Consider the following 70,732-nt stretch of genomic DNA (forward strand, 5'->3'; position numbering starts at 1 on the left):
TACCTTTTATAAATTTAATAATTTTTAATTTTCTCTTGTATTCTGCCACTGAATACCATTTCAACAAGTTTAATGACTTCTTTCAGAATGCAACAAACAAAAACTGAAGTCACTTCCATTGACAAAAAAATAAAAAAAATACACAACATTAAGAATCTTGATTGCTGAAGTGTACTTTTGATTGTGGTTTTAATTACAATAAATGTTTGAGTTTTTTGCACAAAAAAAACACGCAAAACACAAAACATACAAATTACAGTGGGTCTGAAAGTAAACAACATAAAAGTATAGAAAATATTATTCTCTTACAGCTTTCTTGCTTTAAAAATACTTCCAAGCAATGACTTTTATAAAATTTACAGCACATTAACTTATTGCTACTTTTCTAAAACAGACCCACTGTACATAGCACTTAATCAACAACTTAAACATGCCACCTTAGTTAAAAAAAGAATGGTTTACACAAATGAAGCTATTTTACAAAACAAACAGAGAAACTAAAATGACTTTTACTTTTTCCCCCTTTTGCAAAAGGCAAACAATTGCTGCAGGAGTCTATAAGCAGGATATAATGCTCAAGGACAACAGAGTTTTTTTTTTGAAAATTGGCGACAATGTCTATTTCTTTGTGAGACAACAAACATACAAACTACCATTACATATGTATATATTTCATATGTGTCTTTATAAACCATTTTAGAAACGTTGTTAGTATGTATGTCTGTTATAGTCTAGGAATGTTGAAAATTAATTTACTTTTATTTTTCAGTTTTTGTTATTAAGACCTAAGAACATTTGGGAGTTTCCTGAGATTTTTTTCTTTTATTACTTTTTTAAAACATTATAGTATATCAGACAAACTTGAGTTTTTTTTCAGCTTTAGTTTAAATCATTTTGAGAGTGTTTGTATTTCTGTGGAGTTTAATTTTTTTCTATAATTTGTTTTTACACCTAAGATAATTGCCCGAGTGCTGTTGACATTTTCAAGCAGGAAATTGTTGGGAGTTTCCGGTGCACAGTTGTGTTTCTTACTACTGTTGCTGTGAACTACTCCAAGGTTGTTGTGTTTTTGTTTATATAAAACGATTTTTCTTCTCAGTTCTTAATTTTGTGGTTGAAGTGAAGTACAAAAAAATATATTAAATCTCAGCAAAAACTATGACCAAACACTGGTCAAATAAATAGGAAACAAGAAAACCTAACTATATTCATTTAAAAGTTTTCCCTAAAGGTATGCTTTATTTTTTCTATATTAAAAATCTTTGCCTTTAAATTGCTTTAATCCTTGAGAGTTAAAATTTAATAAAAATCTTTAAAAAGCAATATTGTATCTAGTTTGACTTTTTTTACTTTAATTGCTAAAATTGTTTTTGTTACAATATTCTTGCAATCATAAAATAAAAACTCTTTTTGCCTTACAACCTTGTTAATGGGAATTTTATAGCGGCAACATGCCCTCTAGATTACTTTGGTTCTTACTCTCTTGCCCCAAAACAACAGCAACGAAACAGAAAAAAAAATCACAAAAAATAAACTTCAATCCACTAAGCTCTAAAGCATTAAACACTAGATATAGACACAAACAAACAAACACACACTGACACACACACATCTAAACATATGCAGGAACATGTGATAACTTTTATATTACCAACACCAATACCCCTAGACCATGTTTGCTCATATACTTGCAACAAACCAAAAATAAAAAGTCTGGTCTATAAAAACATCTAACCTTTCAAACTCTATAACTCCCCAAATTGCTCACAGGTCACATACGTTACTTTTGTTTTATAAAATTTTACCGTAACGTACAACTCTATATGCAGACATAGATATATGCGTGTTTGTGTTAGTGTATTTTGATGCTGGTGCATCAAGTTAATTGCCCCTTAAAGAATACCTCTGGTTAGTAAAAACATTTTAAGTGTAACTTCCTGTTTTGTTTAAAATTTCAACAGTGCATTCGGTGGCTCATGTACTGCGAGTATCGGTATTGTATGCGTATCTATGATACCAGAGTACTGGTATTAGATGTGGCCATATTAGCGGTTTTTGTATAATAAATATTGCTGGATACCTTAATAAAGAGAACGATTCTAAAATTTATCTTTTTATAAAGAAATTGCTTTGGGTGTTGGACTTTATGGTCAGTGGTCATTTGACACTAAGACTTCAGAATCCTTTTTTAGAAAACGTCTGCTAGAGTCTAATCTTACGAGTCTTGATCTCAATTCCAGGCAATATTTGTTATGTATAACAAACTCCTATTAAAAACAAACCAAAGTCCAATCATTTCAGTTCAGTTCTAGTTCAGTTCTAGTTCAGTTCTAGTTCTAGTTCAGTTCTAGTTCAGTTCTAGTTCAGTTCTAGTTCAGTTCTAGTTCAGTTCTAGTTCAGTTCTAGTTCAGTTCTAGTTCAGTTCTAGTTCAGTTCTAGTTCAGTTCTAGTTCAGTTCTAGTTCAGTTCTAGTTCAGTTCTAGTTCAGTTCTAGTTCAGTTCTAGTTCAGTTCTAGTTCAGTTCTAGTTCAGTTCTAGTTCAGTTCTAGTTCAGTTCTAGTTCAGTTCTAGTTCAGTTCTAGTTCAGTTCTAGTTCAGTTCTAGTTCAGTTCTAGTTCAGTTCGAATTAATGACTTTGTTTATACCCTATGTTCTTTTGAGAGGAGAGAAATCGACTGTTTCGGGTTCCTCCACTTTTATAGATTTATCCAGACAGAGAGTTTACTATAGCAGAGATAAAAGCGAAACATTAGAGCAAACCCCAGGTGGAATCTACTATTACACTAAAGGCTCTAAACTGGGAAACAAAACGGAGTTGGGGATCTACATATGTACATTGTTTCTAAGTAATCAAGACACTAGCTTACAGGCGGATATCCAAGCTAGAAAGCAATTAGGGCGTTATCAAATGACAAGGTTGAATCTAAGACCACATTAGACTTTAAGAGAACCATAACCGAATACTCTTCTAGTTGTAATCTCTGCAGCATATGGATACATGTTTACAATATCGGTTACACTCATTGAAGATCGGAAATGAAAGCTCGAATGTACTTGATATCAAGGAATGAGATTTTGAGGAATGCAAAACCGTTCGACGCAATGAGGGCTGAAGTAAAAACATAGGTGGGTGAATCTCATACGGTCACTTGGAATAATGGAACGGTGGGTAACCCCAATGAGAGAAGGACGAAGAACATCTTCAGAATAAATAAGTACTACGTTTTCTTAGCGGGCGAACAGATTCCCACGAATGTAGAGCATACATAGATTATAGTGAAACGCTCCAATACTTCATCTGTGTTAGGCATTTGTCAAAATTTCATTCAAATATATTGAGACCGATGTTATTCCAAATATATCGGGAATACAGATTGTAATATTTTAAGATATTACGTCCAGGGAGCGTACAACACTCCCGATAGCATATTTTTTTGAATAAGGATATAAAATTTCTTAGCTTATGGTGGAACAAAATCGGAAGTAATCGTAAGGATTTCGCATGAAGCTAAAGAAGAAATCAATGTCCTTTCAAATAAATCCAGAACAAATTTCCAGTTATAGATTCCATTATCGCCTTCTGCTCACTAAACTGCACGCTTTCGAACCTACATAACATTCTATATCACGTCGATATGTTTTACTATTGTTGGAAAGATGCAATCGTTCAATCAATTCCCGAAAGTGGAGACTTAAACCTAAATAACTACCCAGCTAACATTTTTTTAAAATTTTGTATCACATTCGAGTCATTTATGGCTCTTCTGCACGATCATGATCATGCATTTATGCGCTCATTTTCATCGTGATGTCCAATTTTGATAGCTGTAATTCTGTGTGTCCACTCAGATTACGTACCATCATACTAACCTCAGATTTGGTTATTTTGAGAAGGCTTTTGGTCCTGCTCTCATTAGGGTCACCCCATATGACCTTTATGGTTCTACCTACCGTTTCATTATTCCAAGATGCCTTATGGGATTCTCTCACCCATATTTTTAATTCAGCCTTCGTTGCGTCAAATAGTTTTACGTTCGTCAGGTTAACTATGTAACTCAAGCTTCCTTCCCTTTAAAACCAATACATTCACCCTTTCGTTGCCGACTGCTCCCCAGTGGCTGTCGGTAAATTTGGGCGCCATATTCATTCGAATGCAATTTACGCATTCCCCTATTGCTCGGACTTGTTCCTAGAAGCTAGTGTTGTGATTAGGTAAACGATGGTATGTTTCTGGGTCTTCAATATAGAACCCCCAAGCCCACTTTGTCCCTTAATTTAGAGCCATCCATGTAGAAACGGATTCCTACGGGTATTTGCTGTAATGCTCCGCTTGACCAAGACATTCTGTATGGTATCAGTGTTTCAAAGTTTCCGATACATTCTGATGCTTTCAACAATTCCAAAGATTGTATATAGCCTCGAATGTGTCCAGCATACATTGAAGACGTGTCCTATAACCGCTTTTGGCCAGTTCGCCTAAAGTTATGAGTCGGCTGTAGTTCCGCCTCATATCATAAATATGCTTCAATGGGTGGAATATCTAACAACGTTTCCTGAGCCCTGGTTGACGTAGTACTAACCTGGTAAATCGAGAAAATTAAAGCATTCGATTCTAAAAACACTATTAAGGACTATTTTAGTAGTTTCGTTTAAAAAATCACCAAAGAATCTACACTGTTGGTGTTTCTCTATTTAAACAGATTCAATTCATTCCATTTTTTGTTTTGCTTCTTCAATATTGCCTGAATAGTATATCCTTGTAGTCTCATTGTTACGGTGTTGAATTTCTATCTATTTGTGTATGTTGAATCCTAATCGAGGTTTGACTTTGGTTACGTTGCGTAAACACGCAACAGCCTACACATGCAACACAACAACATGCTGTTGCAATAACAATTGAAAAAAAAAAAAAAATCCAAATGAAGAAGAACAAGCAAGTAATTGTTATCATCATCATTTCCAACCTAAAATGGTTTTGTAGAGGTGGCCAACGTGTGTTTGCCATCAAAGTGCGTACGTTTGTAGATAAATATTTGCAAAACAGCCTTTATTGTGTTCCCAGTGTTCGAGTAAGTACATGCAAGCGACAAATGTGTCTTGTGTTGCAATGCATTGTTAACTTTAGGTGGCAGGAGTATTGAAAATCATGCCTGTTTAGCATATGTGTACTTTGCAATTTTTGTAATTCTTGTTTGTTTGCTTGCAGATGGAGTTGGTGTTGTTGCGTTTTTTTTCCAGCTTGTTTTGTTGTTGCTATTGTAATGGGTGATTTTTGAAAATGTTTCTTTAACGTTGACATCTGTCACACCCTTGTGTGCAATTATATACATTTTGATGACTATTACAACTCACCTCTTGTTTGTCTAAAACAATGTTGATCTTTTGTGTTAACTTTGTGGCTTAAAGGATTCCCTCTTCCTCGGCATACAGCATACGGTTAAAGGCTGTCACATGACAGGCATTATCATGTTTAAATGAAATTTATTTGAAAGCAATTAGAGTTTTTAAAGGAATTTTTGGTATTAAATGAAATACACTCGAATAGATTTGGGTATTAGTATGACTAAGCAATAATATATGTAAATATGCACTGAACCAGTATAAATACCAATTGAATTAGTGACTACTACGTTACATAACATGTCGAAGTGCTTTACGTGAACACCTGCCTTGACGGACTTATTTCGCGGTGGTCTTTTTCATCTACAGGTTGAGCTCCTTTGTTTTCAGAGTAAACTCTAAACACACTCAACCATCAAGGAAAATCGCCAATAAATTAAAGATTAAGGTATACTCAGCTTTATATATATACCAACCATATCACTCTATCCATCACATCGTACATCAACGCATACCCCATCTTCGCATTATCACAAAAACAACATTTTATTAATCCACAGTCTTACCCTAGAAACTAGGAGCGGCAACAGAAACTTATCCTGAAAATCATATTTCAGACAGACGAGAGGTATTGGTAGCATCTTTTTCCCCAGGGTTGCAATAACACCAAGATGAGAAGTGTCAACAAGGTAACATGTCCCCGGGGGGACTATGCTACTTAGGTAGGTAGGTAGGTTGATAGAATGTATATTACATCAAATCCGAAGAAATACACCTAGGCCACTATCGGGCCTGTTGTGCGCTCCTTATCATGAAAAAAAAGGGAACTGAATGAATTACTTTTCAGTGTTCAGTTTCCTGAACGGAATTCCTAAGAATCTTCCAATCAGTGTTAGTCAGGAATGTTATTTCCGGAACAACATCACTTCCAAGATACTTGGATCTAACTTCGACGAATGCCTGGCAGTTGCAAAGAAAGTGCTCCAGAGTTTCACTGTCCTCTCCACATGCTCTACATTCGTCTGAATCCGCACGTCCAATTTTGCATAGATGTGCTCGTAATCCTGTGTGTCCCCTCAGAAAACGTACCATCATACTAACTTTAGACTTGCTCATTTTGAGAAGATTTTTCGTCTTGCTCTCATCAGGGTCAGCCCATAGGATCTTCGTGGTTCTAGCCACTGTTTCATTATTTCAAGAAGCCTTATGGGATTCTCTCACCCAAATTTTTAGTTCAGCTTTTGTTGCGTCGAATGGTTTCGCGTTTGTCAGGTTAACTGCCTCGAGCTCCCTACCTTTTAAAGCTATTACATTCGCCCTTTCGCTACCGACTACTCCCGAGTGGGCTGGTACCCATATGATGTGAACCTTACCTCTGGGAGAGTATTCAGTTAAAGCTTTCTTACAATCTAATACGGTCTTAGATTTAGTTCTATCGCCTGATATCGCCCTAATTGCCTTCTGGCTATCGGTAAATATATTAAGCGCTGTGGGCGCCATATTTATTCTAATCCAATTTACGCATTCCGTTATTGCTCATACTTCTGCCTGGAAGCTTGTGTTATGATTTGGTAAACGGTGGTATATTTCTGTTTCTGGGTCTTCAATATAGAACCCCAGCCCCACTTTGTCCCCCAATTTAGAGCCATCCATGTAACAACGGATTCCTACTGGTATTTGCTCTAATGTTCCGCTTAACGAAGACATTCTATCTGGGATCAGCGTTTCAAAGTTTCCGACATATTCTGTGTCTGGTATACGATCAGGCACGTCCGATGATTGTGTATAACCTTCCAATGTGTCCAGTATACATTGATGATGTGTCCTATAACCACTTTTGGCCAGTTCGCCTAAAGTAAAGAGCCGTTCGGCTGTAAGCGCCGCCTCATATCTTAAATATGTTTCAATGGGTGGAATATCTAGCAACGTTTCCAGAGCCTTGGTTGAAGTAGTACACATGCTACTTAAGTATAAAAGACCGTGAATTGGAGTCATTAGACCATGAAGATTATTTTCAAAGTCAACAAGAGCTTGTAAAATCATTAGAAGATTCTCAAACAGCAATTCCTAATCGTTTGCCAGCAGCATTTCTTGAAATCCTTTTCGAAAACCCGATGTATAAAAGATATTCATATCTATTATGAGCTGCTAAAATCTGACCAGCAGCTGAAACCTGTACCGAATACAACAAATTTGTATGAAGTCATACTTAAAAGCATAATACCTGTTAAAACTGTTCTGAAATTAGTGGTAGAGAAGCTTTTCTTCACCCACCCTATAGTTTCTAGGACTTGCTTCGTCCTACTACTATTTGTTTCGATCGATGCAAAATGTTTTCTCTGGCGATTTGATAAGAAAACTGTAGTGTTTCATGTGAGAGTAGATATTTAATCTTATGCATTTGGAAACGGTCCTTCTTGTGAACGCCCTGCACTAGCCGTAAACAGAAAAAGATTCCTTGGCAACAGTTATCTGGTTATAAACTTAATGCAAATCTGACGAGTAGTGTATCTCTTCAACTCTACGTGACTATTTGTGAGTAGTAAACTACCACGATAACCATTACATAAATGTTCAACGATTTATATGAGCTGATCCTTTCTCAAACTTAGATCAATAACCCCACTCCTCAGCTCACATAATTAGATCCTCGACTATATAAAATGTATTAAGTTTTAGCGATACCCAGTGTGCTTTGCTACCCTAAAACCAATAAAACAGTTTTTAACTGCAATTTCACCTAATGATTTCCCAACCATCTCTAATAGTTTCCCAAATATACGAACTCTTCTATTTCATTTCATTGGATGTCAAAGTTGCCTGTGCAAAATTTGAGTATTCTATCTTTAACGGTTTGCCAGATATACGAATTTTGGTATTAAATTCATATGAGAAGTGCCAAGGAAGGCCATTTCTCCCTAAATTGTTCACATCGATTTTAATGTTATACAATTTGATAATTCTATCACTGATGGTTTCCCAGATACACAAAAATTTTTAATAAATTCTTAAAGGAGGAGAATCATCCCCAACTTTGTTATCCCATTTTGTCTTAAATTTTCTCAAGTATACTAAAGAAGCTCCGACAAAAATTTAGGACTTTAACTGTTATATTTTCTCGGATTAGTTATATAATTTTTTTCTTTATATGACGTGCCACGTCCATTTTGTCACCACATGTTCACGTGGATGTCAAAAGTATCCATATGAAAAATGTAGGCGTGGCATCTTGCATACTTGCAATATCGGAAGAAACTGTGAATAAAATCAATAAAATTTTTAGGCGTTTATAGACTTCAAATACATCCACAAACCAGTATAAAATTAACAGTGAAAAGTAGTTAATAACTTTTCACTGTTAACTACGGAAATTACTAAGACCTTTAAAGAGTCATTGATTTTTTTTTTTTTTGCAAAATTACTTTTTAGAAGCAGAATTTCTAAAGAAGATTAGACTTTCACAACATAAAATTCGCTCATTATATTTTAGTTATATTAATTCTCCTGATACTATGTATAATATCACTTTCAATATTTCTCAAAATCCTTATTAATTTTTTGCAACAATTTTCTTTAACAATTTATTTTATTTGCAATATACTTAAATTACCATACAACACAATCATTTTCATTTATAAACGAACAAACAACCAAATGAGGCAAAAACACACAAAAAAGCAACAGCAAGCAGCATCAACATCGTCATCATCCGCCATAGAAACCAACACAATTGCTTTTCTTGAAATATAATCCAGTTACCTTAAGCTTTACGTCATTCCCAAACAGCTTTTCATTCTTAAGGGGAACGAACAACGAGTGTACATTAACCACAAAAATGTATTATTTGTCATTTTTCACAAGAACATTTTAAACTCCTGTCAGTAACTGAAAGTAAGTAATTTAATATGAAGTTTCTCAGAGAAGGGGGAGAATGAAAAAAATAAATAAATTTGCATACGAGTGTAAGAAGCTGAAATTCGCAATTTCTTAGAATACATAAATAAATGAATTTAAGATTGTTTGCTACTTTTATAAATTGTTAAAATACCTCTTGATTGTTTGTTTAAACAAGTGTATTATGTTTACGACTTACTTTATATAATAAAATGTATACAAATTTAAACGTTTTACTAGATTGTTTGCTAAGATTTTATGGCGAAAAGGTAGAAAAAAGATTCATATCGTATTCATAGTTAAGAGTATTATGCCACAGTATGGAAAAAAGATTTAAATTTAGGGGAAGAAATTGAAATCTTTGCAAATTGTTTTTGTGGGATTTAAATTTGAGAAATATTGAAGTTATCAATGTAAGATTTATTGCCAATTTGTGGATGCAGGTGAAACGTTTAAATAGACTTGATGAAATTAAGTAACTTGAGGTTGAGTTGCATAAGTAGATTGAAACTTAACGAAGGCTTATAATGTATCCTTTAAAAAGGGCAACATAACGTGAAATATACTATTTTGTACTTATATATCGAATTGAGTACCTCCCGAAGAAGTGAAGCTTCATTTTGCTCATGAAACAATTCATTTTGGTTCCCGTTTATGAAACTGAGAAGGACCAAGGAACGATAACTTTATTTAGTTAGTTTGTTAGTTAGTTAGCTAGTTAGTTAGTTAGGTAGTTAGTTAGTTGGTTAGTTAGTTAGTTAGTTAGTTAGTTAGTTAGTTAGTTATTTAGGTAGTTAGTTAGTTAGTTAGTTAGTTAGTTAGTTAGTTAGTTAGTTAGTTCGTTAGTTAGTAGTTAGTTAGTTAGTTAGTTAGTTAGTTAGTTCGTTAGTTAGTTAGTTAGTTAGTTCGTTTAGTTAGTTAGTTAGTAGTTAGTTAGTTCGTTAGTTAGTCGTTAGTTAGTTAGTTAGTTAGTTAGTTAGTTAGTAGTAGTTAGTAGTTAGTTAGTTAGTTAGTAGTTAGTTAGTTAGTTAGTTAGTTAGTTAGTAGTTAGTTAGTTAGTTAGTTAGTTAGTTAGTTAGTAGTTAGTTAGTTAGTTAGTTAGTTAGTTAGTTAGTTAGTTAGTAGTTAGTTAGTTAGTTAGTTACTTTAGTTAGTTAGTGTTAGTAGTAGTTAGTTAGTTAGTTAGTTAGTAGTTAGTTAGTTAGTTAGTTAGTTAGTTAGTTAGTAGTTAGTTAGTTAGTTAGTTAGTAGTTAGTTAGTTAGTAGTTAGTTAGTTAGTTAGTTAGTTAGTTAGTTAGTTAGTTAGTTATTAGTTAGTTAGTTAGTTAGTTAGTAGTAGTTAGTTAGTTAGTTAGTTAGTTAGTAGTTAGTTAGTTAGTTAGTTAGTTATTGTAGTTAGTTAGTTAGTTAGTTAGTTAGTTAGTTAGTTAGTTAGTAGTTAGTTATTTTTTTTTTTTTTTCGTTCGTTCGTTCGTTCGTTCGTTCGTTCGTTCGTTCTTCGTTCGTTCGTTCGTCGTTCGTTCGTTCGTTCGTTCGTTCGTTCGTTCTTTCGTTCTTTCGTTCGTTCGTTCGTTCGTTCGTTTCGTTCGTTCGTTTTGTTTGTTTTTTTGTTTGTTTGTTTTGTTTTGTTTCGTTTTCCTTACAAGAGGGCCGTATTCACACGGCACTCGTACATGTGAGAGAGTAATTTCCCATATGTGAGAGAGTAAATTTCCCATATGTGAGAGTCGGACTACTTGTTATACTTTGTCTAAAATCATCATAAATTTTTAAATATAAAACAAATCAACCATATACATACATAGTTGTATTCAATAAACTGTCACAATGACAACTAAATGCCAAGAGGCATTATTTACATTCGTACTCTGCGTTTTATTTTTCTTTTTTTTATACTTCATAAGATTTGTAATTTTAAGACATCAGGGAAAAGAAGATGTTCTTAAAATGAAAATTAATGATCATATGCACAAGACAACTTCAGGCATACGAATGCACACATATTTCATAACAATTGTACCTTTATGAATTGTCTTGTAGTAAAATAATGTAAATTGTATGAATGAATGCGAACTCAGATACATGTTGCTACATAAAACTACTTTTATGTGTCAAATGCAAACAAAAATACTTTAAGAGCAAATTGAAAAAAGGCTGAGTTACAGTCACAAGGATTCACTGAAACGAATGCATACATCTTATGCACTCTGTGTACTACACCAGAAATGCTAATGGAGGTGGATGTTGGTAGAATAGAGGAATACTGTAACCTTCACCTCAGTGTCAGTCGTTGTAGAATTAATGTAGAATTTTGAGATAAATGTAAATGTGTGTTCATTAGAGAGGTCCAAAAAGTTCCACTGGAGTTCTGCGACTAGCCAGACATCCTGAGTTTATGGACTTTCTGCGTTAGCGCTGACTCCTAACGAAAAGATGAAACCTCTACACGAGACTGATGAGGAGGATTTATTCAAGTTCACATTCAAACCCTTAAATGCGGATAAAGTCAATCGGAATTAGTCCTATGCAAGTCCTTCATTATCATATGGTTTATCCAGACAAATTTTGGTGTTGTTTATAACAAAAACTACTTTTTATGGAAACCCATCTAATTATCTAATTTTTAGATAACTCGCCAAAATTTTTGTCGAACTAATTTTGATTAGGTCCAGAAAAATTTAGAATGATTTATCTATACACAGAACATACTTATGTCGAATTTTATCCGGATATAATAATTTAATAACGAATTAAGTGGTATTAAGTGATTTTCAAAAGTTAACCTTATATGGGAGCTAAGACAACTTATGGACCGGTCGGGAAAAAATTCCGCATAATGATTTATATATATATACATAAAACAAAATACCGATCACTAAAAAAATTTTGTAAAATGATTTGTACGTACATAAAACATATTCAAGTCGAATTTTATCCCGATAGCTTTAGAATTTAATGAAATATATGCGTTTAAGTGATTTTCGGAAGTGGACCTTATATGGGAGCTATGATCAATTATGGGCCTATCCAGAAAAAATTTCGTAGAGTGATTCATGTTTAGGCAAAACATATTTGTGTCGAATTTTATCAAGATAGCTTTACTTGACATTGAAATATGTGCTTTTAAGTGATTTTCGGAAGTGGGCCTTATATGGGATCTATGACCAATTATGGACCGTTCCGTAAAAACTTTTGTAGAAAGATTTGTATGTATTCAAAACAGATTTGTGTCGAATTTTATCCCGATAGCTTTATAATTCAATGAAATATATGCGTTTAAGTGATTTTCGGAAGTCGACCTTATATGGGAGCTATGACCAATTATGGGCTTATCTGGAAAAAATTTCGTAGAGTGATTTATATTTCGACTAAACATATTTGTGTTGAATTTCTTCAAAATAGCTTTAGTTGACAATGAAATATGAGCTTTTAAATGATTTTCGGAAGTGGGCCTTACATGGGAGCTATGACCAATAATGGACCGATCCGTAAAAAATTTGGTAGAATGATTTGTATGTACACAAAACATATCCAACTCGAATTTTATCACAATAGCTTTATTCATCAATGAAATATGTGCGTTTAGGTGATTTTCGGAAGTGGACCTTATATGGGAGCTATGACCAATTGTGGACCGACTGAGATCTACGTTAATAGTATGATTTCCGTTCATATTATATTTGTATGTACAAAATTTGGTGTTGATACCGATATATTTGATCGAGTTATTAACGATAAACTAAAAAATAAAGTGTGACAAAATTCATCGCAATATTTTTGGTAGTTTCTGAGAAAACTTCAAAAGAATTAGGAAAAAAAACGTAATTTTTTTCGAGGTAGTCTGAAATTTTTACTCATAACTTTTTACGTTGTGAACCGATTTTGCTGATTTTCAATACCAAACTGCTTAGGATAATATGAAATATGTTTTCTTCTCTCAACAGGTTTATCAACATCGGATGCAACGGTGCTGAAGCAAGGTCGTGGTATACCTTGCATTCCCAGATTATATTAGAACAATTTTGGGTGAATTTGGTTGATTTCCTTTACTTAGTTTTAACGTGAGCGTGTTTTACACAGACAGACAGACAGACGGACATAGCTAAATCGACTCAGAATTTCATAAGGACCCAGAATATATATACTTTGTTGGGTCTTAGATGAATATTTCTTGGTGTTACACACGGAACGACAAACTTATATATACCCTCTATCACCACGGATGGTGGTGGAGGGTATAAAAATACTGTTTACAACAGTTATAGTGGTCAGTCAATCAGAATAGAGTTTAAAAAACTAAAACACGTATATGAAAACCTACTAAGATCGCTCTCGGTCAGTGATCATTGCGACATTTTCATTCATACACATACATTAAAGAGTTAACAAACGTGGTAAGCTCAAAATGCATTGTAAATAGTGAGCTTACCACGTTTGCTAACATTTAGACAACGGATGTGCATAAAGTTTAGATTGCGACAGCGATCTAAACTTATAAACCAACTTGATACCAGGACCAGCTACAAGTGGCTACCATAATCATCTTGAGGATAAAATTAGTATGGACTAGTGTAAAATTATAAAAGTTGGAATCTAGAGAAAAATATTTCATTGAGTGTGGAATGAACTTTTCCTACAAACTGTAACCGAGGATTTAGCGAACTCTGATCTAATGCAAGGATAAAAATCGTCCCTCTTTTCGAACGATATTGAGAATGTGGTCTTTCCCTTCAATTATTGAAAATGAAGCAACACTAATGCAACTTCTTTAGAAAGAATGAAGATATCCACATGGCTTTAACCCAAGAACACTGTATTGGAAATGATAATGTTAGAGGCATTCGCTCACGAGAGATTATATATTTTTTCTCCAAGAAACTAAGGTAATGTAACAAAAATTTCAAATGATGACGTATGATAAATATTAGGGTGATCGATTATTCGACATTTTCCAAAAACCGGTTTTCGAATAGTTCGAATAGTTGACATTTAAAAAAAACCGGTTGATATTTTTCAAATTCAGAAAAAACCGGTTAACCGGTTTTTCATTATAAATAAAAAATATATATGTATTTTAATTTGAAAAACTTAATGTTTATGTTTAAATTTGATTAATAAAACATGGCCCGAAATGATTTTTAACAGTTTAAAAGATTATAACTTTAGATCTAGTCGTCTAATTTACATTATTTCTTCAATATAAAAAAATTAATCCTAGCTTATTTTAAAAGCCCTGTTTAGTAACTTAAAGCCCTGTTTAGGCATTCCAACACTTCCATAAAATTTCAGCCGTAAATTAATTATTGTAATTGGAATATTATCTTAAGATTGATAAAATTTTATCAAACAGTTATCAATTTTACAAATAAATTTTTTTAATTAATTAGGAAAATCAAAAAAGTTTAACCAAAGGAGCTGTAGAAAAATATACGCTAGTTCTTCGACTCGAATATTTTTAAAATTTAGACGGGCTGTATTACTATTTACTTAAAATTTTCATTTAAATAATCTTTGAATACAAAGCAAATAAAAGTATTCGAAACCGGTATTTAAAAAATTTAAAAACCGGGTTATTCGATATTCGAAAAATCAACATTAAGAAAAAACCGACACTGGTAAAGCAGAAAAAACCGGTTTTAAAACCGGTTGAAAAATCGAGTCGATCACCCTAATAAATATACATATGCATGCATGAATGTATGTACATCAGTATTACATATTGTCTTATTTGATTCCCTGTGTTGAATATGACTTGAGGGAATTTCCTAAAATGACTTTTGGCTCTACATGACATCATTGTATAAATTTCTATACATATATACACATACAAATGCTATTACAAATAATGATTATGTGTTTGTATGTATGTTTCATAACGGTAATAAGTAACATTTGGTTTGGCATTGAAAAAGGTTAATAACTCTCTCTTTCTTGCAGTTTTCTCTAGCCTCCTATGTATGCGTAAATTTTTCATTTTCTATATAATTTTGCCGGATTTTTTCACTATTCTCCATTTGATCTACTCCCACAAACTATGCTCCAATACAGAATATAAAGACAAAATAAAACAGCAACAATATGCATTCATGCTTAACAATCTGTTACTGTGTTTGTTTGTAACAGTCGCAGGAGCAGGAGTTACTACACATCCATACAACGAACGCATCTTTGTTTGCCTACGCAATTTGTACTTTGTCTGTAGTTGTTGATGTTTTTTTCGTTTAGTGTGTGTCACAGTATGCGAATATGATTGTTGGCCTGGTTGGTTGACTTGCTAACTTGGTTGTACTATTGTTGGTGTTTTTTCTTTTTTGTTGGCAGGAAATTTTGATAAATTGCTTTTATTACCTTTTGTCAAATTGTGCATGTGTGCGTCGTGTGCTTTCCGAGTAAATTGTTATTATACCTTTACATGACGATATTACAAAGATGAGTAGATGAAATAGAAAGAAAAAAACAATGAAAAAACGTCAACGTGTGCATATGGGAATTTTATGTTTGGCTTAGATAAATCATGATAAATGTTGACTCATTCTGGTAATGTGAGCAATTGTCTGTTATAAATAGGAAAAAAATAAAAAGTTGCATTTAAATAGGTTTATTTCAATGAAGAATTATTTAAGCGAAACAAATTTGATTTGCTTTATGTTTAATATAGAAAATATGTATTTAAATTTGAAATATTTTAGATCAGTTCAGTAACGGCTGCTTTTCTTACCTCTTTGGTAAGAATGCCTATGGAATACGTAAGACCTTTCATTAACGAGCACATAAGTATTGGTAAAGAAATGAAAAAGAGAATAGGTACCATCATACTAACCTCAGACTTGCTCATTTTGAGGAGGCTTCTCGCCCTGTTCTTGTTAGGGTAACCCCATAAGATCTTTGTGCTTCTACCCACCGTTTCAATATTTCAAGAGGACTTATGGGTTTCTATTATCCATACTTTTAATTCTTCCCTAACTACATCTTTCGTTGCCGACTGCTCCCGATTGGCCTGGTATCCATATGATGTATGTTTCATCTCTGGAAAAGTATTCGGTCAGAGCTTTCTTACAATCCAATACCGTCTTAGATTTGACTTTTTCATCTGATATCGCCCTAATTTCCTTCGGGCTGTCGGTAAATATGTGAAGCCCTGTGGCCGCCATTTTTATTCTAAACCAATTTACACATTCCATTATTGCTCGGATTTCTGCCTGGAAGCTAGTGCTGTGATTGGTTGTATATTTCCTTTTCTGGGTCTTCAATATTTAGACCCATCCGTATAGCAACAGAATCCTAGGGGTATTTGCTATAATGTTCCGCTTTACATTCTATCTGGGATCAAAGTTTCAAAGTTTTCGACATATTCTGTGACTGTTATGCAATCGGACACGTCCGATAATTGTGTATAGGCTTCCAATGTGTCTAGTATACATTGATGACCCCTTTTGACCAGTTCGCCTAAAGTTATGAGCCGTTCGGCTGTAAGTGCCACCCTATATCTTGAATATGTTTCAGAGCCTTGTAGACCTAGTACTCATGGCAGCAGTCATACCCAAGCAGCATGTACGCTGAACTCCCGTAGTAGTTTAATATTAAACTTTTTGATAAGCACTAACTCGCCAGAAAAAAGTGCAGCTGTCCTTTCCAAAATTGGGAAGGCGACGATTGGAATGGCTGTCACAACAAGCCCCGACAAAGACAGACGAGAGTTTTAACGTGAGCACCTGCATTGACGGCCTTATCTCACGGTGGTCTTTTTCATACACTGGGTAGACTTGAGAACGGTCTACCATCGCCCCTTTTTCTTCAATAAAGAACTCAGGTGGCAATTTTTGTACATTGGCTTTGACCGGTCCATGCACAAGTACTTTGCTGGAGTACTCGAGCTATCTAATCTCTTGCCAAAGTAGTCACGTTGGGGAAAGACAGGAGTCATGAGCAAGCTCAATCTACCTCGACATAATGTCGCCCAACCACACTACTATGGCTCTGTTGATTCGGCAACAGCACCTAGAGACGTAACCGGTGGACCGAAGCACGATCCATCAATAAGCCGTAGACATTGTTCTTACTCACAGTGACACGCTGTGGTAATTCTGATATGAACAGAGTTTACTCTGAACATATCTGGACAAGGAAGGAAAATTTAATGGTATCACTTGTATATGATACCTTTCATCCATCATCATTCAACCCAGCACACTTCTCATTTATCCGACACATTCATAAGAGAAAAACATACGACAGTCTTTTAACCGCAACTTTCCCGCGAATTTGGGTTTAAACCACAGACACTACGTGGATCCCGAAGGAACCTCAACCAACTGACCAGCCAGGACATAGTCCTGCGGGCAACTGGCCACCCGTAGTACTAGATTATGCGGTGCTCTGGTCTGACCTCTGACAATCTATGCAAGGACTAAGCCAGGCAGTAGACTGTAACCAATTTTTCAGTCCCGGTCAGACTGGAGGTATTGGCCACTTCTTTATACCCCGGGATTGCAATAACACCAAGGCGGAGGTCTCGCCAAGGTAACATGCCCCCGGGGGGACCCCGACAAAGACACTAAAATACTTATGACGGTGCCCAAGCATAATTAGCCAGTACTGGTATCGGTGAGAAGTCAAATCCTAAAATCGAGTGAGTACTCGCCAGAAGACAGAACAGCGATGTTTTCCAAAATTGGGAAGGTGCCAATTAAAAAAACTTCTATTCCTAGACCTGATAAGGACAGCGCAAGTGCCATCAATAGTACCGACTGCATCAATAGCTACTTCAGGCTACCCAGAGAAGTCAAGTCCTAAGAGCGAGGAAGTGATCACCAACTCGCTGGAAGACTATAGATAAATGACCATGATTGAGGCTACCAACACTCTGATGGCCAAAACAAATATAGGTAAGATACATATTGCTTTAATCAAGGAACCCTGGACGATTCGAAACAAGGTTGGAGACTCCAACGCTCCAAAACAAACATAGGTCATAATCCAGGTACTTTGGACGATTCGAAACAAGGTTTCTTGATTAAATCACGTAAATTTGCAACTTTCTAAGCTGATACAGTATATCGGCCGAGAATATAACTTATGTCACAAGAACTTATGTTTTCTTCTCTCAACACGTTTATCAACATCGGATGCAACGGTGCTGAAGCAAGGTCGTGGTATACCTTGCATTCCCAGATTATATTACAATAAGACTTATTTATGTATTTAAATGTTTAACTTAAACTCGCCTTGAAATGGTCCTACATTTAGAGTATCTTATCCTTTTTAGGTTGTTTATCAAAACACCTTAATACTTGGTATATCTTAAATAGTCTGATAAATATAAATAATCAATAGAAATGACTTTATTGGCGCTTTTTAATATTCCAACATTATTACCAATATGTCTAGTCGTGACACAACAGGCAATTGTTATTCATTAAAGACGTTTATTATTATTATTACGATACTTTCTCACATACAAACATACTCATACATAAACAAAGCAATGAATAGGAAATAAAAAATACACTCATCCTTACAAATCCATATGTATGTAGGTATGAATGTATTTACAATTGTAAGGATATTTAATAATAACGTTCCCAAATAAAAGATGAACGTAACGATAAGTGTATAATAAACAAAAGACAAACAAACAAATGAAGAAATGAATGAATGAACGGAAATAAAGTAAGTAAGTAATAAAGGTTATTGACAAGAAAGAGATGAAAATGTAGTAAATATTAAAGGAAATATAATAGAATACTTCATACATAAATGACAAATATTTCTTTACACTCCTAGACCAACACACACTCACTCAATACCTGTTTGCTAAATAAATTTACTTATTTTTGTTAGACGGGGGAATTATATTAGAGCAGTTAATCAAGCATTTTTCCTTTCCATTGCCATATTTAATAGTTTATTGTTATAATTTTAATGTCATTTTCGTTTTATTTATTTATCTATCACATCCAATCAAACATCATTTATTTCATCATAAATTTTCATTATTTCACATTTTATTTACCAATTCACATGTAGTAAGGAAGTACTTGCAAAGTATTTACTTGACTCCTTTTACTCCACAACCATAGCTTCGTTTAACTAATTTTCATTGGTTTTTATTGGAAAAAGTTTTCCAAACACATAAATTTCCACACATCATTACTCATGTGTGAGGGAGGTTTACAAAAAAAATTTTCAAAACTCACACTTCGTCTTTTTTTTTAATAAGCAGGATAATGCCGAAGAATTTTGTACTTCTCGAAATCCTTATGAAGAAGGTGTCATTTCATATAACGCGCTTTAGAAAGAAATGTTTGCAATTTTATTTTCATTGCCATTTAATAGCTGCATCAATGGCAAAACTTTGAACATTAACAACTGCAAAAATACTTATTTCTTTCAAAAGCCGCCTTAGCTATAATAACACGTTCCTTTTTGGGTAAAACTTAAAGGATTGCCAAGGATTTTGTTATCGAAAGCTCATATATGGGAATCGAGTATTCGTACGGGATGTAATATATTGTCACATTGAGTCACCGTACACCGAGCACGGACTTAAGCAGCCTAAGGATGATATTCTCTATAGAAGGAACACATGATTGATTTACCGCGATCCTTACTCAGTTCTCTATGTCAAGAACAGTTTATTTTTTTAATAGAATGTATGAGGGTATGTCTCACCTCTAGCGTTTGTACCCATATGTTATGAGTGGGTGATTGGCGCATTTTAATTGTCTGCGATGAAGTGACAGCATAGTCTAGTCTATAGTCTAGTCTATAGTATAGTCTATAGTCTAGTCTATAGTCTAGTCTATAGTCTAGTCTAGTCTAGTCTATAGTCTAGTCTATAGTCTAGTCTATAGTCTAGTCTATAGTCTAGTCTATAGTCTAGTCTATAGTCTAGTCTATAGTCTAGTCTATAGTCTAGTCTATAGTCTAGTCTATAGTCTAGTCTATAGTCTAGTCTATAGTCTAGTCTATAGTCTAGTCTATAGTCTAGTCTATAGTCTAGTCTATAGTCTAGTCTATAGTCTAGTCTATAGTCTAGTCTAGTCTATAGTCTAGTCTATAGTCTAGTCTATAGTCTAGTCTATAGTCTAGTCTATAGTCTAGTCTATAGTCTAGTCTATAGTCTAGTCTATAGTCTAGTCTATAGTCTAGTCTATAGTCTAGTCTATAGTTAGTCTATAGTCTAGTCTATAGTCTAGTCTATAGTCTAGTCTATAGTCTAGTCTATAGTCTAGTCTATAGTCTAGTCTATAGTCTAGTCTATAGTCTAGTCATAGTCTAGTCTAAGTCTAGTCTATAGTCTAGTCTATAGTCTAGTCTATAGTCTAGTCTATAGGTCTAGTCTATAGTCTAGTCTATAGTCTAGTCTATAGTCTAGTCTATAGTCTAGTCTATAGTCTAGTCTATAGTCTAGTCTATAGTCTAGTCTATAGTCTAGTCTATAGTCTAGTCTATAGTCTAGTCTATAGTCTAGTCTATAGTCTAGTCTATAGTCTAGTCTATGTTAGTCCTAGTCTATAGTCTAGTCTATAGTCTAGTCTATAGTCTAGTCTATAGTCTAGTCTATAGTCTAGTCTATAGTTAGTCTATAGTCTAGTCTATAGTCTAAGTCTATAGTCTAGTCTATAGTCTAGTCTATAGTCTAGTCTATAGTCTAGTCTATAGTCTAGTCTATAGTCTAGTCTATAGTCTAGTCTATAGTCTAGTCTATAGTCTAGTCTATAGTCTAGTCTATAGTCTAGTCTATAGTCTAGTCTATAGTCTAGTCTATAGTCTAGTCTATAGTCTAGTCTATAGTCTAGTCTATAGTCTAGTCTATAGTCTAGTCTATAGTCTAGTCTATAGTCTAGTCTATAGTCTAGTCTATAGTCTAGTCTATAGTCTAGTCTATAGTCTAGTCTATAGTCTAGTCTATAGTCTAGTCTATAGTCTAGTCTATAGTCTAGTCTATAGTCTAGTCTATAGTCTAGTCTATAGTCTAGTCTATAGTCTAGTCTATAGTCTAGTCTATAGTCTAGTCTATAGTCTAGTCTATAATCTAGTCTATAGTCTAGTCTATAGTCTAGTCTATAGTCTAGTCTATAGTCTAGTCTATAGTCTAGTCTATAGTCATTAGTCTGTCTAGTCTAGTCTAATAGTCTAGTCTATAGTCTAGTCATAGTCTAGTCTATAGTCTAGTCTATAGTCTAGTCTATAGTCTAGTCTATAGTCTAGTCTATAGTCTAGTCTAGTCTAGTCTTATCTAGTCTATAGTCTAGTCTATAGTCTAGTCTATAGTCTAGTCTATAGTCTAGACTATATCCTAGTCTATAGTCTAGTCTATAGTCTAGTCTATAGTCTAGACTATAGTCTAGACTATAGTCTATTAGTCTATAGTCTAGTCTAGTCTAGATCTATTAGTCTAGTCTATATCTAGTCTAGTCCTATAGTCTAGTCTAGTCTAGTCCTAGTCTAGTCTATAGTCCTTAGTCTAGTCCTAGTCTATAGTCTAGTCCTATAGTCTAGTCTATATCTAGTCTATAGTCTAGTCTATAGTCTAGTCTATAGTCTATTATATAGTCTAGTCTAGTCTAGTCTAGTCTAGTCTAGAGTCTAGTCTATAGTCTAGTATATAGTCTAGTCTATAGTCTAGTCTATAGTCTAGTCTATAGTCTAGTCTATTGTCTAGTCTATTGTCTAGTCTATAATCTAGTCTAGTCTATAGTCTAGTCTAGTCTATAGTCTAGTCTAGTCTATAGTCTAGTCTAGTCTATAGTCTAGTCTAGTCTATAGTCTAGTCTAGTCTAGTCTAGTCTAGTCTAGTCTAGTCTAGTCTAGTAGTCTAGTCTATAGTCTAGTCTATAGTCTAGTCTATAGTCTAGTCTATAGTCTAGTCTATAGTCTAGTCTATAGTCTAGTCTATAGTCTAGTCTATAGTCTAGTCTATAGTCTAGTCTATAGTCTAGTCTATAGTCTAGTCTATAGTCTAGTCTATAGTCTAGTCTATAGTCTAGACTATAGTCTAGTCTATAGTCTAGTCTATAGTCTAGTCTATAGTCTAGACTATAGTCTAGACTATAGTCTAGTCTAGTCTATAGTCTAGTCTAGTCTATAGTCTAGTCTAGTCTAGTCTATAGTCTAGTCTAGTCTATAGTCTAGTCTAGTCTAGTCTATAGTCTAGTCTATAGTCTAGTCTATAGTCTAGTCTATAGTCTAGTCTATAGTCTAGTCTATAGTCTAGTCTATAGTCTAGTCTATAGTCTAGTCTATAGTCTAGTATATAGTCTAGTCTAGTCTATAGTCTAGTCTAGTCTATAGTCTAGTCTATAGTCTAGTATATAGTCTAGTCTATAGTCTAGTCTATAGTCTAGTCTATAGTCTAGTCTATTGTCTAGTCTATTGTCTAGTCTATAATCTAGTCTAGTCTATAGTCTAGTCTAGTCTATAGTCTAGTCTAGTCTATAGTCTATAGTCTAGTCTAGTCTATAGTCTAGTCTAGTCTATAGTCTAGTCTAGTCTAGTCTAGTCTATAGTCTAGTCTAGTCTATAGTCTAGTCTAGTCTAGTCTATAGTCTAGTCTATAGTCTAGTCTATAGTCTAGTCTATAGTCTAGTCTATAGTCTAGTCTATAGTCTAGTCTATAGTCTAGTCTATAGTCTAGTCTATAGTCTAGTCTATAGTCTAGTCTATAGTCTAGTCTATAGTCTAGTCTATAGTCTAGTCTATAGTCTTCTATAGTCTAGTCTAGTCTAGTCTATAGTCTAGTCTATAGTCTAGTCTATAGTCTAGTCTATAGTCTAGTCTATAGTCTAGTCTATAGTCTAGTCTATAGTCTAGTCTATAGTCTAGTCTATAGTCTAGTCTATAGTCTAGTCTATAGTCTAGTCTATAGTCTAGTCTATAGTCTAGTTTATAGTCTAGTCTATAGTCTAGTCTATAGTCTAGTCTATAGTCTAGTCTATAGTCTAGTCTATAGTCTAGTCTATAGTCTAGTCTATAGTCTAGTCTGTCTATAGTCTAGTATATAGTCTAGTCTATAGTCTAGTCTATAGTCTAGTCTATAGTCTAGTCTATAGTCTAGTCTATAGTCTAGTCTATAGTCTAGTCTATAGTCTAGTCTATAGGCTATAGTCTATTAGTCTAGTCTATAGTATAGTCTATAGTCTAGTCTAGTCTAGTCTATAGTCTAGTCTATAGTCTAGTCTATAGTCTAGTCTATAGTCTAGTCTATAGTCTAGTCTATATTAGTCTATAGTCTAGGCTATAGTCTAGTCTATAGTCTAGTCTATAGTCTAGTCTATAGTCTAGTCTATAGTCTAGTCTTAGTCTAGTCTATAGTCTAGTCTAGTCTATAGTCTAGTCTAGTCTAGTCTATAGTCTAGCTAGTCATAGTCTAGTCTAGTCTAGTCTAGGTCTATAGTCTAGTCTATAGTCTAGTCTATAGTCTAGTCTATAGTCTAGTCTATAGTCTAGTCTATAGTCTAGTCTTATAGTCTAGTCCTAAGGTAGTAAGCTAGTCTATAGTCTAGTCTATAGTCTAGTCTATAGTCTAAGTCTAGTCAGTCTAGTCTAGTCTATAGTCTAGTCTATAGTCTAGTCTATAGTCTAGTCTATAGTCTAGTCTATAGTCTAGTCTATGTCTAGTCTATAGTCTAGTCTATAGTCTAGTCTATAGTCTAGTCTAGTAGTCTAGTCTATAGTCTAGTCTATAGTCTAGTCTAGTCTAGTCATAGTCTAGTCTATAGTCTAGTCTATAGTCTAGTCTATAGTCTAGTCTATAGTCTAGTCTATAGTCTAGTCTATAGTCTAGTCTATAGTCTAGTCTATCTAGTCTATAGTCTAGTCTATAGTCTAGTCTATAGTCTAGTCTATAGTCTAGTCTATAGTCTAGTCTATAGTCTAGTCTATAGTCTAGTCTATAGTCTAGTCTATAGTCTAGTCTATAGTCTAGTCTATAGTCTAGTCTATAGTCTAGTCTATAGTCTAGTCTATAGTCTAGTCTATAGTCTAGTCTATAGTCTAGTCTATAGTCTAGTCTATAGTCTAGTCTATAGTCTAGTCTATAGTCTAGTCTATAGTCTAGTCTATAGTCTAGTCTATAGTCTAGTCTATAGTCTAGTCTATAGTCTAGTCTATAGTCTAGTCTATAGTCTAGTCTATAGTCTAGTCTATAGTCTAGTCTATAGTCTAGTCTATAGTCTAGTCTATAGTCTAGTCTATAGTCTAGTCTATAGTCTAGTCTATAGTCTAGTCTATAGTCTAGTCGATAGTCTAGTCCTATAGTCTAGTCTATAGTCAGTCTATAGTCTAGTCTATAGTCTAGTCTATAGTCTAGTCTATAGTCTAGTCTATAGTCTAGTCTATAGTCTAGTCTATAGTCTAGTCTATAGTCTAGTCTATAGTTCTAGTCTATAGTCTAGTCTAGTCGCTATAGTCTAGTCTAGTCTGTCATAGTCTAGTCTAGTCTGTCTAGTCTAGTCTAAGTCTAGTCTATAGTCTAGTCTAGTCTATAGTCTAGTCTAGTCTATAGTCCTAGTCTATAGTCTAGTCTATAGTCTAGCTAGTCTATAGTCAGTCTATAGTCTAGTCTAGTCTATAGTCTAGTCTAGTCCTATAGTCTATAGTCTAGTCTAGTCTATAGTCTAGTCTATAGTCTAGTCTAGTCTATAGTCTAGTCTATAGTGCTAGTCTATAGTCTAGTCTATAGTCTAGTCTATAGTCAGTCTATAGTACTAGTCTATAGTCTAGTCTATAGTCTAGTCTATAGTCTAGCTATAGTCTAGTCTATAGTCTAGTCTATAATCTAGTCTATAGTCTAGTCTATAGTCTAGTCTATAGTCTAGTCTAGTTATAGTCTAGTTTATAGTCTAGTTTATAGTCTAGTTTATAGTCTAGTTATAGTCTAGTCTATAGTCTGGTCTATAGTCTGGTCTATAGTCTAGTCTATAGTCTAGTCTATAGTCTAGTCTATAGTCTAGTCTATAGTCCTAGTCTATAGTCTAGTCTATAGTCTAGTCTATAGTCTAGTCTATAGTCTAGTCTATAGTCTGTCTATAGTCTAGTCTTAGTCTAGTCTATAGTCTAGTCTATAGTCTAGTCTATAGTCTAGTCTATAGTATAGTCTATAGTCTAGTCTATAGTATAGTCTATAGTCTAGCTCTACTAGTCTAGTCTTAGTTAGTCTATAAGTATAGTCTATAGTCTAGTCTATAGTCTGGTCTATAGTCTGTCTATAGTCTAGTCTATAGTCTAGTCTATAGGTCTAGTCTATAGTCTAGTCCTATAGTCTAGTCTATAGTCTAGTCTATAGTCTAGTCTATAGTCTAGTCTAGTAGTCGTAGTCTATAGTCTAGTCTATAGTCTAGTCATAGTCTAGTCTATAGTCTAGTCTATAGTCTAGTCTATAGTCTAGTCTATAGTCTAGTCTAGAGTCTATTTATAGTCTGTTTTATAGTCTAGTTATAGTCTAGTTTATAGTCTAGTCTATAGTCTAGTCCTATAGTCTAGTCTATAGTCTAGTCTATGTCTAGTCTATTAGTCTAGTCTTCTATAGTCTAGTCTATAGTCTAGTCTATAGTCTAGTCTATAGTCTAGTCTATAGTCTAGTCTATATCTAGTCTATAGTCTAGTCTATAGTCTAGTCTATAGTCCTAGTCTATAGTCTATTCTATAGTCATATGTCTATAGTCTAGTCTATAGATAGTCTATAGTCTAGTCTATAGTATAGTCTATAGTCTAGTCTATAGTCTAGTCTATATTCTAGTCTATAGTCTAGTCTATAGTCTAGTCTATAGTCCTAGGTCTATAGTCTAGGTCTAGTAGTCTAGTTAGTCTATAGTCTAGTCTATAGTCTAGTCTATAGTCTAGTCTATAGTCTAGTCTATAGTCTAGTCTATAGTCTAGTCTATAGTCTAGTCTATAGTCTAGTCTATAGTCTAGTCTATAGTCTAGTCTATAGTCTAGTCTATAGTCTAGTCTATAGTCTAGTCTATAGTCTACACCATTTCAAGTTTAAATTGAGAAAATACAAACTCATATTGAGAATTTCAATTTAAAATTTAGAAAATTCAAATTAAAGTTCAGAAATTTAAATTAATATTGAGAAAACCCATTTGAAATTGAGAAATCCAAACTAATATTGAGAAATAATAAAATTAAATTAAGAAATGCAAATTCATATCGAGAAAAAACAAATTGAAATTCAGAATCCCAACATTATATTAAGAAATTACAAGTTGAAATTGAGAAACTAATAAATGAAAATGAGAAATTTAAAAATTTGTATGAAAATATTTTCTTATAAAATGTTTAAATAGGATATGGATTTAAAATAATATAAATTTCAATACAAAATTAGGCTTTCTTAATATCATTTTGTATTTTGTCAATTTCAATTCGTATTATCTCAATATTAATTTCGACTTCTCAATATCAATTGGTTTTTTCTCATATTAAGTTGAAAATTCAAATTTCAATTTGTTTTTTCTTCATATCAATTTTGATTCCTAAATTTAATTTGGATGTCTCAATATTAAATTGGATTTCTAAAATTCATTTTGGCGTTTCACAATATAACTTTGGATTTTCTCAAATTAAACTTGAAATGGTGTAGTCTATAGTCTAGTCTATAGTCTAGTCTATAGTCTAGTCTATAGTCTAGTCTATAGTCTAGTCTATAGTCTAGTCTAGTCTAGTCTATAGTCTAGTCTATAGTCTAGTCTATAGTCTAGTCTATAGTCTAGTCTATAGTCTAGTCTATAGTCTAGTCTATAGTCTAGTCTATAGTCTAGTCTATAGTCTAGTCTATAGTCTAGTCTATAGTCTAGTCTATAGTCTAGTCTATAGTCTAGTCTATAGTCTATAGTCTAGTCTATAGTCTAGTCTATAGTCTAGTCTATAGTCTAGTCTATAGTCTAGTCTATTAGTCTTAGTCTATAGTCTAGTCTATAGTCTAGCTATAGTCTAGTCTATAGTCTAGTCTATAGTCTAGTCTATAGTCTAGTCTATAGTCTAGTCTATAGTCTAGTCTATAGTCTAGTCTATAGTCTAGTCTATAGTCTAGTCTATAGCAGTCTATAGTCTAGGTCTATAGTCTAGTCTATAGTCTAGTCTATAGTCTAGTCTATAGTCTAGTCTATAGTCTAGTCTATAGTCTAGTCTATAGTCTAGTCTATAGTCTAGTCTATAGTCTAGTCTATAGTCTAGTCTATAGTCTAGTCTATAGGTCTAGTCTATCGTCTAGTCTATAGTCTAGTCTATAGTCTAGTCTAGTCTAGTCTATCGTCTAGTCTATAGTCTAGTCTATAGTCTAGTCTATAGTCTAGTCTATTAGTATCTATTAGTCTAGTCTATAGTCTAGTCTATAGTCTAGTCTATAGTCTAGTCTATAGTCTAGTCTATAGTCTAGTCAATAGACTAGTCTATAGTCTAGTCTATAGTCTAGTCTATAGTCTAGTCTATAGTCTAGTCTATAGTCTAGTCTATAGTCTAGTCTATAGTCTAGTATATAGTCTAGTCTATAGTCTAGTCTATAGTCTAGTCTATAGTCTAGTCTATAGTCTAGTCTATAGTCTAGTCTATAGTCTAGTCTATAGTCTATCTATAGTCTAGTCTATAGTCTAGTCTATAGTCTAGTCTATAGTAGTCTATCTAGTATATCTAGTCTATAGTCTAGTCTATAATCTAGTCTATAGTCTAGTCTATAATCTAGTCTATAGTCTAGTCTATAGTCTAGTCTATAGTCTATCTATAGTCTAGTCTATAGTCTAGTCTATAGTCTAGTCTATAGTCTAGTCTATAGTCTAGTCTATAGTCTAGTCTATAGTCTAGTCTATAGTCTAGTCTATAGTCTAGTCTATGTCTAGTCTATAGTCTAGTCTATAGTCTAGTCTATAGTCTAGTCTATAGTCTAGTCTATAGTCTAGTCTATAGCTAGTCTAGTCTATAGTCTAGTCTAGTCTATAGTCTAGTCTATAGTCTAGTCTATAGTCTAGTCTATAGTCTATCTAGCTAGTCTATAGTCTAATCTATAGTCTAGTCTATAGTCTAGTCTATAGTCTAGTCTATAGTCTAGTCTGTAGTCTAGTCTATAGTCTACTCTATAGTCTAGTCTATAGTCTAGTCTATAGTCTAGTCTATAGTCTAGTCTATGGTCCAGTCTATAGGCTGGTCTATAGTCTAGTCTATAGTCTAGTCTATAATCTAGTCTATAGTCTAGTCTATAGTCTAGTCTATAGTCTAGTCCATATGGAATTAATGTGAGAAAGCAGCGGTTAGAACTTAATTTTGATGTAATGATGCGAAGCGTAGAATTTAACCGATATTTGAATAAGCTGATATCAATATGCCGATTCCGGTATTTATAAAATAGAAACCTATAATTATTTAAAATTGCAAACCCATAACAATAAGGTGAAGAATGTAGAGGGGAAATCTTTGGCAACCCAATTGTTAATACTTCAGCAAAATTTTGTCGTATGACGGAATAAGAAAACGTACAAAAATTCTGCAAGTTGCAATTGATTTTATTCTTCCATATACTTTTTTTCGTTTTACGTTGTTTTTTTCTTATTTGCGTCAAATGAAATAGTTTTATTACGAACGGAAAACACGCGCAATACAAAAACGTAAACTATAGAAAAACTTAAAACAAAAAGCAAAGAAAAAACCCAACACTTAAAAACTTTTTAAATTTCACTAAAGGAATAAAAACAGGAAAACTTGAATATTAGTTTTCTTTATTCATGTACATTAGGGTACTACCGATTCTATGGAGATAAAAATAAGGCGCTTTTAATGATGTGCCATCAATACATTTATAATTCAAAAATTTTAAAAACTTGTGTAATCGCACATAAATGTTTTATGTGCCATTGTAGTCTATAGTCTATCAGAGAAAAAATCATTAAAAAAACTCAAAAGAAGACTTGGTTATCTTTTTATCCAGCTCAGTAAATTTTGACGTCTGGACAACAAATTTGAGAAATTATGTTTTAGAATGAACTAAATTTTTATTTTGGCGGAAATATCAGCAACTTCGATTTTGGGTCCGGCCTAATACATATGTACATGTAAATATGTATTTATGTACATTTAATGTTATTTGATAATCAGATTATGGCATGGAGAAAAACTAACCTATGATGAAATGTATTTGACTTGTAAATGTAAATGATTTGAACAATATCATTGATCCATAAATATCCGTTTTCCTTGCTATAGGTAGTTTCAATTGCTTCTTATGTCAACCTGATTAACTATCTGACAATAAAGGCGATTTGAAGTTTATGTTTAAAATAATGCTACCAAATATTAAAAAAATTTTCTTATGTGTACATATTTCAAATAAAAAATATTTTTCTAATTAAAAATTGGAATTTTTGTTATAATTTTAACAAAAAAACGACATATTTGGGCCTGAAATTCAACGAATTCAAGAAAATCGAAAGTGTTGAAATGATTGCAGCAACTTCGATGTTGCAACAACATGCTCCAAATAACCGTTGAAAAACCATTTGGAATCTCACAAATCTCGAAATACATACGTATTCATAGGTACTAATAGGTAATATCAGTCCGCGGTTTTACCTAACCCTTATACAAATTTACTTTTGGAATGCTGTTTAACAAGTCATAAGCTCGTTATTTGTTTTCTACTAGTTCTTAGTGCCCATAGCTTCTCCCGAGGGGCATGTTACCTTGATGATAGATCCTGAAGTCTACATATACCATACAGAGGAGTGTCTGTGGGACTAAGCGTTAAAAATGAGTCGGTGTTAAGAGATGATACGGGATGGATGTAGGGGTATGCGGATCTCATCCGCCCGTATTCCTAGAGTAAGTCTGTCGGATGTTTTTTTTTATTAAGTGTATCAGAGAAGCTTACCCAGTGGTTGAAAAAGACCACCGTGAAATAAGATAACACGGCAAGTGTTCATGTCAAGCACTTCGACATTAATTTGTACCCAGAATTTGGCCACAGTTTACCCTAGCCTCCAGAGAAGGTCCTTTTTATTTGTCGATTATGTATGACCAATTAGAATGTAATAACTTGAGTGTTGCATAAAAATGTGCTTTTGATCTACATAATGTGTAAAATTGGCAAAAGCTTCTAAATACTGTTGTAATTAGTCAATTTTTATAAACTACACATATTTATTTAAAAATTTCTTTAAGTACTTAACCCTTTTCCTAAATGTGGCAACGTTTTCCTTGAATATTTCCAAAAAATTTAACTTCAAATATCTCCTTTCTTGTCAGAAAAATAAAATTGAAACAACCTTCTATTTTTTAAATCATGATTTGTACTTCTTTTAAAATAGTTTACATGAAGCAAAACTGTAATAAATTCACTCATACTAATGAAAATACAAGATTATCAAAAATAAAAAATATCCTAAATACAGAAATATTTTATTTAATAAAAAATAAATATTTTTCATAAAAGAGTTTGAATATTAAGAATTCTTCAAACTATTTTTTTTTAACTAGTGTAAATTTGAAAAGTTTTATCTTCTTTTCTCGATTTTATAAAAATAAGTTTTGAAAAATTTTTATTTTGAATAGGATACAGACGTAATTTCAAATTAACGTCATTAAGCTTCATTAGGTAGAAGCTAGCGGATGTACACAAAGGAATGAATAATAAATTTTACACTTCAGAAGCGGAAACTAATACTAAATTACAATGTGGTGCAGGTCTCTGCTATCATCACATAAAAATGTACATAGCATACTTTAATGGGAAAAGCTAAAAAGTTAAGTAATAATACAACGTACTTTTAGGATAAAAGAAATACTGTTATCATCCCCAACAGTTATCGCCGATATCATGGCTAAGCATTTCCTTTTTTTGAAATCGCTAGAATTCAAGCAAACCAGTAGAGCTGCCAGATTGCTATAATGGAACATTTAAGAACATTGATTCTTTAAATACATAGGTTTTTTTTAGTAACACGTAAAATCTCATAATCTATATGAAAAGTCGACTTTTTGAATTTTGTGTTTTATGAAAAGTCGTCTTTGTGCTTTTTCCAGCTATTCGACTTTTTTTGACTTTTCTACTTTTTTTAACTTTTTCCGACTTATTTCGAAATTTTTGGAAAGAAATAAATATTAGAATGTAATTTCACAACCGAAACGTACATATACGTAAAACAGAAAGTCGTAAAACGTAATATAAAAATATTTTTTTCAAGTATAAAACTTGAAGCAAAAATATGAAGAATTTTGGAAATTTTTTAAATATTATTTTAATTAAATAAAAATAATTTAACTTAATTTAAACTGTTGAAGAAAAACTGAAAAATTTTAGATTTTTTCGACGATTTTACTTTTTTCTTCTTTTCGACCTTTTCCGGAATTTTATTCAACTTTTCGACTTTTTTTTGCAAAAAACTTATAATTTTTTTCGACTTTTATCGACTTCGATTCTTCGATTATTTTAAAGTCGATTTATAGAACCCTAATAAAATGTTTGTGATAAGGTTCTATAGTTGAAACAAAAAGTCGACTTTTCGACATTTTGCGATTTATGAAAAGTCGATTTTTCGACTTTTTGCGATTGATGAAAAGTGAACTGTTCAACTTTTTTCGTTTTATGAAAAGTCGACTTTTCGACTTTTTTCGCCTTTATTCGACTTTTTTTTTAATTTTTTCGACTTATCGAACTTTTTTTTTATTTTTATTTACAAAGTTGACTTTTCGACTTTTTCATAGAAGATAGTCGAGTTATCCACTTTCTTTGAATAAAATAGTCTACTTCGACAAAAAGTCGATTGTTCGATTATTCGAAAGACCCTATTTTAGTATTTTCTTATATCGACAAGATAGTAGGATGAAAGACTTTTTTAACAAAATATTAGATTTTTTTGACAACAAGTCGATTGTTAAAAAGTTGGTTTATATAACCGACATTTTTTGAACAAAATAATCGACTTCGACTTTTTGACAAAAATTTGATTGTTTGAAAGTTGATTTATTGAGCTCCACTTTGATAAAAGAAATTTTGCTATATACAAAATTAAAACAAATTTAGATAATAAGGGGTACTGTGCCGCAATTCTGTAATTTTATAATTTTAACTACCGATATCGTAAAGTAACGACAAACATCGGTTGCATTAACGAATTTTTAATTCTGTAACTTTTTAACGAACTTAGAATATTTTAACGACAAATATCGGAAAAATATGAGAATGTCAAAAGTTTTGTATTGAAATATTTTTAAAATATAAAATTATTAACGTGAACTTTTTATTTGTCGTTACATTGCCGATACTTTTCGTTAACTAATGATTTTGTTTAACAAAAAAAATCGGTGAAATAAAAATCAGAATACCACATAACGACAATTATTGTTAACTTACGAAATTATACTATTTAACGACAAAATTTTGTAGTTAAAAAGTTACTGAATTGCGGTACTGATGTTGCTGATCTAAATATAAATTTGATTTTTATTTACCAATTTGCCGAAAATAAAATCGTTTTTCCAATTAGATGAAAACAATATGAATAACTTTGGAAGAGTGAATAATTTTCGTATTTAAAAGTACGAAAAAAAAAATCAATAATTTACTACCTTGAAAATATAATTACCCAGCGGTAAATGAAACAAAGTACTTAGATAATATTCGATGACATCAATATGACGTTCTAAGCGAGCAATCTAAGTACTTAGAGTGTAATGCATGTGTAATCCAACATATCATGCACTTTAATTATAACATAGATTACGATTTAAGCAGAGAGTTAGCTGCCTTTTTCATGTTGTTTTTTGTTTTTATATCTTTACAAAAAAAACAGAACTAAAGTATCGTTTTATTTTTCTTTTGTATCTATACTACATGAAAAGAATAATATTTTTGTTTCAGTTCAAAGTTGATCTTTTGTAAGTGAAGTTGTGTTTTCTTAAAAAAGTTATTTTATTATAAAAATTTAAAATAATTGTGGTGATCTAAATGGCACAAACGGATTTAAAAATTGGGGTAAATTTAATTCATACATTCTAGTTTTAATATTGACAATTTCCTCTTGTTTGTTTACAGGATCTGTAAAGGAAGATGGCCGAAAGTTTCAAAAGAAAATTAAGATTCATTTCATTTATCTTCGTTAAAATTGTTTAATTATATTTTTATTGAATTAACTATAATACATGTTTATTATTTGATGATAATTTTTAAATAAACTTACATAATTTGAAATAAACGTAAAAAAATATATATTTTTTCTTTAACAAAATCGGAAGACATGGTACTTTAACTTACAAATGCAAATAGGATTGTAATCTACATACATTACATTCTAATTTGCAAGCGTTTATAGGAGTCTCATTAACTTCGCTTAGAACTCCACACATTATGTATGTGAAATTTAAATTTGTCTTAATGAAACTGTGGCTTACATTCTAAGCGAGAGCACATCGATGAGGCAGCCTAGGACACTTTTATGTTAAATCTAAGTGGAAGAATAAGTGAAAGCATCACCACTGACTGCCACGAAATATCACTTAGATAAGCGAGTACATAACGTGTATTTTTACCGCTGGGTAATTCCTAAAAGACTTTAAGTATTTTTTTGGCTTCTGGCAACGCTAAATGGTACATTTTGACAGTTCTTTAAAACTAATAACAGCTGTTGAATTGACTTCACCTTATGTATTTGCCTTGTTCTCTTCTTTCGTCAAGAAGCCGTGTAGAAAAAAACTCGTGCCAATTAGTGAATTGACGGATTAAAAAAACAATTCTTTGTGTTTTTTTAAGTGTACATAATTGAATTGTAAGAAATTTACAATTTTATAAGACAAAAATACATTAAAAGCCAAAGATAAAAGTTGGACCAGCTGTTTTAATAAAATAACAAAAAGTAAATATACAAAAAAATAGAAATAAGCGACATAATAAAAAACTAAAAAGTTTATAAACAACAACAACTCTACACAACTGCAGTGGGGGTGCAGATAAAAACAAGAACAAACTTTTCCTAAAAACAAAAAGCAACAAATAAAATACAATTTTTTGACATTTTTTCAATTATTATTTTATTTTCTTACTTTTTACCTCCAAAAATTCGTATTTCTCTCTATACAACAACTACAAAATAAATTTTTTTTTATTCATCCTTGTCTCTGTGTGTCGCTATTATTGCATTTCTTTTTATGGTGGATCTTTCTTTGTTGTTTTGCTATTTATTTTGTACTCAACTTGCAAATATTTGCATAAAAAAACAAACGGAAAAAATTACACAAAAAGTAAGCAAAAAAATACGAAAAGATGAGAGAAAAAAGTTCTTAGATTTTATGTTGAAAAAATACCGCAGCTGGCAGTTTGGTAGAAACTTTTGAAGCAAAATAAAGTGCGTTTTCGTTGGTGTTGTGTGCATCGTCAAATATTTATTGGATTTGAATTTTAAAGTGAAAATCTAAGAAAGAAATTTATCTATAGACTTGAAAATTTCACAAAATCATATTGGATAACCAAGCAAATTGTTTGAGAAAGTGAAGTTATAATTGAAGAAAATGTTGCTGCAGCGTAATAAGTAAATTATATCTATATTTTCTTTTAAAAAAATGAAAAATAACTTTTCGTTAGTGCAACTCCCTTCCAGACAGTAATGGCCCAGACAGATACTCTCCCCCACCTTTCCTATAACTTTTCTAACTTTTAGTAAAAGTTTTTTTTTAACAATATATTGCTTAACTTTATTTTTCAATTCTTTTTGTCGAACGGTCTGTGTGTTTTTTGTTCATAATTAATTTTACATATAAGTGCTAATTAAATTTAAGTATTTTCTTTTTATTTTTTGTACCTATTTATCTTCAAATTTTCAACTCGTGTGTCTCATCCTCTTAATACTGTTTTTGTGTTTTCATTTCTTTTTTTTTCGACCAGTGCCGTTCGTGTATTCCAGATTTTGCTTTTTAAAAAATGTGTAATTTTTAAACAATTATTTTCATTTGTTGTTGTTGTTTTTTCTAACATTTTGTTTTTTATTTTAATTATTTTTGTCAAAAAATTTTTATTGTTTTTCTTTATTTTTCGGCTTTTTGTTTTTGTTCGTTTTTGTGTTGCTTTTTTTCTTATTGGAATTTCTAATTGTTTTTGTGATTTGCTCGTCTTGTTTCAATATGCTTTATTATCATTTGTTTTAATTCTTTAACTTTATTGTTTAACTTTTATTTGTTTAAATGTTTGTCTATTTTTAGCTTTATTTTTTTAATACGCATAATTTTCTAGTATTTATTACCTACTGCTTTTTTTCTCTGACATGATTAAATTCAAATCATGCGGTGAGAGAATTTATGTTAGGTGAAGTATTCTAAGCAGCAGTAATGGGATTTAAATTTGTTTCTTAATTAATTAAGGCATTTTTAGGTCTATAGTCAAGTGACTTTTCTATGGTATAGTCTTTGGACTAGTCGTATAAATTAGTTTTTGGATTACTCTACGGACTTTCTTACTTGACCGGTATACTATCTAGTCTTTGGAGTAGTCTATTGTACAGTTTATAGACTACTCTATTAATTAGTCTTTGAACTGATAAACACGTTCTATTCTATACACTAGACAGTACACTATTCTATTGTCTAATCTATAAACTAAACTATGTCTATTCTATATATGCACCAGTATATTATATAGAGTAGTCTATTATCTATTTTATAGAATTCGCTATTTTCTAGTCTATAGGGCGGCAATAGACTATCTAGTCGATGGACTTGTGTATTGATTAATCTATACAAGCCCATAGACTAGACAATTTTAAAATTCCATTTGCCAACCCTGATTTCTAACAAAATCAGTGGAAAATGCATAATGCATTGAAATATTTTCCTAAGGTTAGTATTAAGTAGGGTCTTATAACTTCCTGACAATGCCTGTTGTTCCTTAAAACCCTATAGCTCTCTGCGGGAACGGTAAACTATCTAATATTTCTGTTGCATAATAAATTTTTAACAGTTTTAAGCATTCCTGTTTTCTGAGGATCAATATCTAGTCCACTTATGTTTAACTACTTATGTAGAGTCCTTAAAGGACGTTCCATTATCAAAGTCATTTCACCATATCACTAGATTCTTCGAGAATTTATGACGTAGTTAATAAAAATTATCTTTCAGGAATGCAAATGACTCACATCAGTTTTTCGAGATATCTTAACCTAAATTTTGAAAAAATATAACCAAAAAGTATTTTGTTCAATATTTAGGACATGATATTTTGAAAAGCTGGTGTGATTGAATATATTGGTATATGGGTTTCGACTTTTTGTGACCTGTGTTGATTGATTTCATTTCCTCCACTGATTGTCTAACAACATTTAGATAATTTAATAAATCCTCCATAGAACATTTCACTTCAGGGCCGATGTACGATGGTAAAATTTGATGACACGATAATCTTGATGTCTGAAGGCTCATTAAAGCACATTGCTTAAAGCTTTAGTCACATATGTTTTAGAAAGCATATTAAATATAAATGCCCATAACCAAAAACTAGAGAGGGTTAGAAACTGATATTGAACTGGTATAGGAATCGGTAATTTCTATTATAAATTTTGTTATAAATAAGTTCAGCTATATTATTGTGGAAAATAAAAGATACCAACACATCCAGTGATTTAAAACCTAAAAAAAACATAAGGTCTGGGTCGGATATAGAAAACTGATAATATAAATAACAAACAAAAACATTTGTTATCAACTAAATAGTGCATGCCCTGAAGTTAAATGAACTCTTCTCAAATAGTTCACATGAGGTGATCTACTTTTGTTTTTATTTTTAGAACATCTTATAAAGAAACCTCAAAGAGATTTTCAAAATTCCCTTACACAATATAATAATTTTGATTATATTCACACGGAATGTTTTTTTTTACCATTCCCTTGATATGCATTTGTAAATTGTAAAGAGAATTTGTATGTCTAACATGTGTAACTAACCCATTTTGTTTATTTAAACTTTATCAATCATTTGTGATTCAAAATACATTAATAAACAAATGATATCCCTACAAAAATGTACAAGTTCTACACATGTTTCTCTGTATAGACATTTATTATGAGACGAAAGGTGCTACACTGCCACCAACACCACTAACATTAACAGCTTATATTTTGATAAGATAATAATTAAACTATTATTTATCTATTTTTTATGATTAAATGACAATTTGTAAAACATTTACAAATTAATCTTAATGATAACAAGGGCAAGTAATTAAATTAGATATAAAAAAACAGGTAGAATTAAGAATATCTTTGCTTTAACTAAATATTTTATATGAAAAGTAGTTCATATAGTGTTGATCTCTATTTCAATAGACACGTTTACTTTCCAGCAGTTGAATTAGTATATATTTTGGGTATCAGTTATTGGCATCAATCCAATTTTAAGAATCTTGAATTATTTAATATATAGGTTGTTTTTTTTTTCTTTCTTTCTTTTCTTAAACTCACGTACTGCGTATGTGTTTCTCTCATGTGATAAGCTCAATAGACATTTTTATTTTCAAATAAAATTCAAAATTTTACGCATGCAAGTTTTAATCATTGGTATATAAAATTTTTGTTTTTTCTTCTGCTGTATATAATTTGTTTGTATGAATTTCATTTCGAAATTGTTGCTGTTTGTTTTTAATAGTTATTTTGCTCATGCCAAAAGAAATGTGTATTTATCAATGACGTTTTTCTATTATGTGATATCATTAATAACAGCAAGTTTTTTTCTTTTGCAAATTTTATGTACTTGTTATGATTTATTTCGTGGAACATTTCTCATTTAGACTGTACATTATAAATATGTATTGATTATAAAGAGTGTTTGCAAATTAGTATCTTATAAATATGTTTTAATGATATGCTTTATCGATTTGTTTTTAGTCAAAGTTTGTATAAATTAACATTTAAGTTCATTGACTTAATACAAATTAATGAAATGACAATATCTTATGTTTATATTGCTCGCGATTAAAGAGAATAAAATATTCGTAAGACTATTATCGAAGCATTGTCGATATTAATATGACCAATCGGCTCCTAATCACTTTCTGAGTCGATTTAGCTTTTTCCTTCCGTCTTTGTGTCCATGTTAGCCATGGGCGCATACTAAAGGTCGCAATTTTCAAGATAATTTGATGAAATTTGGCACTTACTTTTCTCTTGGCCAAAAGATGAAGCATATGGTTGAAATCGGACTTTTATTTTACCTAACCGTACCCCCAGAATTGGGCTCTTGAGCTCATAATTATGTTAAATGTTCTATAATCTCTACAAATGTCAGCACAACTTAGTTTCCTACAAGTTTACATGTTACTGCCGATTTTCGAAATGATCGGGACAAATTTTGATTACTAGCTTTTACTGAAATCATGGGACATACATATCTTGCATAAATTTCATAAATTCCATACATATCTTGCATAAATTCCGGAATGTCTCAAAGTCTCATTTAAAGACGTTCGTTCACTTGTTTTGATGTGTAGTACATGCCGATCTGGGAATTAATAGCTACCATATTATCAGAACAAATTGTAATTTATATATTTCATATCTCGGCCACTGAATAACAAATATTTTAGCTTGAAGAATGACACAATCGTCATGAGATTTTGATATCAAATTCTTCAATGAAAATGTTACTGAATCGACAATAGGGGGATGCATCCTTTTAGACTTCGTAGAGATAGGCCACGGTAAGTTCCAATGTTGTAGTCAATTAAATCAAAGGGGTTTGGAAGGCTTTCTTCCCTTTGTCATTGGTACTGTACTCAGTCTGACACTTGCTTGTCTAGGTCCACTGATAGCTATAAAGCAGGTCAAACAAGGCCTTAGTAGGAGTTCTCATATATCCGATTCAGGAAGTAACCGATTTGACGAAGTGTCTAGTGCCTGCCAAGAGATAACTATTCCTTACAACATTATTGGCTTGTTTACAGTTTTAAATCTTATCATTACGTTACAAGGGCTTATGCCCTAAGACTTACCTATGACCCTTCAATAGTACAATCATATGATACAATCATGTGGGCGTTCATGGCCTTTGTAGATCTCGTGAGTACATTCATGTCCGATGATAACTTCCTAACAAGAACAAAGTGTAGGTATTTTGTCCGATAGCGATATGACATAAACATTTAGAAGAGAACTAGGGAATCCTTTATTGTCCAGAGACTGATCTATTCTCTTTTTCCTGGATTAACACTTAGACCAGAGCATTAACCTCTTCCAGATATCTTTACAGTAACATCGTCTGTATCGGCAACTGATTTAAAAGAAAACGGAAAGTATGTAAAAATAAAAAATAAAGTAAAAAAGCATCCTTTAGACCTCTTCAAACTTGACCAAGTTTGAAAAAATTGGACCAGTGTGTAGTCTTGATTGTATGTCATTCTGTAGTCTTAACTAGAACAGTTTATAGGCTTGACTATGGATCAGTATATAGTCTAATAGTAGACAAGAGTATAGCCTTGACTATATACCAGTGTATATTCTTGACTATAGACCAGTGTATAGTCTTGAATGTAGGTCATTCTACAGTCTTTACTGTATATCAGTCTATAGTCTCGACTATGTATATGTTAGTCTATAGTCTGGAGTGTAGATTAGTGTATGGTTTTCACTATAAATCAGTCTATAGCTTTGACTGAAGACTAGACTATTGACCAGTCTATACTCTGCTATAGACCAGTCTTGACTATAGACCAGACAATGTTCTTGACTATTGACCAATCTGTAGTCTTGTCTATATTATTGACTTTTATAAAAAAATTTACTATGAATAGAAACTTTCTAAATTTTTTTATTTATTTATAGAATATTGATTAAAAATCCAGAATATTTGGAATTAAAGCTTTAAACAAATTTAAGATTTTTATTAAACAAGTTTTTACAGATACATTATTTAAAAATTTTAATATAAATTGATAAAAAAAAATGCACATTTACTTAACCATCAAAACTTGTTGCTTTAACTTTTAAACTTCCTCTGGTCAATTGATTTAAATCGATTATTGAGAGATATGGTTTAGGAGGTACATTCACGGGTAATTCGAACTTAATTTGCTTCTCCGGAGAATTTGATTTACGACCATATTCTGGCAACGAAGAATCTTGAGTTAAATCAAATTTACCCGATTTTAAACGCAATAAAGAAAATTGATCATGAGGTGTTTGTATGGAAGGCAAAGTACTGCTGGCTACACGACGATAGTTGCGATAACCACTAAAATGACTACTGCCAGGAGCTAAGGGACGAGTGGGTGAAAAGCCTCCCTCATCCGAAGAACCACCAGAATCGTAACATATGGAAAGATTTGTATAAGAAATTGGAGCATAACATCTAGTGGTTTTAGGTCGGGGTTTAACTTCATAGCGGGTCTTAGATCTTGAGCGGGATTGATGTGTCCTAGGACGTCGTTTCTTTTGACGCACATCAGCCGGCAAAGCCACGGGTAAAACATTTATAAAACGATAGTATTGTAAAAAAGTTCTAGCTAAATTACGACCACACCTGTAATCTAACAATAACAGCATTATATTTTTTAATAAATGTGATTAATGTTTGTAAAACAACTTACAACCCTCTTCGTTATACAAGGCCACTGTTTTGCCATCTTTTAAATAATGACCACCCATTGATATTTCCAAGGTGTAAGCATTCACTGTATCACTTAAACGTTCACAACAGAAACGTCTAGCACAACCTGATTTCTTTTCATCGGTATTAAACATCATATTGTTGGCCGCATAATCGGGGGCATTTGCTGCAAAGAGTCGAGGAAATACTAAATGTCGTTCATAACGATAGACATCTTCGTATGTATTGCCATATATAAAACAACCATGTAGACTTGTGTGAGCATGCAAATCTATAACAAAATCTATTTGATATGACTGTAACAATAAAAGGAAAATGTATAAATTAATTAATTTACATTATAATATAATGTTAAGAGATAATTAAGGAGACAGATGTTAATTAATGCACTATGAGGTGTGTTTTTACTTTATAAATTAAATAAAATATCATTTAATACTCACATCTGAATTATCAATTTCCTTTAACATATTCTTAATGGCATAAATTTCAGGATGAGAAAATTCGGTGGCAACATGCCACACACGATTCATGTCTTGGCCAATAAGATTACAACGATTGTTACCCAAAAATACACCATCCGGATTAACCATTGGCACAATTTTGAAAACAAAATTTTCTCTTAATACTTTAGCGATATTATGATTACTTAACAAAAATTCCAGAAAACCTTGGCACATAAATGAAGCAGGACTAGCATTGGCGTGAGAACGACACAAAATAATAATGACACGTATAAAACTGCGATCAATACGATTCGTTTTGGTTTTGCCACTAACATGATCTATGGTTATTAAATCAACATTGCGATTTTGCTGCAAAAGAAATGTTTATAAATACGGGTTTTTAAATGATGTATTTAAAAAAAACTCACCAAACTTTTGGTCAATAGTGTTCTAGTGAATTTCTTTTCACCTTGTTGCTGACGATTTTCTATGACACTCAGGTACGCTTGCATACGTGAATAACTATAGGGTGGTGCTAAAGCAAACTGATAGACATCATCTTCCTTGTCAAATGAAAAAGCAAAACTTAAAACATAATGATTTTGATGCAAAGGTGATCTATAGTAGAAAACATTTTTCTTAGGCAATCTTTGCCATTTCGGTCGCGAAGATGACTTGACCAAAGGTGTTAGGCCAGCATTGAATAGATTACGAGATTTACACATGTTTACTATATTAAATATAACTTTTTGATCCTGTTTAACATTATCCACAGTGAAATTAAACCAAAAACGATAACGAGGATTACAGGTATCCGGTCGTAGAAATAAATCGTATTCAAATTCTCCCAACAAGTCTGCTTTACCCAGATTGCCCGTTTCAAAAGCGGCATCAAAACACAAGTGACCTCTTTTGGCTTTGCCACTTACTCCTGGAGGACGTATAATAACGCGAGAGACATTACCCAAACCTCCCTCTCCCTCGCTGTCTTCACTGTCTGTAAAGTTATAAATAAAATATAAAAATTAGTTAATTTTTTCATTAATTTTTTTTAAATTGTATATATGTACTATGTGTTATCTTTATACCTTCCTCCATCCTTTCATACATACTAGTATGTTGTAAAGGATCTTTAGCTATGCCAAACATTTTCTTTAACTTTATTTTCTTCTAGTTTCTTTTAAGAAAATACTTGTGATCTTTTCTATTACTAATTCAATTCTAACTCAATTTTACCGCCAACAGTTTTATTTGAAGGTATTTCAGTTTTCTTTGTATTTGCATACATTATTATTGAAAAGCAATTTAATACATACTTTATTGGTATGTGTGAAGTATTATTAAAAAAAGTCTTTATTTGAAATTTCCTGTATCATAAACTACATTTAACACTTGAAGTTTGTGGTAAACAGCATTTAAAGGAATGTGTTTTTTTTAACAAAACTCTATGATTTTAAAATTGTATATAATTCAGATTTTTCTATAAGTCTGGAGTATTGCAACCTGTTATATATTAATGACGTTAAACATACTTATTTCGCCAAAATCAATTTGTTCTGAAGTAGAATTGTTCAAAAGATACGTTTTTAAAGTTTAAATATTTCCAAACCCTTAACTTTCTTGGCTGATGAGTTTAAGGACAAGACTTGTTTTGCTTTTTTCAGTGTTTAATATGATAGACCTCCACATACCAGTTGCAAACAGTTGACCGCAGTTGCATTCATAGAGACAAATGTGTTTCAAGTTTGCTCACATAACTTTGCATGTTCTAATAATAATAATCGCGACGATTTATGTGGTACCAGAAGGCATCTGGATTATTATTCCATCCTGAACTAAATTGTGCCAGAACTACTCCTTTTTTCCGCTATAGGTTTTCTTCTCCGTTTGATATGGGAGACCTCAAAATACGATACTCATTCCGAGTTCGAGTTTCAATACATAAGATCCTGTACATATGTTTGTTCTACTTGAAATCGCCAAGGTCCCACCATGCCTCGGAGAAACAAAGTTATGTCTACTCTGGTGACATCTCAAGAGTAACTGTTGCGTTACCATGTTATATTCCCTGATAAGTAAGACTATCGTTTCCTTCTCTAGGCTTTCAATAGCTTTTGATGTTTCCCAAAGGAAGTTTATAAGTTATAAATTATAACGCTAGTGTATTTCGTTCCAACTACAATCGGTCCATCGCACCGGAACGACTCGCAGTTTAACGAACTACGATTAAGTTTTGCCAACTCCGCAACACCAACTTTACACTATAGGTAGCCAACCAGTTTTCTTTTTGTCCAAGTGCTGTCGTCTTGCTCATGTGTTATGAGCGTAACTTTGGTTGGCGCAAAACTGAGATTTACTTCCAAAAAGAGTTTCTATTCTCTTAATTCTTCTCGATTTTAAGTGGTTTTCAATCTGAGGACTCTGCATTCGAATCAAGTATTGCTAGTCGAGTAAATTTAAGTACAAAATGCAACAATCTCGAAAAGTAAGCGCTTGTTATATTCGTATATGAAGAACATTCGTCAAAACATTGTCAGATATCGGCATTAATATAAGCATCAGGGTGTTTTTGGAAATGCGTCTTTTCTGGGGCTTAGCTCACTTAAGGATCAAACTCTATAGCATTCCAGACAGTTACTAATTTCTTAAAACGAATCATTTTTAAAGAACAGCTCTCTACTCACTAAGCACCAACTACTGACGAATAACTGATTACTGGAATATTACTGGGGACTGTCTAGGAAGGGTACTAGGATTTGTATAACTAATTTCAGTCAAAATTGTAAATGTAGTACAACAACTAGTTAGTTAAAAGTAAATACATATATGTACTAAACTCTTTTAAAACTCTGCAACTAAACACTCAACACACTCACTTACCAACAACATTTACGCCTATTTAAAACGTCACACCAACAGACAGACATTATGACACATATCCTTAACATTACACAAGTTTTCTTTTCACCATATAATTTCCTTTTAACCTTTTGTGCCATAAGAAAACTAGTCTAAACAATTTCATTATTATCTAGCCTAAGACATTTTATAACTTATTGACTGACTATATATTAGTGTTTTCTTCAACCTCCACTTCTTCCTTCATTTTCACCTACAATTGGTGTCAGTTTTTCCATTTTTCTTTATACATTTTTACTTTCATGATGTGAGCGTGCAAAAGTATGTAGGAAAAAATAAATAACAAATAAAACTTTCATTGAATTTACTTTTTTAATGCGTGCCATTTATCGCGCATCCTATTGTTCTAGATGGATAAATGGATGGATGGATTTGCATTTTAATTGCTGTGCATTTACGTTTCGTGTCATTATGTTTTTAAGACCTACATTCAGTCAGTCTATAATATTTGTTGTTATTGTTTGGTATTAAGTCTATAATAAGGTTAAGTGTTCAATTGTTTTGTTGGCGCTATTGAGAGGCTAAATGGTTATATGTTTTCCCGGGTAGTTAATATTGGGTTCATAGAACTCAAAGTACTTTAACCTATATGTTAAAAGTCATTATATAAAATAATTTACTAAATGGACTGTTAATTTTCAATACATTTCATAATAATCATATAGTTATCTGACATTTCAATATAGTTTTCTCTTAGTTAGCAAACTGATTGATCTGAATCACGAATGTTTTAGTAAAAATTTTATTAGTTCTTTTTGAAAAACTGTCCTCGTTCTATTTTGGAGTTAAGACAAATGGTATTATTTTGTAATCTTCATCTCGGAACTGGTTCTGAAACCAGTTAATTATCAATGATTTTTGTCACACCCGGAACTGGTTCCATCTAAAAATTTATAATATTTCATATTTGAAATCATTCAGTAATAATTACTATTAAACATTTACGACTTTATGGAAACACCTCCTACAGAGTTTCCAAATAGGAGCAGTTGGTTAGGATCCGATGAACTATTCGAGGTTTGTGAAGTTGATGCAAAGGCAACTAAGATTGTCTTTAGGGAACTAAAGACGATTGAGCACTTAATTTGCTATGGTCCTAGAATAAAGAGTCTCAAATGGTTAGGAAATAGGTTCCACGACGAATCGAGAGTATTACTTTGTGTAACCCAAGCAGGTTTTATGAGGTGAATAAGCCCGGTTTTCGATTGAGAGGATTCAGATCTCCTCTAATACATCAATTACTTCGAGATCTCAAAATATTGCTTTCCGGAACTATGTTGGGAACCTTTTAACTCACGGTATCGTTTCATTCCTGTATTTCTATCTCTCTCTCTCTCTCTTTCTATTTCTTCCATCATTAGTTTGTGTTCTAGTCTGTCAACCGGAGATCGTGGGTTCGAAACCCTCCAGAGACACTGGTAAAGAGCGTTCAACAGGTCCGATGAAGGTCTAGATGTATTTCTTCGGATTAGATGTAACATACATCCTCCTTTCAAACTAATAAACTATTTATTTTCTATTTGTATATTCTATTGAAAGAACGACGCGGACTCGGAGAGGAGGTGTATTGTGCTTAACCCTTCCAAAACTATTATAACCTTGTATTTTTTTTAAATTCACAACTTACCTGAATCACCCATTATTTAGTTAGTCTGTTATTTACATATCCATTCATCAATTTGTTCCTTTGACATTAAGAATTTTTGTGCAACTGTATTGAAAAGAGAACAAAATCAACATGTTTATACTTGAATTTTCATATTTCTAATGCAACAAATAATTTGCATACTTAAAGGCACTTGTTAGAGGTATACTTTTCTTAGTATACTTTTAGATATTTACAATTCTTAAAGAACGAAAAAAAAAAATACTCGAAGAAGAAAACCACTTGAAAAAGTTTGCGTGTGAATTTTTCAATTTATTATTTTATTTCACTTTAGTTTTTTGTACTTTAGCCAAGTTTTGCTTTTATTTTATTACAATTTGTCGAGAATATGCAGTAAATTATTTTATTTTATTATAACATACTTAAAGAGGCGTAAACAATTTACAAATACTTTGCATATTTTTAGAAGTTTTTACTTTTTTCTTGATTGTTTTTTAATAACATAATCTCTAGTTGAAAATCTAACACTGCGTTTGAAACTGTTTGAAATAAGTAATTTACGTTTAACTTTCTTGAGTTTTATTTTAGTATATTTTCAGTTGTCTTCAGTTGAAGACATTTCACTTTTTCTGTCGTTAGGAAAACCACTGATTACTGCTGCATTTGTTTGACGTTTAACTTTCTTTCTGTTTTCTTACTATGGACAACTATTATTTCACTTTACTCTACTGACATTTTCTTTCTTTTATGTTTGATCAATATTTTTATGGTTGTTTTTTTTTTTTTTTAATTCTTTAACTGGAATTTAAGGTTTTGTGTTTTTATACATTTAGCATTCGTTTTATTGTTTCATATTTTTGCGAAAAGTGAACAATAAAGTTAAATTTTTTGTTTCTGGCTAAACTTTTTTGTGTGTCTATAGTTTTAATTTCTTATTACAACTGCTATAATTTAAAACAAAATTCGCATGTGATATTTCCCAAAAAAAAAGTTAGTTATTGTGTGTCTTTCGTGTTAATTTTTATAGTATGTAACTGCTTGTTATTTGTTAAGTTGTTGTAATCCTGGTTGAACTTTTTTGTCCTGGAATTTATACACGTGTGTCTTTTTTTGTTTGTTTTAGCCATATTAACATAAATATAGTTTAGTAGGTTACAAACATCAACATTTGGGGATTCAGTCGCTTAAGTTTTTAATGTGTATAATCAATTTTGTGTTGTGTGGATAATATTTTGTTATAAAGTTGTTGTTTTTTTTAGGATTTATAAATGCGTAAAAGATTAATTATAGACTAGACTATAGACTAGACTTTAGACTAGACTATAGCCTAGACTATAGCCTAGACTATAGACTAGACTATAGACTAGACTATAGACTAGACTATAGACTAGACTATAGACTAGACTATAGACTAGACTATAGACTAGACTATAGACTAGACTATAGACTAGACTATAGACTAGACTATAGACTAGACTATAGACTAGACTATAGACTAGACTATAGACTAGACTATAGACTAGACTATAGACTAGACTATAGACTAGACTATAGACTAGACTATAGACTAGACTATAGACTAGACTATAGACTATACTATAGACTAGACTATAGACTAGACTATAGACTAGACTATAGACTAGACTATAGACTAGACTATAGACTAGACTATAGACTAGACTATAGACTAGACTATAGACTAGACTATAGACTAGACTATAGACTAGACTATAGACTAGACTATAGACTAGACTATAGACTAGACTATAGACTAGACTATAGACTAGACTATAGACTAGACTATAGACTAGACTATAGACTAGACTATAGACTAGACTATAGACTAGACTATAGACTAGACTATAGACTAGACTATAGACTAGACTATAGACTAGACTATAGACTAGACTATAGACTAGACTATAGACTAGACATAGACTAGACTATAGACTAGACTATAGACTAGACTATAGACTAGACTATAGACTAGACTATAGACTAGACTATAGACTAGACTATAGACTAGACTATAGACTAGACTATAGACTAGACTATAGACTACTAGACTAACTATGACTAGACTATAGACTAGACTATAGACTAGACTATAGACTAGACTATAGACTAGACTATAGACTAGACTATAGACTAGACTATAGACTAGACTATAGACTAGACTATAGACTAGACTATAGACGAAGACTATAGACTAGACTATAGACTAGACTATAGAGACTAGACTATAGACTAGACTATAGACTAGACTTAGACTAGACTAGACTACTATAGACTAGACTATAGACTAGACTATAGAGCTAGACTATAGACCTAGACTATAGACTAGACTATAGACTAGACTATAGACTAGACTATAGACTAGACTATAGACTAGACTATAGACTAGACTATAGACTAGACTATAGACTAGACTATAGACTAGACTATAGACTAGACTATAGACTAGACTATAGACTAGACTATAGACTAGACTATAGACTAGACTATAGACTAGACTATAGACTAGACTATAGACTAGACTATAGACTAGACTATAGACTAGACTATAGACTAGACTATAGACTAGACTATAGACTAGACTATAGACTAGACTATAGACTAGACTATAGACTAGACTATAGACTAGACTATAGACTAGACTATAGACTAGACTATAGACTAGACTATAGACTAGACTATAGACTAGACTATAGACTAGACTATAGACTAGACTATAGACTAGACTATAGACTAGACTATAGACTAGACTATAGACTAGACTATAGACTAGACTATAGACTAGACTATAGACTAGACTATAGACTAGACTATAGACTAGACTATAGACTAGACTATAGACTAGACTATAGACTAGACTATAGACTAGACTATAGACTAGACTATAGACTAGACTATAGACTAGACTATAGACTAGACTATAGACTAGACTATAGACTAGACTATAGACTAGACTATAGACTAGACTATAGACTAGACTATAGACTAGACTATAGACTAGACTATAGACTAGACTATAGACTAGACTATAGACTAGACTATAGACTAGACTATAGACTAGACTATAGACTAGACTATAGACTAGACTATAGACTAGACTATAGACTAGACTATAGACTAGACTATAGACTAGACTATAGACTAGACTATAGACTAGACTATAGACTAGACTATAGACTAGACTTTAGACTAGACTATAGACTAGACTATAGACTAGACTATAGACTAGACTATAGACTAGACTATATACTAGACTAGACTATAGACTAGACTATAGACTAGACTATAGACTAGACTATAGACTAGACTAGACTATAGACTATAGACTAGACTATAGACTAGACTATAGACTAGACTATAGACTAGACTATAGACTAGACTATAGACTAGACTATAGACTAGACTAGACTATAGACTAGACTATAGACTAGACTATAGACTAGACTATAGACTAGACTATAGACTAGACTATAGACTAGACTATAGACTAGACTATAGACTAGACTATAGACTAGACTATAGACTAGACTATAGACTAGACTATAGACTAGACTATAGACTAGACTATAGACTAGACTATAGACTAGACTATAGACTAGACTATAGACTAGACTATAGACTAGACTATAGACTAGACTATAGACTAGACAGTAGACTAGACTATAGACTAGACTATAGACTAGACTATAGACTAGACTATAGACTAGACTATAACTAGACTATAGACTAGACTATAACTAGACTATAGACTAGACTATAGACTAGACTATAGACTAGACTATAGACTAGACTATAGACTAGACTATAGACTAGACTATAGACTAGACTATAGACTAGACTATAGACTAGACTATAGACTAGACTATAGACTAGACTATAGACTAGACTATAGACTAGACTATAGACTAGACTATAGACTAGACTATAGACTAGACTATAGACTAGACTATAGACTAGACTATAGACTAGACTATAGACTAGACTATAGACTAGACTATAGACTAGACTATAGACTAGACTATAGACTAGACTATAGACTAGACTATAGACTAGACTATAGACTAGACTATAGACTAGACTATAGACTAGACTATAGACTAGACTATAGACTAGACTATAGACTAGACTATAGACTAGACTATAGACTAGACTATAGACTAGACTATAGCATAGACTATAGACTAGACTATAGTTTAGACTATAGACAAGTTTATAGACTAAACTATGGACTATAAACTGACTATCTAATAAACAATTGACTAGACTATAGACTAGACTATAGCATAGACTATAGACTAGACTATAGTTTAGACTATAGACAAGTTTATAGACTAAACTATGGACTATAAACTGACTATCTAATAAACAAATTGTATGAAACTGTTTAACAAAAGTTATCTTTATAAAGATTTTGACGAAAATCTTTTAAATCTTCCAAACTACTCTTTAAATGAAGAATTAAATTAAAATTCGAGTAAGAATTAAACTAAAATTCGAGTAGAAACGAGTAGTTAAGATTTTCGAAAAAATTCACGGTATAACCGATGCTACAAAATTCCTAATTTATGTTCCATGAGTGGTGAGAAGTGTGTCTGTAAAATTTTAAATTTGTGCGATTTATGTAGTCAAAGTTTTATATTTTAGTCAATTAACCCTAATCCGCTGAAACGAAAACTTTAAAATTTATAGCTGAACTTATTAAATTCAACAATATATTATTTTACATTTTATAAAAGAGATTTAAGAGATGTTTTAATTTTTAACATGTTAATCATCCGTTTTTAAAACCCCCTGCCGTTAAGTAGATTTGAAAGCTTTCCTGCAATTTGTAACAAGTCCTCAAATTTAACGCTGTTTTTCTTTTTTGAATTTCGTTATAACTAAACATTTTCAATTTACTTAAAATCTATAAAACTTTATTATTATTATTTTCTCTAGATTGGGAAGTGTACGACCACCGAAACGTTGTCGTAGCGAAATGGATACAACATCAGCATCAGATATTGTTATAATACATGGCAATTCGCATCCCGATTTAGCCAATTTAGTAGCCGAACGTATGGGTATTAAAAGTGGTGGCTGTTCGGTATTTCATAAAACAAATCGTGAGACAATGGTGGAAATTGGTGATTCAGTAAGAGGCAAAGATATTTATATTATACAAACTGGCACCAAGTAAGTGAATACGTAATTTTTATTTCTATAATAATTTTATTTATTTATATAATTTTCTTTTTTAAAGAGATGCTAATAACAATATTATGGAATTGTTAATTATGGCTTATGCCTGTAAAACCTCATCAGCTCGATCGATTGTGGGTGTTATTCCCTATTTGCCTTATTCCAAGCAATGTAAAATGCGGAAACGTGGTTGTATTGTTTCAAAATTATTGGCCAAAATGATGGGCACCTCGGGTTTGACTCATATAATTACCATGGATTTGCATCAAAAAGAAATACAAGGTTTCTTTGATATACCTGTGGATAATCTCAGAGCCTCACCTTTTCTTTTACAATATATACAAGAAAGTGTAGGTTTTTAATCATAAATGTATTATGTTTTAATTTTTAATTTAATATAATTTTCCATTTAGATACCCGATTATCGTAATTCTGTTATTGTAGCCCGTAATCCAGGCTCTACACAGAAAGCTACTTCTTATGCTGAACGTTTACGTTTAGGCATTGCTGTCATTCATGGTGAACAAAAAGAAGCTGAAAGTGATCAAGTTGATGGTCGTTATTCGCCACCACCTTCCAATAGGTAAGTTGAAGATAGTTCCATTATTCTTTCTTTATTATTATTTTGGGTAGTGACAACAAATCATTATTATTTATATTATCTCGTAAAATATAAAAAAGAAGTATTTAATTTAGTTTGCTCTTCATGTCTATAATTGATATATAAAATATACCACAAAATTAAACACACATATTTGATCCTTTTTCTAAACTTGTAATTCGTATATAAAATGTGAATGTATGCGTGTGTGTATAATTGCACCATATGACATATTTTTATGTAACACTATTATTGTACTTGTGTGTGTGTCAATAATTATTATTTAATTTTTAATTGCGTTGTCATTATTTAATATGCTTTTTCATGTACAAAATTTAAGCATAATTAGTCATCATTTGCTTTTTTCCTAAATCTATTTGATTACATAATAATTAATTCACTCATATTATCATTTCATTGTTATTTTATCATTTAAAATATTTATTTTCCTCCTCTCTCCCACTTGGTCACAAATAACTTTCAACGTTTCCTTTTTTTCTATGAGTTTTTGTTGATTTAAACAAAAAGTACATTTCAACTTTCAAAATTCTGTTCGAACTTTTTAAACTGGGTATTATTTTTGATTTTTACTATAATAGTTTTTGGTTTTTTTATAAAAGTTTTCTCGAATGATTTCTTTTTTGTAAATATTATGAGTTCGTATTGCATGTGATTTGTTTTTTCAAATGTTTGTACAAAATGTTTCAACAATTTTTATGATTTTGTTTGGTCATTATTTTAAAATTCTTCTTCAAGTGGTAATTGATAGCTTTTGAAACATAATTTTGAAATACTTTTCTTAAAAGAAAAGCCTAAACATGTAAAGCACTTGATGTCAATTTAAATGCATGTTTAAAAATTCTTTAAAACTGTTAAAATTATCTCATAATCAAGGAAATTATATAAATATTGTTTTAGTTGTATTTGGAGAATTTAATTGTAGAATTATTAAAATATTTTCGAAATTTCGAACTTATATTCGAAAAGTTTTTAAACCAGTTAAAATAATCTCTTAATCAAAAGTATTCATAAAAATAAAATTTAGTTTTTAACACTAATTTCTTACATTTTCCAATTTCGAACTTAAATATTTTGGAATATATTTTAAGCATGTTCAAAAATTCGACCTTATATTTTTAAAATATCTTTCAAACTACATATTTTAAATGCTTTGTAATATAAAGGAAAATTCTGAAATATATGTAATTGAAAATTCCAGAACTGATCTCTACGCTAGAATCTCTATATATCTATTGTCTTTGGAATGTCTTTAAAATCCATCATATTTAGGCAACACTAGCCAACAAATTCTATACTGACGAAACAAAGTATAAGTTTTGGAATTTCTCAATAACTTTATGTGAGATTTTTGAGGTCGACAGGCCGACTCCGTATAAAGTGTTAGAAATAGAAATGGTTTTCAGCTCCTTAATGTCAGTATCTCTTCAGTATCTTCAGAGTGTCACCATTATTACTTATGAATACATACTACATGTAGAGTAAAGTGAGCCTTTAGCAGGTTCTTTAATTCGAAATGGATATAGTTTTTGGTTTCTTGTGGAACATTTGCACTATCTCTCTTCACACAGTGATTGGTACAGATCTATGAAACTTTAAGCTTGGTATTATTTTCCGTACTGTAAACGGTTGTTATTGTAATAGTTCGACTGTGGCCGATAGTTCTTTCCAGGGGGAAAAATTTTTCCTTGATACCACTGTTGCTGGTTGACAATTTTTTCCCGAGTATCATTCGGGTCGTTTCCAATTGTCGTGGGACTTGAGATCTTTTAACTGTAATATTATTGAATAAACTCTTATTTTCCTCCTCTGTCATTCCAAGTGGGGTATATTTCATTTCAGTATGCTATTGATCTCAGAAAATACATTAACTGCTTTCAGCCACTGTAGAAAAAAGTCCCTTGAATTGATGTTGTGTAAACTATATGCATTAGTCGTATATTACATTAATTAGTTTGGAAAACTATCCCGCTAAGTATTCAGTTTGCCAATAAACTTGTGTTCTAGACTGCAAAAGTGTAAAGCGCCTTCCAAATCTTAGAACAAATAACTAAAGAACTGTTCTGTTAAAATTTAGATGCACTCTGTTTTGAATTTTAGCGCACCCCGGTGTAAACAAACAAAAGACTTCAAGAGTCGTACCATTTACTCGTTTGCAATTTAAAGAAAATACGTGAAACGAAAAACAGGTCCGTCCAAGATTGCAAATTCACTTAAAATAGTCAAAATAACTTCTTTACATACAAAATTCTTTACATCTTGGCAAATTGTTGACATTGTTAATCACTAATTGAAAAAGTTTGCCACTATTATAATGAGAATTTAATTTATATCTATATATAAAAATAAAGTATGGAAAAAGATGTCGAATTTTCAGATTTGCTCCTTGTAACATCTCCCAGTTCGCGGTGGAACATACAACCCAGCCATTTCAGCCTAAGACTTTGCATTCTATGACAGTGGCAGTTAATAGTAATCCGGATTGGTATTATGGCACTTAACGACCCAAGACTACATCTTGCATTCACATCAAGTCTTGGGCCTTCATTCTACTCTTCCAGGGTTGATTGATAATGGTTCGGTATCTTTCAGATATCAACCTATAATAGCGACAAATGGGTAGGACAGTCTCCCTCCTAACTGTACCTTCTATAGGACCCTCGAACTTATTATTGTCAGTTCGATCACTACCTAAGTTTATGTGAAGCCTGCCTTTTGATACAAATTGTTACAAGATCGATGTTCTCTCTTATCAGTTTCGTGGCTTTTTAAATCTCTAAGATCTCCGCTTGAAAGAAACTACATTCGTCATTTCGACCAGGGTTAAAATCACTAAGTAATTCCATGTTAGATATACGCTCTAGACGATTGGCTACAAACCCATTATCATTACCAAAATTTTAAAATATTTTACTGGGAAAATAGTATATGCGTAAATTTCAATGGCATAATTTAAAATTTAATTGCTTAATTGTTGTCTAAACAAAATTATATTTCACTTAAGGTGATTGCAGGTTTTCATTGATACATATTACTTACGCTAAGATAATGTTAAACATAAAATATTTTATAATAAACGAGAAGTTTTTTGTTATACTAAATACCTATTATAAAAAATTTCAAATTCAGTTATTTGTAAAACACGTGTCGTAAAAACCACATTACAAACAGTTTGACGTTATAAACAATAAATAAAATTTGTTTGTAAATAAAACTATCTTTGATTCATGTGGAAATGTATAATGTTAAAATTATAACAACTACAACCGTTTATTTATTACACTTAAATCTAATCAACAAAATCCCTTTCTTAAACATGTGCAGTAGTAGAGATTGTAATAAATAGAATATTATTTACTCTATTATATCATAAATATCAAACACCAAAAACAATTGCAAAATAACTAAATTTACATATTACACGAGCACACTATTATCTTAAAAAAAACGATTAATTTTACTGCAGTTTTAAGAGACAACTGTAGCAGCACCTGCTCAAACCACATTTTTTGTTTGTTTTGTTTAAAATATAATATTTATTTAATTACATACTATTGTTATTATAAATTTCTTATGCTAAATTACTCTAATAATATTTTGTTGCATCTTTTCAGTATTGTAAATTTGTTTGTGCATTTTTTACGACTATTTAAAACTTGATTATTTTCTTTTTGAATATTTATGAATATAATATTTAAATTGGAGCTTGTTGTAAACATGTTCAGCCCTAGTTTGTTTAATTGTAAAAATGGGGAAATAGTCACAAAATTGTATTATTAGTTATCCATAATTTGGTCTATAGTAATCTCCACTTGAGAATCTAAATACCTCTCAAATTTTAAAATAGTCTATTCAACGACTTAGCTATAATTGACTAAAATTAAAAAAAAGGGAATATTGAAACCTTCGCAACCTCTGGAATATATACATATGTATGTATGTACTTACTCAGGCAAAATTATGTTAGTTCATAAGTAATTTCAGATTATATGATTATAGCCTATACTTGTACTAGTTTGGTGTTGCGACTAATGATATTGAATATATATCTCAGCAAATACAAGACATTTTTAAATTTGAATGTAATTAATTGTTCTAATTTTTATTCAACCGGTTATAAGAAATTGTTTCGGAACTAGTATACTATACCTTCAATAGAAAGATAGATAGATAGATAGATAGATAGATAGATAGATAGATAGATAGATAGATAGATAGATAGATAGATAGATAGATAGATAGATAGATAGATAGATAGATAGATAGATAGATAGATAGATAGATAGATAGATAGATAGATAGATAGATAGATAGATAGATAGATAGATAGATAGATAGATAGATAGATAGATAGATAGATAGATAGATAGATAGATAGATAGATAGATAGATAGATAGATAGATAGATAGATAGATAGATAGATAGATAGATAGATAGATAGATAGATAGATAGATAGATAGATAGATAGATAGGTAGATAGATAGATAAATAGATAGATAGGTAGATAGATAGATAGATAGATAGATAGATAGATAGATAGATAGATAGATAGATAGATAGATAGATAGATAGATAGATAGATAGATAGATAGATAGATAGATAGATAGATAGATAGATAGATAGATAGATAGATAGATAGATAGATAGATAGATAGATAGATAGATAGATAGATAGATAGATAGATAGATAGATAGATAGATAGATAGATAGATAGTAGATAGATAGATAGATAGATAGATAGATAGATAGATAGATAGATAGATAGATAGATAGATAGATAGATAGATAGATAGATAGATAGATAGATAGATAGATAGATAGATAGATAGATAGATAGATAGATAGATAGATAGATAGATAGATAGATAGATAGATAGATAGATAGATAGATAGATAGATAGATAGATAGATAGATAGATAGATAGATAGATAGATAGATAGATAGATAGATAGATAGATAGATAGATAGATAGATAGATAGATAGATAGATAGATAGATAGATAGATAGATAGATAGATAGATAGATAGATAGATAGATAGATAGATAGATAGATAGATAGATAGATAGATAGATAGATAGATAGATAGATAGATAGATAGATAGATAGATAGATAGATAGATAGATAGATAGATAGATAGATAGATAGATAGATAGATAGATAGATAGATAGATAGATAGATAGATAGATAGATAGATAGATAGATAGATAGATAGATAGATAGATAGATAGATAGATAGATAGATAGATAGATAGATAGATAGATAGATAGATAGATAGATAGATAGATAGATAGATAGATAGATAGATAGATAGATAGATAGATAGATAGATAGATAGATAGATAGATAGATAGATAGATAGATAGATAGATAGATAGATAGATAGATAGATAGATAGATAGATAGATAGATAGATAGATAGATAGATAGATAGATAGATAGATAGATAGATAGATAGATAGATAGATAGATAGATAGATAGATAGATAGATAGATAGATAGATAGATAGATAGATAGATAGATAGATAGATAGATAGATAGATAGATAGATAGATAGATAGATAGATAGATAGATAGATAGATAGATAGATAGATAGATAGATAGATAGATAGATAGATAGATAGATAGATAGATAGATAGATAGATAGATAGATAGATAGATAGATAGATAGATAGACCTTTAATTCGAATTCGGAAGTTTAATTCACTCTTTTGGGATTTTATTTCATTTCTAATATTGGGGCCTTTATTCAGAAAGAATTAACTCTCCAAAATTGGGGACCTAGTTCATTATCGTTTTGGGGATTTAGTTCATTGGGGACTTCGTTCGTAGCGCCCTATAGGTGTTTCATGTTTTCAACTTCAAGCTAGTTTAAACTACATACATTTTGCAATTTTTCTACCTTATCATAGATAACAAGAATTCCAAGAGTAATTTACAAGGAAATTGAATATCAAAGTTGTAAATTCTTTTTGCAAGTTTTAAATTTAGAAATATCTTGGCGGAACCGATTAACCCAGCACTAATAGGCCATAATTTGCTAATAATATAAAAAATCGAAACTATGATCGAAAATATTAGAAACTATTAAAACAATCTTTTTTTAACAGTTTACAGGATTTTAAAAATATTTTCGAAAATTCGAACTATGTTCGAAAAAAATTTTAAACTAATAAATCAATCTCTAAATTAGTTTTTTTAGGGGACATTTTTATTCATTTCGCAATATCGAACTTAAAATTTTCCTACTTTAACGCCACTGTAGCAACCGTTGTAATCATGACATTAATTTTACCGATGTAAAGGAATTTAGCATTTTCTTTATAAACTGGTAATTGTTTATTATTATCTCAATATGTAACGTTTGTTTTGTAAACATAGGGCTGAATATTTAGCATTATTTTTTTATCACAAATAATGCAGTTTTTAGTTTTGTGTATTGAAAGTGCATCTGTGTATTTTATTTTTTATTTTCAAAGTATTTGTATATAATATTTAGCTCAATGTGTGTGTATATTAGTTACAAATTTATTATTTTTAATTAAATTAAAGAAAAAAAACGAAAAACAAACGAAATTCGAAAGAAAAGAAAAAAAAAAACAAAATTTATTTTCTATTTTATTACAATTGTGTTCAAATCTAAAACAATCCAGTACATATGACATAGGAAATACAGTTGAAATGTGCTTACCAGCAACACCTAGGTTGGTATTTTTTTTAACAAAAAGAAAAAAAAATATAAAAAAAAATCATACTCCAAAAAATAATAATTTAATTTATAAAAAAATATATATATTAATTTTAATCAAAATCATAAAACATTAAACTAGATTCTCATAAAAACGCAAATTAAAATCACATTTCCATTAAAAGAAAACTACAATAATCAAATATTGTAACTTAACATATTTAGCAGCCGTACTCGTACCGTAAGTGTATCGGTTGGTGTACCCGATCATCCACCCAAAGTAAAACCACCCATTAACGTTGTAGGTGATGTTTCTGGACGTATTGCCATTATGGTGGTAAGTAAATTGTTGTGCTTTACTCAAGCGCCAACAGTTTGGTATACTCTTCTTGTACTTGTAGGATGATTTAATCGATGATGTACAATCGTTTGTGGCTGCTGCTGAAGTTTTAAAAGAAAATGGTGCTTGTAAAATTTATGTTTTGGCCACTCATGGTTTGTTAAGCTCTGATGCACCTCGTTTAATTGAGGAATCTTTCATTGATGAGGTAAATTTGCTTTATTTAGTTTTTACACTTTTGTATTAAAAATTCCAATTTTCTCTCTCGCAGGTTGTTGTTACCAATACCATTCCACATGAGATCCAAAAATTACAATGTCATAAAATCAAAACCATTGACATTTCCATTCTAATTGCCGAGGCCATACGCCGTATTCATAACAAAGAATCCATGTCTTATTTGTTCCGTAATGTTACTTTAGAAGATTAGAAAAGAAACTATTTATTTAGCTTGATTTCTGTTTTTATAAATCACTGTTAATGGCACGTTTCCATTTTAAAAGGTAAACTCCCCCTAATACATAAAATTTTATAAAAACTTTTTAATCTTTTATTCAAGTATTTGAATTACATAAAACGTTATATTACAACTAATTCATTTATTATTCTATAATTTTTTTTATAAATACATTTTCCTCCCTTTTAATTTTTGTTAATTTTAAAGTTTGTTTAAGTTGTTTTTTTATTTTTTGCATAAAAAGTTTTAACTTCTTTGTTTTCTCATTTTTTTTTTTGTATTATTTATCTTTAAATACTGTTTGTTTTATTTACAATTTTTCATTATTTTTTGATTTGCTTATTAAAGTAAAAATAATTGTAATTAATAATAAAAAAAGTTGATTTGAATAAAATGTTCTGAAAAAATAACAATTTCTTTGATTTGATTTTCTCTATGTTTAAGCAATCTATACTTATTCTCAATACAAAATTTTGAAAATATAATTGTCCAATTCACAATCGATGTTGTATCGTTGTATGTCATAAAAAAATTTCAAATACAATTTTTGGAAACAAAAACAATTCAATAACAAAACAAGTAAGAATGTACAGTCGGACATGGTCGACCATATGATACCCTACACCAGTACGTATGTTAAAAATGTGGATTATTTTTTAATAAAAAATCATTTTAGTTTTTTACCTTTACTCCGAAATATTTTAACAATTTATTGCCAAAAAAGAGTTTTTCCAAAAGAGGAGTTATGTGGGGGCAAGGATAAATATGGGCCTATCCTTATGCATTTTGGTAGAGGGATTTCCGTTTACATTACAGTTATTTATGAAGAATTTAACCGAGATAGTAGTGTTTATAAGTGAATTTTGAACTTCAACTGATTTTCCGAAGTGGGCTAGGGTCAAATATGGATCGATCATTACGAAAATCGGGAGTATAATTTAGATGTATATAAAACCTCGTTATTCCGATTTTTGTAGAGATATTAGAACATTTAACATAATTATGAGCTCAAAAGCCCTATTCGGAGGATACGGTTGTATGGGGGCTCGGTTAAATAATATACCGATTATAACCATTTTCGTCTCTGTGTCGAAAAAATAATGTGTGCCAAATTTCATCAAATTATCTCGAAAATCGCGACCTGTAGCGTGAGCACAAGGTTTACATGGACACACCGACGGACAGACGATTCAGAAAGTGATTCTGAGCCGATTGGTATACTTTAAGGTGGGTGTATTTTTGGGTGTTACAAACATCAACACAAACGCATAATACCCTCCTCACTATAGTGGTGTAGGGTATAAAAATTACGACATACTACGATACAACCATACAACATCATATTAAACAGTCATTATTTGTAGTAATTTTGGTTATATTGTAGTTGTACTTGAATCCATCAAATTGTTTGGTTTAATCGTTAACTGAAGGACCAACAAAATGGGAGAGAGTGTAAATGTAAAAGTATCTTAAAGTTTAAATAGTTGTAGTTAATACATACAAAAAGAGAAGATAACCAGAAAATCAAATATAGAGGATTAGAAGAGAATCAGCATCAGTCAATAAGATTTGTGTAAATCACTAGAATCTAGATCCTCTAATATAGGGAAATAGAGTATTGCCAGAGAAAGTAATTGATTACTTTGGCAACTTCCACAGGAAATGTTTAACGATAATCTAACATTTACGGTGGACTCTTTTATAAATTTTTGGATATGCCTTTTGGTTTCCCAGATAGTTCCTCTATGCCTGAAGAATCTGAATAACGCTCTCTATACTAAATGTCAAATAATCGCAGAATAAGTGAGATATCGTCTCTTCTTCCTCTTCGTTAGGACAACTTCAATAATAATCGATCAAAGCGAGAAAGCATGAAAGCTCATGGCATGTACGCCAATGACACAAACAAAAGAACTCATATTTTGAGGCTATGAACGAATCTAGCCAATTTCGGATACCTTCTTCTGAAACGAAGTGTTTCTCAAAGTGTCAACATTGATCGAAAAAAATAGTAGTCGGAAGTGGCAAGGGTAGACTCTAAGGCGGGTGATGCAAAACTTCCCAACCACTTCCATCTAATTAGTTTCGGTACAGGTTCCCTGTATTAGTCTTGACAGCAGCTCATAATACATATGAACCTTTTGATCCCACCAAAGGTTCCCTGTGTTAGTCTTGCCAGCCATAATAGAAAGGAACCTTTTTATCCCACCAAATACAGAGTATTACCTTAGTGTCATCGATATTTGATTTCATATAAATTTTGGATTTGCTGCTTGTGTAGCTCCAATTATTTATCTTAAATTTTTTCGTTTTCCCTGTCAAAATGAACACTTCTAAACTGCACAAACCATAACCGATGGAATACATTAACTCTCTTCCAATTTCTATAATTTAGTGAGGTTGACTTATTAGAGGCTAGCTCCCGTTGAGAAGAAGAAAGTTTAGGAACCAACATTTTTAATAAAATTCATGAATCTCTTGAGGAATCTATTAAATCTACAAACATAAGGCTAAGATTCAAAAATTTTGCTACTCCTATATATTAACTCCACAAATCCTCTGCTCGAAAAAAAGTTGAGTGGCCATGCCTCTTAAGATTAAGTTGGTAGGAGGATGTATACTACAGAAAATTTAAGGAAATACTTCTATGCCACTATCAGGCCTGTTGTGCTCCCCTTTTCATGGAAAATGTTTGTTGGTAAAAATATAAACCTTATATGGTGATCAATGAAGGTATTATCATCCGATGTTCAAAAGTTCAGTTTCCTAAATGTAATTTCTAAGAATTTTCCAATCATTGTTCGTAAGGGATGTTATATATGCGAGATAATAACAAAGCATAACAAAGACAAAGAAAGTGCCCCATACTTACACTGCCCTCTCCACATGCTCTACATTCGTTGTCTACCACAGGTCTACTTTTTAATAGTTGCGTCCTAAATCCTGTGTTTCCACTCATAATACATACCTTCTAAAGTGAGACTTGTTCATTTTATGGAGGCTTCTCGTTAAGGTCACCCCATAAGATCTTTGTGGTTCTACCCACCGTTTCATTATTCCATGTGACCATATGGGATTCTTTCGTTCGTATTTTAATTCGGCTTTCGTTTTGTCGAAAGATTTAGCGTTCGTCAGGTAAACTACCTTGAGCTCCCTTCCCTTTAAAGCAAGTAAATTCGCTCTTTCGTTGCCGACTACTACCGAGTGGCCTGCATAGCTAACCTCTAGAAGAGTATTAGGTTAAAGCTTTCTTATAATCTAAAACGGTCTTAGATTAAATGCTCTTTAATGTTTCCATACATTTTCCAGTCATTCGGATAGGCCTCAATTGTATGATTTAGAAGTTTAATTTCACGACCATGGGGATCTCCGTTTTCTCGTGCGTTCCTCATTAAGGTAACGACGATCTCAGATTGCAGTGACATAGCTGGATAAACAAAGATTAAATGTTGAGACCCCTTAGATCTTCGGGAAATGTATAAAATGGATTTGAACTTCATAGAAGTTGTTGTGACGCTATCACATGAACTCATAGTGGAAAATCTAAATAACTGTTTAACATTCTGTGATTTTAGTAATTTTCTGAATCGATTTAACGATATCTGTCCTTGTAATCAAACTATAGAACACAGTTTTCAAGGTAATTTAATGAAAGGTGGCGTGTCATAATGTCCAGTGACATAATGTCCATAGACCTTATGACACTCTATAAAGCGACCTAATGTCGCTTTTTTTAAAATGTCATAATGTCCATGGATAGCCGGCCTTCGGCCGGTCGCACGAATTTCAAACTCTGGGGTATTTCGAACACAGGCTTCGCTAAATAAATCCTTTTTTTGATAAATGGACTCTTTGAAATCCATGGACTTTATGTCCCATTGCTCATGGACATTGTGACACTTTTGAAATTGTCATAACGTCCATGGACATTATGACTCAATTTAGTGTGTCATAACGTCCATGGAGATTATGACACTGGACATTATGACACGCCACCTTAATGAAATACTTAGTTCCAATAAATTTATCAATCTCCCAAATTCTCTAGACATCGCTCCGTAATGTTTAAAAAAAAACGAAAGGACCGATCTAAGTCCAACTTCCGACATTCACTTTATATTTACTACAAATGTTTTGATAGTGCTTATAAAAGTTTCAGCAATTTTATTTCTAATTTTTTAAAAATAAATTTGTTAAATTGTTATAATTTTGCAGAAGTTTATAAAGAATAAGAATTAATGTAAAAGAAGAACAGGGGGCAAATTCTGGCATTTCAAGGCGATCAAAACCTCAAGATAATTTACAAAAATTTCATTAGAAATTTCGATCGCTTTCGAAAAATAGAATTCGGCACTAGAGCTATTTCTGAAAATTGTATGATATTAAGGTTCTACTTCATTGATTCTCATTAATTCATGGTGCCAAAAATTTTACTAAAAAAGTGCTGAAGTAATTCTATTGCAATTAGCATAACTTTAGTTCGAGAACTAATGATATTAAAACCAATTCGAAATTATATATTTCATAGTTAATAAAAAAAAATTTCACTTCCGTTTAAAACAATTATGGGACAATTTCCGCTGATATTCGCTAAAGACCTCCAACTTGTCTGGCTCAAACTGGTATTTAATTTTAAACAAAAACGAAAGCGATCTGAAAATAGTTGTACTAGTAGAACTAGTACAACTTTTTCTTTGTTATTCATACTCTTTTCTATATATAAAAATGATCCATAATAATTACTAGCAAAAAATATTTTATTTATTCAATTGTTAAACTAAACAAATAAGAAATTTTATTACTTAATTTCCAACTACAAATTGTTTATCTAAATTTTTCTTTTATAATTTTATTTGTTCATCATACAATTTAGATTGGATTAGTAAGACTGTATACAAAAATATTTGTAGAATTTGCTATATGTATTTGCATTCCAAAAAATTAAATAACTATTTTGACTTTGTCTTAAAGTTCCAATCCTAATTATTTTTTCACCCTACATCTGCCCTAAATCTGTATGTATGTTTTATTAAAATCATGAAAACTTTAAGTTCGAAATTGAGAAATGTTTGAAATCGGTCCCAATTAAAAAAAGTTATATTTTAATTCTTATGATTTACAGACTATTTAAAATAAATTTGAGATTGAGTTCTGGGTTCTATCTGAAATTATTTAAAAATACAAATTGGCCATATTAGGGTAACGTAATAGTTGAAAATATCACAGTTTTTTAAACCTTCCGTTAGGTATTATGATATTAAATACATATAAATATAATTTATTTAATTATGGACTAAATATTTTAATTGATGGCAATAAAAATAATTTTTCTTCGCAGATCTTTGTATGTACATATGTATTTGTTTATGATTTATTAAAATAATTTTAAAGTTTATCAGTTAAATTGTTGTCTTTGCTTGTGGCATATTTAAATTTAAACTTTGTGATCTATGAAGGTATTATCGTTCGATGTTCAGAAACTCAGTTTACTGGAAGTGATTCCTAAGAATTTTCCAGGCAGTGTTCGTGAGGGATGTTGAATATCACTTTCAAGATATTTGGATGTAATTTCGACGAAAGCCTGGCATTGCAAAGTATTGCACTGTCCTCTCCACATGCTCTATATTCGTGTGAATCCTCAGGTACAATTTTGTGCCCGTGATCCTGTGTACTAACCTCAATTTTTCTCGGCCCCTCGTCCTACTCTCGCTAGGATCACCCCATAGGATCTTTGTGGTTCTACCCACCGTTTTATTATTCCAAGAGGCCTTATAGAATTCTCTCGCCCAGTTTTAATTTGACCCTCTTTGCGTTGAATGGTTTTGCGTTCGTCAATTTAATTACATCGGGCTCTCTTTCCTTTCACGAGTGGCATGATACTCATATGAGGCAAAGCATGCCTGTCTTCGATTGAACATTATCTGCCGATTTTGCCCTAATTGCCTTCTGGCTGTCGGTAATGATGGAAGCTAGTGTTGTGATCAGGTAGACGATAGTATATTTCGGTTTCTGGGTCTTCAACAGAACACCAGTTCCATTTTAGAGATATCCGTGTACCTACCGGTTCTTGCAGGTATCAAGGATCAGTGTTTCAAAGTTTCCGACATATTCTGTGTGTAGTATGCGATCGGGAACTTTATGTTTAACCTGTCAATGTGTCCAGTATACATTGATGATGTGCTCTATAACCGTCATTGCTCAGTTCGCCTAAAGTTAGGCTATAAATACCGTCTATCTTATATATACACATTTCAATGGGTGGAATATCTAGCAGCTTTTCCGGAGTCTTGGTAGTGCTTATATCCAAGCAGCATGCACTAAGAATTCCCTGTAGTAGTTTGATATAACAATTTGTGTCCAAAGAAGTCCAGATAATTGAAGCATAAATTAGAATTGGTCTATTCACGCCTTTTTTTAATAGAGCAAATGTGTCATAGTACTACTTAGGACCCATTTCATGCCTATGGTTCTCCTTCAGAAGCTTCTGAAGGAAGCTGCATAGCAGAGAGCTCTAAGTCCTTTCTCGGTTGGGGTCCTTAATTGTGGTTACCCAGAGTAAAGGGGTCAAAATGCCACCCTGTTGTGTACAGAGAAATACCCATCTTCTAAAACAAATTTGTTGGCCTGTGTTATTAATTAAATATCTTTTTTGATATCCCCTAAAACTGCACATATTATGTCTGAAACAGGAAAAGTTTGTTTTTATTTATTTTATTAAAGGAACTGTTAAGAAACTTCAATTGCATTACTGATCATTATAGATAGTAAGTATTTACTCGTTATGATTATTAAAATGAGTTAATTCAATTACAACAGCATTATTTTTATAATTGCTTACATATCATTTCAAATCCTTTGTTTTCAACTCAAAACTGTGGACACAATTGTATTTGTTTCGTTCGTTTGTCTCTTAACAAAATACAGCATTATTAATAATTAAATAAATTTGTTTTATTACGAGTATTATGAAATATTTTATTTGTTTTAAACTCGTGCAGTACAAAATGTTTTTTCTTAATTGTCTGAAACTTATTTACATATGTATGTATGTTAAATATATACAAATAAAGAGAGCTTAATAACGAGATAATATCAGTAATAAAATATTTGTGAACTTCCAACAGAGCCAAAGGGGTTATTGTATATTACAAAGTTTTGTTCTGCTTACAAACTATTTAAAATTCCTTTTATATATGAAGGGTCTTAAGCAGAATAAAAAAACTAACTAATTTCCCTTATGGAAATTTCCACACAAACAAGTTAGCACCTCGTTTTTCATTATGAATAATACCGTATATGCTTCAGTTTTATTCATTCTGATTCATTTCATTATAAAGTATAACAAATCTTTTTGCGGAACCCTGTACTAATAAGATTTTAACTGTTGAATAACTACCAAGATTATAACTTATAGTAAAATTTTTCATACATAATAAAGTTTCACGTGCTTCTAATTTATTTATAAATTATAAAACTATTTAATGCTTTTTATAGTAATTTGTTAACCAAAATTATGTACGAGTATTAATAGTTTCTTATCTGAACTATGTTTTACTTTTTATTCTTCTTTCATATAGAATAACTAAAATAATTAGATAGATAGATAGATAGATAGATAGATAGATAGATGGATGGATGGATAGATAGATAGATAGATAGATAGATAGATAGATAGATAGATAGATAGATAGATAGATAGATAGATAGATAGATAGATAGATAGATAGATAGATAGATAGATAGATAGATAGATAGATAGATAGATAGATAGATAGATAGATAGATAGATAGATAGATAGATAGATAGATAGATAGATAGATAGATAGATAGATAGATAGATAGATAGATAGATAGATAGATAGATAGATAGATAGATAGATAGATAGATAGATAGATAGATAGATAGATAGATAGATAGATATATAGATAGATAGATAGATAGATAGATAGATAGATAGATAGATAGATAGATAGATAGATAGATAGATAGATAGATAGATAGATAGATAGATAGATAGATAGATAGATAGATAGATAGATAGATAGATAGATAGATAGATAGATAGATAGATAGATAGATAGATAGATAGATAGATAGATAGATAGATAGATAGATAGATAGATAGATAGATAGATAGATAGATAGATAGATAGATAGATAGATAGATAGATAGATAGATAGATAGATAGATAGATAGATAGATAGATAGATAGATAGATAGATAGATAGATAGATAGATAGATAGATAGATAGATAGATAGATAGATAGATAGATAGATAGATAGATAGATAGATAGATAGATAGATAGATAGATAGATAGATAGATAGATAGATAGATAGATAGATAGATAGATAGATAGATAGATAGATAGATAGATAGATAGATAGATAGATAGATAGATAGATAGATAGATAGATAGATAGATAGATAGATAGATAGATAGATAGATAGATAGATAGATAGATAGATAGATAGATAGATAGATAGATAGATAGATAGATAGATAGATAGATAGATAGATAGATAGATAGATAGATAGATAGATAGATAGATAGATAGATAGATAGATAGATAGATAGATAGATAGATAGATAGATAGATAGATAGATAGATAGATAGATAGATCGATAGATCGATTCGATAGATCGATAGATCGATAGATCGATAGATCGATAGATCGATAGATCGATAGACCGATAGATCGATAGATCGATAGATCGATAGATCGATAGATCGAAAGATCGATAGATCGATAGATCGATAGATCGATAGATCGATAGATCGATAGATAGATAGATAGATAGATAGATAGATAGATAGATAGATAGATAGATAGATAGATAGATAGATAGATAGATAGATAGATAGATAGATAGATAGATAGATAGATAGATAGATAGATAGATAGATAGATAGATAGATAGATAGATAGATAGATAGATAGATAGATAGATAGATAGATAGATAGATAGATAGATAGATAGATAGATAGATAGATAGATAGATAGATAGATAGATAGATAGATAGATAGATAGATAGATAGATAGATAGATAGATAGATAGATAGATAGATAGATAGATAGATAGATAGATAGATAGATAGATAGATAGATAGATAGATAGATTGTCAATAAACTTAGTCTAGTAATTAGGCAAGTCTATAGACTATTCCATAGAGTATGGACAAGCACATAGTCTAGTCTATAGACTGGTCCATATATTAGGTAATAGTCTGATATATAGACTGGATAACATTCTGATCCACAGACTTCTTAGTAGTGAACCATAGACCAGTTAATACTGTGGTCCATAGAGTAAAAGATGTTACATAGCAAAGTTAATTTACTGATCCATAGATCGGGTAATAAACTGTTTCTGTTCCACTTGATAGACTGTCCATAGACCAGTTAATTGATTAGTCCATAGAATAGTCCTTAAAATTGTTTTAAAAATATAGGTATAAAGATCGTTCTATAAAGCACACTTTTTGTTATGGAAATATCAATGTCAGAATTATTGTTTTCTTATGTCAATGTTCTGGGTCATATTTTTTATTTTTATTTATTATTACTAACTTAAATCATGCAATTACGGCGAGAAAACAAGAGGGATTGAATGTAAAATGCAGTTTCAATGTCTACAACTAATTAATTGAAAAATTAATAATTAAACAAAGTTTAATAAACTTTTAGTTAGAAATTAAATACGTCTGCTAAACATAAATTAGCACATTCAATTGAACATTTGTTTACTAGAATTAAAACAACTTTTATTGTAATAAATTATTTAATATTTATCTATAATAAACGTAATAGTTTTATTAAAAATATGATCTATCGAAAAGTACAAAGTCTACTTCTCTGAAACTCGGTTTTTTTATTCTGCTCATATTTTATTTTATTTTATTTTATTTAAAAAAATGTAATCAACCATAAATTAAATATTTAATTTAGTACTTACGTGGTCTTAAAAATTTTATCTCGATTTGACTGATGTTTTTTTTTTTTGTTTTCTCAGGTAAGATGACACAAGTTGCATTTAATAATAAATCAGATGACATAGTTTAAGATAATAACGATTCACTTGAAAATTGTAATTGATTTTATCAGGTAAAATTGTAAATTTAGAAAGGTATACATTAATATATCATTTTTATCTCGAGCTCACTCGCTAAATTTAAAAATAAATTGTGCTCCATGTTCTTATAATTTTTTAAGGGCTTACACAGAAAAATATAATTCATAACTGCAATGACTTTTGTAATAAATAGTAAGCATCGACTGACATTTCACATCAAACAAGTCCTTTCAAAGGTTTAGTGAAAAATCCTCTAATAACATCACCATAATTTGGACTGTTATTATTAAATATAAATATTTCTACTCGTGAGTTTTCATACATATGTACTTACTTACGTACGTTTCAGTCATAACAAAATAAATTGATGTATTTTCTTTTTATCTCCATTAAAATAATTGTTTTTAAATGTTTATCTTAGCTGTTTTTTTTTGTGTAAATGAATTATATTGCTCGCATAAGTTTCATGCATAAAAATATGTCACGTGCTGTCAGCAGCTAAAAACAAATCTTAAATAAAATAAAAACAAAATATAAAAACTGTTAATAATATTTTTAACAATTTCATACGTCTTTATGTTACCCTATATGAGCTGTATTAAGACGATCAAATTTTCTTTTTTTTTAATTTTTGGGACATATGTATTTGTTCGAAGGCCGGTTAAAGTACTTTTTCAAAGTACTTTAGAATCGTTCTAATCCTATTTATTACACAGGCCAACAAAATAATCAAAAGGTCGAAACTTGATTGTAGACAAGACTATAGACTAGACGAGACGAGACCATAGACTAGACTAAAGACTAAGCTATAGACTAGTCTATAGTCTAGTCTATAGTTTAGTCTATAGTCTAGTCTAAAGTCTACTCTATACTACTACTCTAGACTATAGACTAGACTATTTTTTATTTATTTACTATAGACTAGACTATAGACTAAACTATAGACTAGACTATAGACTAGACTATAGACTAGACTATAGGCTAGACTATAGACTAGACTATAGACTAGACTATAGACTAGACTATAGACTAGACTATAAATTAGACAATAGACTAGACAATAGACTAGACTATAGACTAGACTATAGACTAGACAATAGACTAGACTATAGACTAGACTATAGACAAGACTATAGACTAGACTATAGACAAGACTATAGACTAGACTATAGACTAGACTATAAATTAGACAATAGACTAGACAATAGACTAGACTATAGACTAGACTATAGACTAGACAATAGACTAGACTATAGACTAGACTATAGACAAGACTATAGACTAGACTATAGACAAGACTATAGACTAGACTATAGACTAGACTATACACTAAACTATAGACTAGACTATAGACTGGACTATACACTAGACTATAGACTAGACTATAGACTAGACTATAGACTGGACTATACACTAGACTATAGACTAGACTATAGACTAGACTATAGACTAGACTATAGACTAGACTATAGACTAGACTATAGACTAGACTATAGACTAGACTATAGACTAGACTATAGACTAGACTATAGACTAGACTATAGACTAGACTATAGACTAGACTA

The 70,732-nt window shown here is 31.4% G+C and overlaps 2 protein-coding genes across 8 annotated transcripts; one reads left to right on the forward strand and one right to left on the reverse strand.

The window, feature by feature from the left end:
- Positions 1-33,863: 33,863 nt before the first annotated feature.
- LOC119604040 (phosphoribosyl pyrophosphate synthase-associated protein 2) lies at positions 33,864-59,485 on the forward strand. 7 transcript variants are annotated; one of them, XM_037956385.1, is made up of 8 exons: positions 33,864-34,076; positions 50,729-50,965; positions 51,033-51,321; positions 51,385-51,554; positions 58,254-58,304; positions 58,514-58,625; positions 58,690-58,836; positions 58,900-59,335. In XM_037956385.1, the coding sequence occupies exons 2-8, from the start codon at positions 50,769-50,771 to the stop codon at positions 59,056-59,058; spliced, it is 1,125 nt and encodes a 374-aa protein (XP_037812313.1). In that variant the 5' UTR covers positions 33,864-34,076; positions 50,729-50,768; the 3' UTR covers positions 59,059-59,335. The 7 variants fall into 7 exon arrangements, with proteins under 7 accessions (XP_037812313.1, XP_037812315.1, XP_037812309.1 ...); XM_037956381.1 differs by lacking the exon at positions 33,864-34,076 and adding an exon at positions 34,445-34,748 and having other exon boundaries at positions 58,900-59,484; XM_037956382.1 differs by lacking the exon at positions 33,864-34,076 and adding an exon at positions 34,445-34,748 and having other exon boundaries at positions 58,517-58,625.
- LOC119604045 (cytosolic carboxypeptidase 6) lies at positions 40,149-42,399 on the reverse strand. The gene is given in 5 exon segments (XM_037956396.1): positions 40,149-40,724; positions 40,785-41,154; positions 41,242-41,619; positions 41,679-42,247; positions 42,363-42,399. Coding segments are annotated over 5 exon segments (1,926 nt in total). The 3' UTR covers positions 40,149-40,152.
- Positions 59,486-70,732: the final 11,247 nt, after the last annotated feature.

This window comes from Lucilia sericata, unplaced genomic scaffold (genome assembly GCF_015586225.1).
Source record: "Lucilia sericata isolate MDLA Ls3-8-SP2 unplaced genomic scaffold, ASM1558622v1 Contig000355F_arrow, whole genome shotgun sequence".
NCBI lineage: Eukaryota > Metazoa > Arthropoda > Insecta > Diptera > Calliphoridae > Lucilia > Lucilia sericata.

Coding starts and splice junctions, on each gene's coding strand:
- LOC119604040 (XM_037956381.1), top strand. CDS start 34,729: ATGTTGCTGCAGCGTAATAA. Junction 58,305..58,513: donor TGCTTACCAGCAACACCTAG/GTTGGTATTTTT, acceptor TAACATATTTAG/CAGCCGTACTCGTACCGTAA. Junction 58,626..58,689: donor GACGTATTGCCATTATGGTG/GTAAGTAAATTG, acceptor TTGTACTTGTAG/GATGATTTAATCGATGATGT.